The 72,089-nt window shown below is 37.7% G+C and overlaps 3 protein-coding genes across 4 annotated transcripts; 2 read left to right on the forward strand and 1 right to left on the reverse strand.

Moving 5' to 3' along the window:
* Positions 1-7,644: 7,644 nt before the first annotated feature.
* On the forward strand, positions 7,645-14,530 carry LOC103988694 (uncharacterized protein At1g03900). 2 transcript variants are annotated; one of them, XM_009407306.3, is made up of 9 exons: positions 7,645-7,995; positions 8,109-8,140; positions 9,073-9,173; positions 9,254-9,326; positions 9,554-9,585; positions 10,732-10,822; positions 10,973-11,084; positions 14,024-14,087; positions 14,193-14,530. In XM_009407306.3, the coding sequence occupies exons 1-9, from the start codon at positions 7,660-7,662 to the stop codon at positions 14,324-14,326; spliced, it is 975 nt and encodes a 324-aa protein (XP_009405581.3). In that variant the 5' UTR covers positions 7,645-7,659; the 3' UTR covers positions 14,327-14,530. The 2 variants fall into 2 exon arrangements, with proteins under 2 accessions (XP_009405581.3, XP_009405580.3); XM_009407305.3 differs by having other exon boundaries at positions 14,024-14,530.
* A 1,013-nt stretch (positions 14,531-15,543) lies between these two features.
* LOC103988693 (ketol-acid reductoisomerase, chloroplastic) lies at positions 15,544-20,657 on the forward strand. The gene is made up of 10 exons (XM_009407303.3): positions 15,544-15,930; positions 16,011-16,103; positions 16,858-16,923; positions 17,240-17,380; positions 18,768-18,995; positions 19,117-19,234; positions 19,306-19,445; positions 19,515-19,682; positions 19,873-20,028; positions 20,110-20,657. Exons 1-10 carry the CDS (start codon positions 15,631-15,633, stop codon positions 20,476-20,478), a joined length of 1,779 nt encoding a protein of 592 aa, XP_009405578.2. The 5' UTR covers positions 15,544-15,630; the 3' UTR covers positions 20,479-20,657.
* Positions 20,658-20,840: 183 nt separating this feature from the next.
* Positions 20,841-49,983, reverse strand: LOC135615240 (uncharacterized). The gene is made up of 21 exons (XM_065113469.1): positions 49,644-49,983; positions 49,454-49,538; positions 48,554-48,593; positions 48,212-48,460; positions 46,241-46,340; positions 46,088-46,162; positions 44,461-44,559; positions 44,132-44,248; positions 43,933-44,048; positions 43,729-43,828; positions 39,203-39,558; positions 37,020-37,347; positions 36,578-36,795; positions 36,174-36,392; positions 34,277-34,463; positions 29,159-29,409; positions 27,034-27,126; positions 26,848-26,949; positions 26,322-26,682; positions 23,778-23,915; positions 20,841-21,547 (listed from the first exon to the last, which is right to left on the reverse strand). Exons 1-21 carry the CDS (start codon positions 49,773-49,775, stop codon positions 21,065-21,067), a joined length of 3,849 nt encoding a protein of 1,282 aa, XP_064969541.1. The 5' UTR covers positions 49,776-49,983; the 3' UTR covers positions 20,841-21,064.
* Between the last annotated feature and the right edge of the window lie 22,106 nt (positions 49,984-72,089).

Raw genomic sequence — 72,089 nt, forward strand, 5'->3', positions numbered from 1 at the left:
GTATGATTGAAATGACAATTGTGATTCTGCACCTAATGATATTACTCTATGAATTCTTATATTCTGCCTTGCATTTTGAAACTTTATCTCTTTGAAAATTGTCCTCTTTTGACATGGATATGTTAGTTACTTGCTGAGCTTTATATGCTCACCCCGTTGTTGTATAAATTTTTCAGGATAGCTTGTCACTTGCTTAAATGTTAAGATTGGGCTGAGGCAGTGGAAAGCTAAAAGATTTTGGGCAGATCTTTATTAATATATTTGTTTTTGTTGTATAAGCACACGCTACATCTAATTAAATGTTGACGATGAATCTAAACTTGTGGATTTTGTAAAAGTTTAAAGGACCTCTCATGTTTAAGATTCTGGAAGGTTAAGTTTAATTCGTGTAACGATATGAACTTATGGTAAACGTTGGTTTTATGATTGTACAAACTCCCACACTTGTGAATTTATGTTGTGGTTATTATTTTGGTGAGTTGGGTTCAGATTTTATGAATCATCGAGAGATGTGTTGTATGTTTATGAACTGCACAGGGTTTATAAATTTATAGATTATAGAGGTGAAATTTTAATTTGAATGTTTTCTTAGTGACATCAAATGTTAGTTTGGATCCTCGATGGATTTGTGATGAAAAAGTTTAAAATCATCGATATTTTAAGGGGCGTGACAGCGCTACCCCCAGCCGCACCACCATTGTTGCCTCCCAGCCCTCAACAGCAGCGATCCCTCTACGTAGCGACCGCAATAAGCATCGCTGCCTCCCACGTAGCGACCGTAGTTACATCCCTGCATCCTTGCAGCAACCGTTTATTCCTACAGTATTGCCACCGATTGTGTCACAACAGTAGCACCGAATAGGGCAGTGATTGATGCCTTAGTCCCGACACCAAAAATAGGAGTTGAGAACCCAGATTTGCAGTCTTACGCAATGGTCATCGATAACTCAGTGAAAGCGTAAATGGAAGCATTGGAAATCAGAATTGATAACCAACTGCAAGAAACACTTAATGATTTCAAAAAGAGCCTACTGGAGAGCCTCAACAAATTTCAACAAGATGGGGGCTTAAGTTCTACATTATATAGATATAGAAATATAGGAAAAGGGCCCCAAGATTGTGACACAAACTACTCACACATGAAGGTGGAATTTCTGAGATAGGAAGATAGAGATCCGACCAGTTGGATCTCTAGGGTAGAAATTTTTTTTCATTTTCACAAAACTTCAGAAGAAGCCAAGGTGGAAATAGTCTCAATCCAACTAGAGAGAGATGCAATCCAGTAGTATGATTGGTATGAAACTTACCACAAAGTCTCCTCTTGGGAGCAATTTAAGAGAGGACTTTTTATTCGCTTTGGAGCATCTGAATACGATAATGTTGATGGGTAGCTCACCAAAATTTGTCAGACTTCTGTAGTGTTAGAATATCAGAACAGATTTGAATGATTATTAAATCAAGCCAGAGATTAGTCTGAACGATAACTAGTGAGAACATTTATCGAATGACTTAATCCAGATATTCGGTGTGTAGTTAAGGCTCGTCAACCTCGCACTATGATAGCTGCGATCTTATTCGCACATCTACATGAGAAAAAAATTAGCAGGAAAAATCATGGAAACAAAAGTAACAATAACCATATGATCAGCAAGCCACCCACCCCATCTATTCCCAATAGAAACCCTGACACCATAAGTCTAACCCAAGAAGAACTCAAGGAAAGATCAGCAAGGGGTTTGTACTATGATGAAAAGTGGAGTATGGAGCACCGATGTAAACAAGGGCAACTTTTGATGATTGAACCAATTGGAGAGGAACCAGAAGCTAAGAATGTGGACTCCGATCATGAAGGTATAGATTCTAATGAAGATGTTGAATCTATCATATATACAATGCATGCATTAACTAGCTACTCTAACCCGCAAACTATGAAAGTTGGCAGAACTCTAGAATATCAGCATGTTATAGTTTTGATTGATATTGGTAGCACTAACAATTTTATGTACAGTGAGATTGTTGACCGATTGGCCCACCACATTGAAGGCTGTGATATATTCGAAATAAAGATCGCTGATGGATGGAGTTTAACTTGTGATAGTAAATGTTCAAAGATAAAATTGATTATATAGGGCTAGGAGTTTCTTGCAACGATTACTACACTGAAAGACTGACCTATTGCTTACACTATCAAAAAGTGGAGACCATACTTACTTGATCAATGGGTTGTGATGTGTTGCAGATAGCCTATGACTGAAGTGCTAAAAAAGATGCTCTCTGAGTTTGATGTTGCTCAGCCTTGAGGACAAGGCTGATTTAAAGAGGAAGGAATTGTTAGGACCCTTTTTATGAGCTTTTGAATAATGTTTATTGAGTCTGTTTAGTTCAGTTGTTTATTGAGTTTGTTTAGTTTAGTTAGAGTCAGGTAGAGATTTATTTATTATTTATTTATTATTAGAGTCCAAGTCCTGGTGAACTCTAGATAAAACTCTATAAATAGTGATGCAACCGTTTCTCTTGAAAGACAATGAAATATTCTTCATTCTATTGACAAAACCCTAGGAGGCCGATCCCCTCAAAGTGATCAAGGAGGTCGATCCCATTGAAATGATCAAAGAGGCCGATCTCCTCGAAGTGATCATTCCCCCTTTTTCTTTCATGATAAAACCCTAGGGTCTTATCAAATACCTTCATGATCAGAGTTTATAGCCTCAATCTCTGGTTCCTTAACTGATTTAATCATCAAAAGTTTTCCTTGCTTGCATAGATGCTCCCTACTCCACTTTTCATCATAATGCTAGCACAATCCCTTTGTTGATCGTTCTTTGAGTTCCTCTTGGGTCAGTCTTCTAGTATTAGGATTTCGATTATGAATGGTTGAAGTAATTGACTTGCTAGTCACATGTTTATTAATACTCTGGTTCGACGATTTTTTATATTAACTTTTTCTTCATGCAATCATGCAAAAGAAATTGCAGCTATCATAGTGCGAGGTAGGCAAGCCTTTACTTCACGATGAATGTTTGAATTAAGACCTTCAATGAATATTCCCACAAATTATCTTTCAGACTAATCTTTAGCCTAATTTAATAGTTGTTCAAATCGACTTTGATACTCTAATACAATAGAAGTCTAGCGAATCTTAGCAAGCTGTCCATCAATATTCTCATATTCGGATGGTCCAAAACGAACAAGAAGCCCTTTCTTGAACTGCTCCCATGAGAGAACTCCATGATAGGTTTCATACCAATCATACTATTGAATAGCATCCCCATCTAATTGAATTGAAGTTATTTCCACTTTAGAATCTTCTGGAGTTTTATAAAAGTGAAAAAATTTCTCTACTATAGAAATCCAACTAGGCATATCTCCATCTTTCTATCTAGGAAATTCTACTTTTATACGAGGGTAGCTATTATCATGCTTTTGGTAACCCCTTTCAGTGACTTCAGATCTATCAAGTTGTTTACTTATAGAAGTCGAACTTCTATCTTGTTGATTTTTGCTAAAACTCTCAAGTAAACTTTTTTTGAAATCATTGAGAGTTCTTAAGTTTTATTTTTTATTTTTGGTTAAGGGCATAAGCACTACTTACTTGGCATTGAAGGTGAAATCGTCATTAGCGGCGTAGGCTTCGGGGCCTATGGCAGTGTCGGAGAGGAGATTGAGGGAACATCGAGGAAACATCACAAGAACTTTGGGAACGATGTTCTGATACCAGATGGTAAAACCCTAGAACTTTATCTAAGAAAATAAATATGGATTTAATTGCTTCGAGGGGATCAATCTACAAGTTGGCTAAAGGCTTCGAATTTTATTTGATTGCTTGAGAAAAATATCCAAAGACATTACATATATATATATAGAGTTATTAATTCTTAGCCAACTAAGACTAGGATTTCTAACAAAAATAAAAATAGCAATTCCTAATTTACTATATCAAAGTAGCTCTAATAGAAAAAACTCAAAAACTCTTATTATAATTAGGAAAAAGAAAAATAAAGATTAATATCAAATCTCTAAAATTAAGGACTCCTACAATTAAGGAATCCTAACAGCAATGTCCAAGGCATTCTCCATTAGATTACTCAGTTTAATTTGTATCTTTGATCTGTGACAACAGAAAGCCAAATACAGTCTGTGCTGCCAAATTCTGCATTAGAGAAGGGACTTGAGAAACACATGAGGAGAGATGGCTTTGAAGGTGAAGATAAATTGCTGGTAATCATCAAGACAGTGATAATAGGAGATTTTCTTCTAGAGGTAACCATACTAGCAGTAGAAGTTATAGAGATGACAAGCAGGAAGACATGAAGTACGAAGATAATTACAGGGACAATATTCGAAGGGACCAAAAGCAGCAGAACAACAGGCATCGAGATGAGGACTCAAGCGGTCGTGCTAGTGACAGATCTGAAAATAAGTGCTTTAGAGATGAAAGCAAACCTTCAAAAAGATCATAATAAAGGGAAAGCTCATCGTAATCATCATGATTGAAGTTTTGCCCTGATGATCATGATACAGAAACTAAAGATAAAAGGGGGAAGAAAAGGCTCACTGAGGTAAATGAGGATCTTGATAATCTGAAGCCTTGAGACATGAAAGAACCTTGTGAAGATGTTCAGAAAAATATGTATAGTACTAGTAGAATTGATTTACATATGGATTTACCCAGGTCTGGGTATTGGCATCAAGAGAAGGTTGATTATAGTCCAAGAAACAATCGGTCAAAGAGCTCTACCAGCTCCAGTGCTTATGCTGTTGAAAAACCCAGCAGGTACTGCTTTTTATTGTTTTTATCTCATCCTTTCAGCTGGTACTATTCTTCGTGGTAAAAGAATATTGTAGTTCATATTTGTAGCCTTGGTCTGTCTTGTTATCTAAAAATAAGTAACACTTGAACCAAATATCATGTCAGTATCTGGAGTCACCAACTTATTAACCTGACCATGAATCTCTCTAGTGATGGTAGGTGTCTGTATATATGTCGCATTCCATGATTTTAGTAGAAACATGCATACCTAAACATGCATTCCATGATGTTTTATTAGGAACTTGGTATGCTTTATCAAGTCTCTGAAGGTCCAAATAAGGTGTTTATAATCTGCTTTGATCTGGATTGCTGCTGTTAGCAGTGAGGATTCTGTTGCATTTTTTCATTTGACTGCTTTGGTGAGTTATCTAGCAACAGAATTATCAGTAACATCCCAAAAAATGCAAAATTTATGTAGATAGTTGATTGCTTTTCTATTATGATTTTCAACTTGTGTGACAAGATCCTAGGGTTTTATCATGGAAGAAGGGGAGAAAAGGAAATGATCACTTCGAAGGGATCGACCTCCTTGATCACTTCGAGAGGATTGGCCTCCTATGATTTTTTCAAAAAACTGAATAATATTTCATTGTCTGTCGAAAAAAAATGATTACATCACTATTTATAGAGTTTCACCTAGAATCTACTAAGACTTGGACTCTTGATAATAAATAAATATTAAATAAACCTTTATTCGACTCAACAAAAGCTTAGAAAATAAAAAAGATAATAACATTATGCTATCAAAGTTAGGGGAGTGAGTCCAAATTTTATGTTCATTAACAACTGGACATGTTATTATTAGTAAACCATTTCTCGTATATACAACTGGACATGCCTCACATAATATATTTCTCATGATGCTTGATGATTTGTTAATTTCTACTTTATTTTCTGTTTTGTTGTTGCTTTAATTACACTTGCATGAACACGTCAGGTCTTCTTTGATAATGATCTCTTTTTTTATACTTCAGGAGTAGTTTAAAGCAAGAAGAATCTGCACGTAAAGATTCGCCCTCTGAAGAGAGAATTCACAGTAGTGCAGCTTCGACCAGACACTCATTGAGTTCAGGAGATCATGACAGAGCTTCTGAAATTTGCTCTGAGAAGATTAAGCCAAAGGATGACACCCAGTTGCGTGATAGGACTCCAAGATCAAAAGCCAATGCTCCACCAAATCAAGTGAAGGCAAGTTCTCCATCTACTAATGGTCAACAATTTTTAGATGTAAGTGGGTGGGTCCAGATGCAGACAATCTGGGTGTGGGATTAGACGTTACAAGTTTGTCTAATCAATGACGATGTTACAGTTTTTTCAAAATTTGGTTGGGGAAGTTGTTCAAAATTTTGGATTAAACAAGTTCTTCTAATCAAGTTTTTCAAAATTTGGATTAAACAAGTTCTCAAGTTCGTCTAATCTAAGCAGGCATCGATTTTACAGTTTTTCAAAATTTTGACCTTGCGTCTTTGATGTATAGGGTTGTTCTCTCCGTTCTTGATGCATATTTCCTTGTTGCATTTTATTTTTTGCTAAGCCATTTTGAATTTGATAGACTAGGAGTTTATTGTGGAGCCTTTTTCAGGACTTGAGGGAATGCTGGTTTAAAATTGATGCATACTGTCTTATTTTGAAATGTTGTGCCAGATGATCAACTTATGTTGCTCGTTTTATGCGGAGTGCCATGTCCCTGTATAAGCAGCAAATTGAAAGGTCGAGAGTGACGATCCATGTGTCACCACCATGTCTGTTCGGACAAAAAATGAAAGGGTCTCCTGAAGCTTCCGACAATGAGAAACTACTGCTCCATGCGAAACTACAAGTCGGTGAGATGCCTGCCTTCCAGAAAACCTATCTGCTAGATCCTAAATGTGATTGCAACACAGAAGATGGAAGCAACAAAAGTGCAGACTCGGGCACTGGTTGCCCTGGGGAAACCAAGGATCAACGATTTGATCTAAAATCCGATGATGATAATCATGCTATTGGTTCTGAGGCTTGTGATGCTTCGATGAACTGTAGGATAACTTAAACTTGGAGATGTAATTATCTTGAAAGGACACATTGAGTATTTATTTAAACTTGGCTTCTTTTATTTTTCACGAGTCAGCCATACTCTTTTGGTTGGACGTACCATGACAAGGCTGCTGCTAATCTATCAAGCAAGTGATGGGTCTTTATTTATTATCCTACTTGTGGTTCGGACACTCTGCTCTGCGTCGTGGTAGTTCAACGATGATAGTGTTACGTCCCACTAGTCCGAGAACAAGAAATTGCATGACTGCTTTTGTTGTGGATTTGTGGGGGTGGAAACACCATGGAGAAGTACGTGATGAGTATTACAGTGCCAGTAGTAGTCAAAACGCAGCACATGTCAGGTTCTGCATTAGTCATAATTCGACTGATTCTGATATTTCAATAACTATTTCTCTAATGATTAGTTAACATGGCTACAGTGTCAATTACATCTAACGATAGAAAAAATTGATTGCCATATGACAATAGTTTGAGAAATCAAGATGACACTAAAAAAAGTTTGGATATCAACATGAAATTGAATTCATGATTCGAATAACCATATTTGTACAATCTAACTTTTTTTATGTGTACATATTTATAATACGACTGGTAGTGGAATAACTAATTGGGATCTGATAAGTGTTTAACAATGAACTTTTAGGAAATTATATGATTTAATTCTTTCTTTCTCCTCCATTATGTCCTTTAAGTTTTTATATATTTTTTTATTAGTCTTTTTTTTTTTTTTTTGTCATTGTCTTCTCTACTTGTGTTTTTTTATTTCCTGGTTCTGATGGAAACTTAATAACTACGCCATCACTCATTTGTTCCTGATGACGTGTGAAATGCTTCGAGTCTCGGCGTTCGGCACGATCCAACTCGCGACAGCGGAGTTGGCGCCCATCAACAACCACGGCCCCACTCTCTTGGCCCTTTATGCGACCATGTCGGGACGCAAGTCGTGCCGAGAGACGGGTGAGGAAGAAGAGCTTAACAAGTCTACCCACTCGCCTACGAAAGACGGGAAAATAAACGCATCGCGAACTCTCACGATGGATCGCCCGACCCACCCCAATCTCCCAGGATCGGAACAAGGGGGAGGAGGAGGCGATGACGAAGAAGCAGTGGAGCTTGTCCTCTTCCACGCCAACGAATGCTACGTCTACTTGGTAACCCCGCAATCCCTTATATTCCTTCATTCTCGATTGCATCGTGTCTCCGGATCCAATTCTCACCCATTGTGTTCCTTGTGCTCTTCGATCCCGTGGGGCTTTCTGCACAGATACCGCCCAGGAAGAGCGCAGCATCTTACAGGTTTGCCCTCAGATTCCCGTTCCATTATTCGTACACAGATTAATGTAGATTTTATCCACGATAGGGGTTATCGCGCTAATTTTGGTGCAGAATTCTTAGAATTAACTGCTCCTTTTGCTTTCCTATATCTATTGGGATTTATATTGTAAAACGTGGATGGTCGATTTGGTTGATTTCGAGATTAATCCGAGGAACGGATTCCCTTCATGCGCACTGTCAAGAAGTTTGCTAGTTTGTTGGTTTATTTTTCGTGCCTTTTTCTTTTCCAAACTCAGAATTTTTTTTTATGCTGTTGTGATCGACTGGTTATTGATAAGTCTAGAGAGTATTAATGTGTATGGGATTGGAAATATGGAGAAGTAGATCTTCTCTGACTTGCTTGGACTATTCTTTGCTGATTAACTTGGAAAATTCTGATCCTTAACGCTTAAGCTTGCTGATTTGCTGTCTGCTAAGATGTGAGTCATGTGGTGGTTCATCTCTTTTGAATTCATTTTTTGCTTGGCCTTCCTGAGTGCAATGTACCACATATCTCTGCATACTGCCGTGTCATGAATGTCTAAAATCTGGCTTTTACATAAGGATTGGATGCTTATAAGGACTGAAACTGAAATTATTCAACTTCTTTGTGTCAATAGCGACTGTTGTTGTCTTTGCCTCATGAAATTTATTTTCTTTTATTTTATCTTTTAGCCGGTGGCTAGGATTTTGTTTCATTGATTCTGTTACCATTTATTCATGGATGTTTAATTGTTTGTCGGTCAACTTGTTCAGTCTTTTCTTACACCTACCCAAAATGTTCTAAATTTCCTGTGCAATCTTTTCTGCAATCTGATCCATGTGCTCACATTTTCGTCAGTGACATACATTCACTTCTAAGTAGCAAATGCTAAAGCACACTGTATTTTCCAAATAACTTTGTCGATTGTCAGGGCTGATGAGTGGAATGTCAACAAATGGGCATGGGAGGGGGTATTGAAGGTTGTTAGCAAGGGAAAGGAATGCATTATCAGATTGGAGGATAAAACATCAGGTGTTGCCATCTTTCTTATTAGAGCATTAGATTAAGGAACCTTGTTATATATTCTTTCATCACGTGAATCATTTGCCCAGGGGAATTATATGCTAGAGCATTCTTGAGAGAGGGAGAACCACATCCGGTGGAACCTGTTATTGACAGCAGCAGGTCTGTTTCCTTCTTTCGGTTTTTTCTATAAATTCTATAGTCAATTTTAATTGCATCAATTTAGATTTTGAATTAGAGAAGCTGTCTCTTGAACAGTTCATGTCTAAAGGTGCAACACAGTTACAACATACTTTTTACTTTTTACATACATGAATCTCTATCCCTATTACTTCATGTGTAGTCCTCATCTCATTCAGCCCCTTGATCATCATTTCTCTTTTCTCCAGGTACTTTGTGCTTCGAGTTGAAGAAAATATAGGCAAGTTCCTTACACTTCCTTTGAATTGTGTGATGCAAATTTTAGTAAAGCCTTTGTAAGCTTAGGCATTGATTGATATTCCAAGTGCATTCCAAGCAACCCCTGTTATTTTATCTAAAATTGTTTCCTTTTTCCACTTCAGCAATCAAATTTGCTGTATGCCCATTAGCACGAACGGATTGATATCTCAAGTGTCAAAACATATGATAGTTCTTACTCGATTATTCTTTAATCATGTTCTTAAGTAGATCTTAAATCTACTTACAAAATTTTAGATTCAAACAGGTTATTCCCCAATGATATATTGACACAAGACTCGTAAGAGTCTGGAGATAGAGGCGAAAAAGTGATATGGAAAGTCATACTGTATGTTGAGCAGAAGAGGTTGTATACTTGGTGACATTGTAGATTTTATTTATAGTATCAAGTTTTTTTGTCTAAATTCCAAATGAGGTAATTTTGGAAAATGAAGCCTGTCTTTAATTTTAGTGACAAAATGATGACAAACACTTTATGGCTTATGCCATACGTTTATGCACAAGAAGAATTAATGAGAGCTTGAACAAGAAAGAATTTGTATCAGTAGGTCTGTCAGAAGTGAGCTAGTTAAGAGACTTGAAGGAACCATAAAACAGGACTTGGAAATTTTAGGCATATAGAGATTTAGAATGTTTCATAAGAATATGCAGCCAAGATTTTGTAACATGTTGAAATAAATGAATAAGGCTTTGATAGTGTAACTTCCAAGAGTATAGCCATTAGGGAACTGTGTCAAAACCTATTTTTAGAGTTTGAATAAGGTTTACATATTAACAAGCTCTACATTTCCACACGTTGGCAGTAGTGCTCTTAATGAGATGCTAGTAGATATTCAATTTTTTCTTATAAGTCCAGTATAAAACTGTCGTTAAATTTAGAAAGATTTGTGGTAGATGGTATATTGTGTTTGTTTTAGCTTTCAATCATGTTAGCAGCACATTGAAGTCTTTTAACTCATTTTTTAATACTATCATACGGTTGTTGATATGTGCAATGGTTTTGGTTTTCATTATTTAAGTTCACATTTGTTGCTGAACTGGTACATCAGAGGTTTTCTGTTGTAAGATGCAATGTAATGTTGGATGTTGAAATGTCTAAAAACTGCAGGTGGTCGGAAACGACATGCTTTTATTGGTATAGGATTTAGGGAAAGGACAGAAGCATATGATTTTCAAGCTGCTCTGCATGACCACATGAAGTATCCTTCTTTTATACAAATAATGGCTTGTTAATTAACATTATAAACTTTTTGGTTTGTGTGGTATTTGCAAATTAGTTTCAGGTCTGGTGTGTAAGGTGGATCTTGAATTTGTATGTTTAAGAAGTTTGCTCCTTTACTTTATTTAAGATATCTAGACAAGAAGAAAGTTGCTGAAGAGATGGAACAACATTATCAGACAACATCAACAGTTGATTATAGTCTAAAGGAAGGGGAAACTCTGGTACTTCAGTTGAAAAATGTAAGTTTATCTTTCTCTCCTCTCTCTCTCTCCCTTTCTTGACATACATATATACATACATGATTGCATGCATGCTTGCATGCATGTTCTGCTGTTATATCACTTTTGTTTAGGACAAGCACATCATTCGATAATCATCTTTTAGTTTGTTTCAAGTGAAGGCAAAACTATTCTGTTGCTTCTTGCAAGACATATGTTTAACCTCAATTTATTATCATGCCATTTGTCTTTGGAGATAATACAATATGAGGATATACCATTATGAACAAAAGGAACTGTAAATCAAGATATATATCTGATAGATATGCACTAATGAACCGACACTAGGACTTAATGAGTGTCATTTTAGTGAAGGCTTTCACATATTGAAGGATGGTGCAAAGGCCCCTGTCTCTTAACCAGGATGGTAGAAATCCAGTTGTGGTTCAACGCATCAAGGTCTGTTTCTTCTTAATGGCACTTTGTGCGACTGTTGCTGGCCCATTCTGCACTTCTCCCGTTGTGGAGCCAGGTTGTGCCTAGGAGGTTATTGCAAAAAAATGATTTAGAATAACTTATTTACGGACTGGATCTTATAGCAGATACAGATGTAGCAAGTTAACACAATAACCAATACTTATTGTAGCCTATATAATTTCCCATGTCTTCAGGGTTATCTATTTTCCATTTAGAACATGTATATACATACCACCATCTTTATCATCATTTCTGATATCCTTTTTCTTTGTTCATTTAAAGCAGGGATATTCATCTGACCATACAACCATCGTATCTTGTGCTCATTAAATAAACCCTTCTGGAAAAAAAAGAACATCTGAAAATGTAAACCTACTGGTATACATATTTTGGATTACTTCAAGTCTATGGATGTTCACAAGGTGACGAAAGGATCACAGAGTGATGAGAAGAAGTAAAAAAGTAATGTCAAACAAGACAAAAAGATAAAAAGTATCAGTTATTATTATTATTATTTTTTTGAAAACAAACTATTTCATTGAACTAGAAGAAATTAGCAAGTGGATTGGCAACCAAGGTCATCCAAAGTACTAAAGTGGTCAAAAGTTGCTTGATGTCAGCAATGATAGCTTAGAAGTGCCATGGAGTTTGATGAACTCCATTGATGTAGTGGATGACTGCTTGTGCATCATATTGGAAGTGGATGGAATTCCAGCCAAAGGCCGCAGCATGCTTAAGGCCCTCCAGGATGGCCAATGCCTCCGCATTGGCTGAGTTGTGCACCCAGCAAGATTGGCAGCCAACCACCAGAGTAGTAGAGGAAGGCAACTTGAGAATATACCCTATACTTGCAAGGTGATCGGGGGGAAATGAAAGAGCTGTCACACTGCAAGGTACAGTAAAAAAACTCCTCTGTAGGAGGAGGTTGAGGAAATATACTCCCGGTCCCCTCAGGACAAGGATATGGATCATAAGTTTCATTCACAAGGGTCAGGGCCCTGATTACTAAGGTAGTGGGGTTAGCATGGTGGTTGCCAAATCGGACATCATTTCTATTGAGCCAAAGGGTCTAGAAGGAGTAAGAAATAATGTTGAGGATCCATCTAGCAACAGGTTTCTCATGTCCTTTGCCTTCCTGGAGCCAAGAGCCAGTTGACGAAGAATCAAAATGTTTAAAGTGTGGTCGTATTCTGTTCTGAAGTAGATTCCAAAAGGTGATAGAAGTACTACATTCAAGAAAGATATGAGCCGGAGTAACCTCGTAAGTGGTTTCACATATGACAGTCATCTACTTGGTGATGGAGAATGTGAGCAAACAAGTCCGAGGTAGGCAAATGATTCCAACAAAGTTTCCAAATAAAAAGTTTGACCTTTGGGGAAATAGAAAGGCTCCAAATTACCTTCCAGCCATGCTATCCTGTATTGTTAGAGTCAGCTTTAATAAACTGATAGGCATCACTTGTAGAAAGAGAGCCCAATGGATTGGGCTGTCATATCCAATAGTCATCACAGGGGGGAGCCTAGAAATAAAAATCCTCAGAATCCGATCAGCTAAGGAGGAGTGGAAAAGAAGCTGGAGCTTAGGCAGATTCCAGCAGTTAAAAGAGTCCAAAACTGAAGTTGTTATTTGTCCCTATTCTTTATACTCAATGCCATTTGATAGACATAATTGCTTGTTGTCTATTGATGGCTCTTTCCTTTTTTTCATTTTCTTTTGACCATTAGGGGGGTTAGCATTTGATCCTTGTACACTTATTTCTAGTAAGGACAACATTTTTTATAATCAAAACTGTTGTAATATTTGAGTTAACTTCAGTGAGGTTACCATACTTGCCTGTGACTTGTCACAGAAAGCTAAGTTCCTCTTCTGAAGGCGATGTAGATCTATATAATGAATGTGTTTTCACTTCAATCTGTCAAAAGCCGCACTGCTTTTTACTCATATGGCTGAAACTTTCGATGCATTGCACTTTCCTTGGGTTCATCTTGCATTTTTACTTAACCTTTCAACCAATGCAGTTATTTCATTGCTTAAAATCTTCTGCAAAGTTTATCAAACCATACTTGCAACAAATTTGGAAAAAGAAAGGTTTATCACACGAATGCTAAACAACTAAATGTAAGACTAAGATTCCAGCTTCGTCTGTTTACATGATAAGATTTATTTGATTTACAATAGTTCATAAGCATGTTCTCACTTGCAATAAGCACCATATTCTTTTCTTAACAGTGCATGATTGAGGCACCTGATATGAGTTAAACATGTCTTCATCAAAACCTTTCCAAGTGAAGCAGGGAGTCTTTCTTGATAGATTGGTTGGCTTTGTTTACGTTTTCTCATGATTGTTTGCAGTGTGATGTGGTTATTCTTAGCTAACTTATCTTTGAAACTCTCTTGGATATGCTTCCACCATAAATTCACATGATCACATCTTGGTTGCTGACCTGGTGAAACTGATTGTGAAATTGTACACCTGTGGCAGAAAGGAGGTCAAAAGGTAAAGTCTGCATGTTTGGAGCAGAGCCTGAACAATCTTTTATTGGATGGTAAGACAAAAACCCAAGAAGGTTCTATTTGCCTGAAACCACCTCCTCCTCCACCTGCACCCCTTTCGCCGGTAAAACCTGCTGAAAGATCATCCTTTACTTCAGAGCCATCTACCATGGAAGACACTGAGTTGCATTCCAAGGTTGAACTTTCACCCAAAGAAACATCGAAGAACATAGAAAGCAGTGCACAAAATGCCATAGATGATGACTTTGGTGATTTTCAGGCAGCCGGCTGATTTTTGTAATCTGCACCTATCTTCTGCACTTGGCTCTTGTTGTGTTGATGTATCGATACTTTTTGTGATCGGTTGGTGTACCAAGACTTGGTGTAATTAGGATGGTTGGTTACAGTGAGATATATAACATTTGCTTTCTTTCAAATGATAATGAGCAATTGTACTCAAATATCAAAGAAAACCCTTGCATGCTTTTATCGGTTACTTCTCTTTCTAACTTTTCTATGATGCATGCATTCATTCGTTCATTCATTCATTCATTCATGTTAGACTTTGTTCGCTACATTTTACACTTCGTTTGAACACTATACTCACAACGTTTGCAAGAGTCCTGATAAATTATGAGAAAGATATCACATTATGAGAAAGATATGCTTCATTTGAGAGTGCCATCTGCTGGCCATTATGCGAATCATTTTTCAAAATACTTGGGAGACATGTTGTCACAAGGTAACATGTCAATTACATGTTAATCAGTGGCATCTTTAACATCTAATGTCACACGATAACAACAGAATGACATGAACAAGAAGATGCCATAAACATAATTCGAGAAACTTCCAAATAAAAGTGTATTCACCCAACCGAATTTTAATCACATATAAATCTATTCAATTATTAAGGCTATTCACATATTTTTTCCATTAACATGAATGAAAACTCAGGTTAAGCATGCCGAACCATAATTAACAGCAGCGATATGAGCTGAAAAGATATTTAAATACCTACAGCAATTATAATATTTTTTATATTATGATAATTTTAAAAATCATTGATACTATTTATAATTCTAATTAACAGTCAGTGATACGGACATTAAATACAATAAAACATATATATATATATATATATATATATATATATATATATATATTAGTTTTTAGATTTTGTGAGGATATATGTATATAGAAAAACAACTTAAATTTGGAGGGATGAATATGGAAATCACTTATTTCCGAGAAAGATATAGGCAATTTTCTTTTATATAAGCAAAAATTGGCTCGAGATTCTCGGAGAAGACACCTGTCGCGCGCTCACTGTCACGTGGGGTGACGTCATCTGGGGCGTGATCTACCAACCTGTTCCCATTCGATCACAGCAACTGCGTCTTATATATTAGAAATTGTCGGATGGGATTTACCCAATCACTGGTTGCTGTCTATTTATAAACATCAGATCACATAAAGCTTCTCAAATATCTGCACGGGAGACAACAGAAAGCTTCCTTCGCACTATTTCCTCGTTGGCTTCTCCTCTCTCTCTCTCTCTCTCTCTCTCTCTCTCTTAATCCAATACCCCATCTCATGGCGGCGACCGCCGTGGCGACGATTTCCTTGGCTACCTCGTCCACCCCTCCCGCCTCCCGCGCCAAAATCCAGAAACCAGCGCCCGGAACCCTGGTCCTCGGATCCTCCGCTGCCTCGCTGTCGTCGTCCTCCATATCGCTGCGGCACGTCGTGCCGGCCGGACAGGGTGGCGGCCGCGGCGCCGCCTTCGGTGCTCGGATGGTGTCGATGCCCTCTGTCGAGAAGCCCCCGCCGTCACTCGACTTCGAGACGTCGGTTTTCAAGAAGGAGAAGATTACCCTTGCCGGCCACGACGAGGTTCTTTTACCCTTCGCCACCATTTGCTTCCATCATTCTAGGGTTTTGGTGATTCTTATGGTTTCTTGTTTTGGTATCAGTACATTGTTAAAGGTGGAAGGGATTTGTTCTACTTGTTGCCGGACGCATTCAAGGGGATCAAACAGATTGGGGTGATCGGATGGGGATCTCAGGTGAAATGAAAGAAATCGTTTCTTTATTTCGAGTTCTTTTTTCTCGTTGTTTCTTTAATTTGTAGATGCAGTAATTTCTTTTCTTGCAAAAAATTATCCTCCTAAATTGGTGTAAAAATATTTTTCTAGTAATTCTTTAGAGTGTTATATGAATTTGTGACTATGAAAGTATGAATAAATGGTGATAGAAGAACCACTTGTGGCAGATTCAGTGGATAGCTGCATGGGATTCGTTGCAATAATATCTGCAGAACAGACTTTCTGATTATGTTATACTATGTATTGCAAATAATCAAGAAAATTTACAGAAACTAGATAATGTTAGTTTTAACTATTATATGCACGTAGATAACTCCATAGTTTTTTTTTTTTTTTTTGTTATGGAAGAGGTTGACCATCTTAAATATTTATGTTTTATTATATTGTTAAAAGGATTATGGTAATATTGTCATTGGTGAATTTAGCAGTATGATAAGATTATTTCACTTTTTGTATTCACCATTAATAAATTACAGTGTTTTTTTTTTTATAATATAGTGGTTGGCTGTTGGTTTAGTCTGTTGTTTACAGAGATGACTCAAACCCGTTTCAGTTTTTCTTGTACCTCACTGCACATTCTCATTCAACTTCTCCTTTAATTAGGTTTAGAGACTGGCTCCCATCCTTACCATCTTTTACAATAGCTCAATATTTAACTTTCTTGTTTATCAGTCTTCTTTGTTTACCTAATGCCAAAATTTCTGTTGCTCTACAGGGCCCTGCACAAGCACAGAATTTGAGGGATTCACTTGTGGTGGCAAAGTCCGACATTGTGGTCAAGGTGACTGTTCTTATGTGTTTTATGTGTTTCTGATTTATCACAGATTCAGAAGTGACAAACTTGTTCATTATGTGAAATTTAACTAATATGTGATTCAAAGTTCCTTCAGAAGACTCGCTTACACACATTGGAATGCTCTCAGTATGGGTTAGCTGGCAGAGCCAGATGAAGTACCAAATTGTTAATTAACTAACTATCTCTTGTTGCATTTGGTGACCAAATTGAAAATGGGATTCCCAGTAGTTTCCGTATATTTCTACCAAGAGTCGTATCATGCATGTTTTAATTCTTTACTTTCTGAAGTTATCATCTGCAGATTGGTCTGAGGAAAGGTTCTCGTTCTTTTGATGAAGCACGTGCAGCTGGATTCACCGAAGAAAATGGAACTTTGGGTGATATCTGGGAGACAGTTGCAGGCAGCGATCTTCTTCTGCTGCTGATTTCTGATGCTGCACAGGTCAGCAATAATTATAGCCCTTGCAGTTCAACCAATCCCCTCTTCAGTATTATATGATGTGTGTTAACTGGACACTTGTGAGCACGCCTAAGAATTGTGTCAGATGCAAGCTTGTATATCCTGATAATTACCCATGATCTAAACATGTGGTCTTTATCTTTTTTGAATGTCAACTTGAAGAAGTTGACATCCATGGCCTTTGAGTTTCTCCATAGACCTTTTAGAAAATCACATTCTTGTAGCATATCTATGTAACTATCATATTCACTATTCTTCTTCCATGGGTTCTCATTTCTGCTTTTAGTTTTTGTCTTCTTCCATGTGTATATAACTATCATATAAACTATTCTTTTAGAAAGTCACTTGCAATACATGTCCAAATTTAGTTGTTTTGTCTTTATATAGGCAGCATGATTTTATGTAGATATACTGCTCTTAGCATGGCAGTTATCATATACACTACTGATCTTAGCAAGATTTGAGTTAGAGCAGTATTAGTTATGGATGAATCTGTCAAATTTCATGTAATTATATTCATTGATTTTAGGTAACAGGATTCAATGTTTGCAAGACTCAGGGTAGAAGTCAATAACAAATCTAAGTCGAACCATGTTAACTGAAACTTTTATAATTGTTCAACTTTAGCTATTTGATATGGTTGAGAGCCTTGTTTTGCTAGGATTTACTAAATGATGAGTGAACAGTTTGTATCACTTAGATAGAAATCAGAGGGAACTTTTTCAGAGTTAAGGAGTCCTTGAAAAAAAAAGGCTCAAAACCATAAGTGGTAAAGTTCCAAAATTTTCTCTTTTACTTAGTAGCTTTTTTTATTGATTGAAACCCAATCGATCATGGTCATTATTGTTTCAGTAATAGAATATTAATTTATTCTCTACTTAAACCAATCTTACTAATAGCTTTCGTATTTCATTAATAGTATGTTAATTTATTATTTACTTAAAACCAATCGTATTGGTAGCTTATATTAATAAGAGTCTGATTAATGTTCTAAACAATTAAAGATGACTAAATAATATTGATAATAGAATACCCTAGTCAATGTTCAAAAGCAAATTGTTTGTATATTATAGATTGAGTCTTATTTGTTACTGTCTTTTGTCCTTTTTCACAGCATACCTTGGTAGCTGAACTTTTTGATTTAATGTTTCTTCAAGATTTCATTGCAAGTCTTTCTGGAGCATGTTCCACAGATTTTGCATTCCACTTTAGGCCTGAGACTTGTATTAACCAACAGTTCTTAAATCCTTTTTTAACATGTTTTAACATATTTTTCCATGGTGCATGAACTTCTGCAACTAGGCATATTGGTAATTTCATAACAATTCTAAAGGTAACATGAAAAATTGTTTCATTTTTTTGTTTTCAGGCAGACAATTATGAAAAAGTATTCTCTCATATGAAACCAAACAGCATTCTGGGGCTGTCACATGGTTTCCTTCTAGGGCACTTGCAGTCCCTCGGCCTTGATTTCCCCAAGAACATCAGTGTAATTGCTGTGTGCCCCAAGGGAATGGGTCCATCAGTGAGAAGGTTATATGTTCAGGGTAAAGAGATAAATGGTGCTGGGATTAATTCTAGTTTTGCTGTACACCAGGTAATCTATAAGTCTAAAGTTGGTTTGTAAAGAGATTGTGAATTGTATCTATTATCTTTCCATGTCCACAAAAGATTGCTAGCTTAATGAGGTTTCACATACTTGTCTTCAATGTGAGCAGGATGTTGATGGCAGGGCAGTGGATGTTGCTCTTGGATGGTCAGTTGCTCTAGGATCTCCTTTTACATTTGCTACGACATTGGAGCAGGAGTATAAGAGTGATATTTTTGGAGAGCGCGGTAGGCTCATTCACCTGCAAATTTATTGCTTGTGTACGGTGCCTGACCTTATTTAGTTATGCTATTTTTAGGTATTTTGCTTGGTGCTGTGCATGGAATTGTGGAAGCATTATTTAGAAGGTACACCGAGAATGGAATGAGTGAAGAGCTTGCTTACAAGAACACTGTTGAGTGCATCACAGGAATCATATCAAAGACCATTTCAACAAAGGTAACTTTTATCTAACATGTGATTGTATGACATCAAGAGGACTAATTCTCAAGCATGCAATGATTTCAGGGGATGCTCTCTGTATATAGTGCTTTGACCGAAGAGGGGAAGAAAGAATTCAATGCTGCATATAGTGCATCATACTATCCTTGCATGGATATATTGTATGAATGCTATGAGGATGTTGCCTGTGGAAGTGAAATCTGCAGTGTTGTATTAGCTGGACGGCGCTTCCAGGTAAGCTCTTAATTATGATATATTATGACAGCTCTAACTGATTAAAACTTGATTGATATTGTTCTTGGTGTTTGTTCAAGTAGTTGATATATTATAACAGTAGGTAGTTTGTCGATTTGATGCAAATGGGTTTTCTTTTATTACTTGTTATAGGCGATGGTGGATAAAATTTGATTATTTTGCTTGATAGGAAAAGGAAGGGCTTCCTGCTTTCCCAATGGGTAAAATCGATCAAACACGAATGTGGAAAGTTGGCGAGCGAGTTCGTGCTGCACGTCCTGCAGGTGATTTGGGCCCCCTACATCCCTTTACAGCTGGAGTTTATGTAGCTTTGATGATGGCTCAGGTACAAGATTGTCTTCATTTATCTCCTACCAATCACATAACGTGAAAATTTTCTTTTGTCGACATGGTTATAAACGTGCAGATTGAAATCTTAAGAAAGAAAGGGCATTCTTACTCTGAGATCATCAACGAGAGCGTAATCGAATCTGTGGATTCCCTGAATCCTTTCATGCATGCTCGTGGGGTGTCATTCATGGTGGACAATTGTTCCACTACTGCACGACTGGGATCGAGAAAATGGGCCCCGCGTTTTGACTACATCCTCACACAGCAGGCATTTGTCTCAGTGGATAAAAACAGATCTATCAATCAGGACCTTATCAGAAACTACTTGTACGATCCAGTTCATGATGCCATAGGAGTATGCGCACAACTGAGGCCGACTGTTGATATATCAGTGCCTCCGGATGCAGATTTTGTCCGTCCAGAACTGCGACAATCGAGCAACTAGGATCCGAGGTGAGTTTCTGATGGTACTATTTTGGTATGTCTGAGGGCTCAGGTTTAGCTTAGTCGAGGTGTAGTTTTGTTCGGGAGTTTATGAGATGCAGGGTCTAGTTCTCCGAACAACCCGAACTTTATGCTATCCATGCTTCGAAGTGCCAGAATAAATTAGCCCTCTTTTTCAAATTCCTGTTATTTCTTTCCATGCGATATTTAAGATAAAAATCCTTGTTACAGTAAAAACACTTGTTCGATAATGCTCCAGTGGTCCCACCCTTTTTCTACCGCTTTGTAATTCGACGAACCCCGAAGGTGATACGGACGGCTGGCTGGCGAGAGACCCGTGATGACAAATGCAAACACCAAAGCTTCAATGCCATAGGATATTATCAATATTTAAGATAAAAATTAGATATCCGAATTCTCATCACCCAAACATATGCAGGGAAATAACAACAAGAACCTGCTTGTATAATCATTACACGAATGAAGTTAATGCTCAAAAAATAAGCAATTAAAAACAACAATAAGATACACGAAACTACCAGAGAAACCAAGGAAACGACAAAATAGTATAAAGATGGGAAAAGGACCTAAGAGGCTGCCTCTACTAGGGGAGGTGACTCGGTGACCTCTGGTGAAGCATTTGTGCGGCTCACTGGCTCCACAACTGGTGGGGTGCCATTCGATTGATCAGCTGGAGGAGGAGCTTCCAACATTAGTGGCTTATCTGTCTGGGTGTTCAGTGTGTTCTGCGATGTAGCCAAGTCGCTTTGCACTGGAGTGGGTTCGGGACTCTGTGTTGCGGTGGAGGGACCCTGAGATGTGGCGGCTGAAGCAGGTGGCTTTTTGTTAATCGTGATGGGAGGAGCTGACAGAGATGCCATCCCGGGAGGAAGGATTTCTATGGGAGGCTTCTTTCCAGCTTCTGCTAGGCTTGTAAACTTTGGATCCTCAAGTGATGCCAAAAATGCTGAAGCAGCATCAGTTTTGACAGAAGGTGCGTGCTCAAGCTCCTTCTGTAGCATCTTGTTCCACGTCTGGACCAAGTTCTTCAGTGTAGGGCGACCATGGGCCTGGGAGAACAAAATTAAGGATTTAGAATCATATAGAACTGACAGTGTTATTGGAACCAAACTAGGAAAAAGGAACATCCAAACAAATTTAAACATCAGTGGGAATTTTCTTTCGCTACAGAATAGCCCTGCTTTCCTTGGGAATTTAACCATACTCGGATTATTGGATTGAACCAGAATGGCCTCTCTCTCTCTCTCTCTCTCTCTCTCTCTCTCTCTCTGTAGTATATCTCCATCACCTCTCCTGAACTCGTCGATGTCTATCACTCTTGGTGTGAAATATGATTCTCTTATGATGCCCCAACAATCCTAGATCAGAATGATATTTAATTGGAACTTTTGCAGATTAAATATTTTGGACCACAGTTGTAGGCTTGTTATAGCCAAGTCCAGAGTATGTTGTCCTATAGGTCCAAATTATGACAAATGAATCAGAGCAACCTTAAGGATTGCTTCTATATTAACATTGTTGAATCTCAAATTTTGATAATGAAACCAATTGATAAAGTTATGATCTAGTATGCATTTTGAGTGACACAGGACTAAGTTCGAGCATTAGGCTGAAGGATCGGACATTGCGTCAAAAAAATCGGATGTTGCGAAAGGTCAACATGCCGATTGGGCAATACGCCAAAGGATCGGACGAAACGACCTATAACAGTGTTCCAACGATCAAATTGATCGTTGGAGCCCTTTCTTGTGATAGGAGTCCAACAATATCAAGTCAAACTGCTCAAGGAACTACATACACCCAACGATCATAGTCATCCGCCCAGTATGCAAAGGCAAAGGAGAAGGTAGTAGCATCAATCGCATCGTTAGAAAGAATCGAGTCGGGCGACGAGACACCTTCACAATCGCATTTAACAACTCGCTCGATCCAGAGCATGATAGCAACACGGACAGCAGTGCCTCGACGGATGATAGCGGCGACGCCGAGCAATCGTTGGTCTCGTCTACACAACTTGAGGGTAGTGCATAGACCGAGGAGGAATATTTTACACATGCCACCCAAGATTCAAATCATGGAACTCGACAATGTACTGATCAAGTTTGTGGAAGGGGAAGACAATGGATAAATTTAAGCAGATGCGATAGAGCCTACATGATGTAGATAGTCATACTTCTCTGAGCAATAGTATCATAGAGAGCAATATATCAGTAGCAAATGTGAAAGTTCTAACATTCACCAATACATGCCTCAGGAGCCGCCTTGGACAAATATGATTCATGACGATCAACCTACGATTATCACCACATTGATGCACCAATGACATACGGTGTATCAATACACTATGTCATGAGATCAATTTCAGGATTAGATCCAACAAACATATCATATTGATATGCAAATGTATAGGATCGAGAACCCCGATCCACCACTCGTGGAGGCTCGTCGTTCGTTTTGGTAGTAGAATAAACAATTAGGTATATATACTTATATGATTATTTAATTCATTTGAATTTTAAAATTTATATTGTAATAAAATAATCTAACAATTTAAATGATTTTTCTATAGATATTTCAATATTTACAGAAGGACAATCTGTAATGGACCGAAATATGAACCTTGCACAAGGCTATTCTTCAAAGCCCAAAAAAGACATGACACTATTCTTACCTAATTTACATTGATTTTGTTAAATTTATACTATTACTATATCTATTTCTAACTTAAAAACCCTATCCTAACTTTTTTTTTTCTTATTTTTCAGATATTTTCAGAGGATTTTACACCTAAATTACGCATATCGCACCATACCGACAAAGCTCGAAACTCTGGTACGGTGCAAAATTTCAACTCTTGGTTGTTAGCATATAGGTCATCAGGTTGTGTCGTGACGATGTTAGTTACGACAGCTAAATGTCAGTCACATACTCATTCTTACATGGTTCCCAAAAAAAAGAAAACTCACTAAAGGCTATTTTCAGATATCTACCTAATTTTGTTAATTAATTTGCAGTCATTTCTTTCCGTTCCAAAAAGAAAAAAGAGGTTAATGTAGGAAGACATTGCATTTTCAGGTATCTACCTAAGATCATATACCAAATAGTATCTAATATTGGGAGATTCAGTATTTTTGACATGATTGAGAGTATTCCTGTAATTAAAAAGGGGCATCTCACATGTCCAATGGCTCCTGTGGTATTTGAAACGTCTTCTTCCTAATTAATTCACAAATCTTATAAATAAACCTCTTAAAGGAATAGAAGGCCTTGGATACTTACATGAGCATGTAGTACAGCCTCTGCAAGCATCCCAGTGTCCTGCCATGCCTTCTCCATTAATGCATTATCTCCTAAAACTGCTGCAGAAAATGCTGCTTCACGCCCATGACCCGCTACAATCAGATTATTTATCAAACCCTGAAAGAAACAGCAGAGTGTTAATCAAGTGTTTTGGAGTACTGGATGAGGAAAAAAAAATTCATGAATTGACTTGCATGTAAACTGGCACATGCATGTCAAATGCTTCTCCCACTAGCTTTTACTTCAATTGCTAGGTGTTCACCTTACAGTCGCAAAAATGCTAATCATATGGCCCTTTTGCACAAGTCTTTAGATTGCCAGGTGTTCACATTTTATTTGCTAAATTGCTGATTCTATGGCCTGTTGCACAAGCATCATTAATGGTAACCGCAAGATATTCTAACTGATCTTGTCATTTCTCAACCAAATATTTAAAAGACAAATAATAGATCCTGATTAGTTGCAGTCCTCCTACATGGATCCCTTTCACACCATTAAGCTTATTTTCAGTTGTATTTCTCATCATTTTACATGATTGCAATCAATTTCTTTTTCTTCTTTGCCTTGTTAGTAGCACCTCTTTGTCTCAATGACAATAACTCTAGGCATACGTAGTTTGCTAACTGCTGAGAGATCCGATTCATATAAAACATTTATCCGTATAATTGTCTTATAAGATCTCCTTTTAATTTAGAGAAAATACATCATGATTACTATTCTAATTAAATATTGATTATATAATTTTATGTGACTGATATCAAATTTCCCTGTCTAATAATCTGCCAAGCAAAATAAAATTCAATTAAAACTTATTATCGACATATTTGGAAGGGTATTGGACGTGATTTGGTAGTTTGGAGCTAATCATACACACCAGGTTGTGCTGAAAGTTTAAGGATGCATTTAATAAAAAAATTGATAACAATTTCCTACTTCTCAAAGCGTAGTCTCCAATTAATGAATGGAAATGGACCTTTTTCACTTTGAAATACCATGGTTCCATGCAAAAATTTCGTATAACAATAATCATAACCAAGACGAACATCTTTATTTTACTTGGTTTGTTGTCATTTAGTAGTTTTCCTAAATGTTGAGAAATCAGTACAGGGATTGACTTGTCTTATACCACAGAAAGAGGGTACTACATAGAGGTTGGTAGGTTGATTCTATGAACCATATCCACTTCATATGAAGATCTATATGAGATGTTTCTAACTCTGTAATCCCCATATAAGCTATAAGCCGCACCTCCAACAGGTAGACAGATGCAAGCATTAAACATAAAACTGACTTTAAAAAATGTTATTAAATTAAAAGAAAAAACTAAGCAAGTCATTGTGACAAGTAAAAATATTTTACTTTTGGTTACATGTGATAGGCCTTAAGAAAAGTTTTAAGTCTGCAAATAATAACCTACGATAAACTTTCAATTTTCTTGTTTACTAAGTATTTCCTCAGCAAGAACCAATAAGATTGTGAGATACGCCTTCATGTTGTTATGCTTCATGAAAGATGCTGTTGGCAGCAACTGTTGGATGTCACAGCAGCCTCTCTCAAGTCTGTAGGTTGTCGATTGGAACCTCCACCACCGCCTCAGCATCTACCTCCTCCCATCATCGGCATTGCTTCCTATGGTTCATACAGTCATTCTCCTCCACCACCTCTCTCCTTGTTCTCTCGCTCCCCTCTTCTCTGCCTCTTTCTCTTTGGTCCATGGCATACCAGACTACATCCGGTCCAGCCAGGGACCAAATCTAGTCTTCGACTGATTACTGAAACCTTGATTAGGACCAAAGAACAAAAGTTCACTGGGACGAGTTTGTACCAGCAGAAATTTATTGGTCAGTCATGAACTAGGATGCAAACATATTGGTATTCTGTGTCAGTAAACCAATATGGACCAGAACTGTACTGGTCTGGCCATGGGCGGACATTGTGTAAATTTTACTTAATCAGGAAGGAGATAAGCAAGTATAATAGGTATTAATCAAGGCATTATTAGCCTAACAATGACTCCCTAACCCTTTAAAGTGCTTGAGGTAACAACTAAGTAGGAGGCACAATGGTGCAAGACACAAGCAATATATGGTTAATTTACGCAATTTTGAGAACAGGCGCACAACTAAAATAATTAAGATACTGAAGGATATGGGTTTACAAATGATGTTCAACATCTTAAATACCATCAAATTACATCATAAATAAATTTTAAAAATTCATAAGGATCTCAATCCAAATGTATTTTACCACAAATCTGCCTGTACGATACTTGGGAAAGACCATGAGCATCTAACTTTGTGATAAAATACTAATAAGCAACAATATAATCAACACAAATTTGATTTGACCTTGAAGAAAAAGTAAGAAAGAAAACAGCCACCTAAGCTAAAACTTTAGATTAGAATGATCATCCATGAGGTATGTGTTAATTAAAGTGTACTTATGCTAACCACTTAAGATATGCCTATGTTGTAGCTAAAAGAATAATACTTTTATAGCAATTGAAAAGGATAGTCTACATACTGAAAGTCTGGTTAGCTCTCCATGATTTGCAAGTCGTAGTGCTAGTCCTCTCAAAACTTGACCTTTCAAAGCACCCTTCACAGATCCAGCAGCAGCCAACCTTTTGAGAGCTTCACGAGCAATATCAGCTTGTCCTGTAGCATCTGCAGCATCAATAAGGTCCAAAAACTCCTTAGCAAATTTTGCTATACCCTGGACAGCATCCACAAGATTTTCCTGCTTAACAGCAGTTAGACTAAGAATCTCAGTGATATCTGCAGCTGTAGTTTCTTGACCAACATCCCTGCTATTGCTCATCGTCAACAAGCACTGCAAGGCCCTCTTCAAGTCATTGCTCTGCATAGCCAAGTCAAACTCTAACCTGGTGTAAATTAGTGTAAATTAAGTCATATTAGCTCTTGATTTAAATCAGTATAAAATACACAATAGTAGACCAATTCATGCTCAACTACAAAACAAACAAGGAGTCAATTAATATTGCATGTTATTGGTGATGATTACAAATTAACTACCCTTTTTTACAGACCTCTTGGATATTCCTGGCAAATGAAGAGCTTCAGTTGCATATCCCATCCCAAGCATGAATTGAGCCAAATCATCATGATGCTCACGACTAAGCCTAGTTGCCCTGCAGAGGTAAAGGAATACTCGCAGGTCTTCTTGAGGAAATTCAATGCAAAATAAAAATGATATATTAGAATGGTAATAATACCATTTCACTGCACTAACTGCATCTCCATATGCAGCAAGACACCGGCAACGAATACCTGGATGGCTGAGAGACAAGGCATGTGCACACATATGCCTGAAAACAGATATCAAAGCGGCCATAAAAAATTATAACAAAAAACTGGATGATGTAAAATTGGTATTCGCTTCTTTGCCAAGTATACAAACTGTTTGCTGAAATAAATGTACAAAAGGAAGCAAACAAAAGGATCACCCCAGATTTGGGTAAGGCAATTAGGTAAACAGGAGTTGAAGAAACTAAAAGAAGAAACCTAACTAATCTGAATCATTTATGCAGTGGATGATTAAGAAAATACACCATAGTGTTTACCCTTCCATTATGCACATGCAATAAAATGTGAACAAGAGTAATCTTACCAAACATCTTGCGATGTGATTACTGAAAGTTCTTATATAATTGTCAGATTCTCTTTATTTGAATAAATAATACTGAATCATAATTTGAATTTACACTGCCTGTGTGAATCATAATTTGTGATGTGATTCCATATGTAGTTAATTTCTTCGAAATTGCATAACTTTTTCAGAGGGAAATCAGATGGTAATTTAGGTTTTTTTCAGGAAAATCTTTCCAAGATGAAAAGTCATATCATGGTTCACCACCAAATTGTAATGTATATAGGGCTAACAGTTGAGCTAAAGATGTTGTAATTCAATGGCGAACTAATTTCTTTTATCTTAATTTCACTCTATTTTAGGGCACCTAGTGTTTTGAGTGAGATTTGTTCAGCAAATAATGATAATAAAAAGTATTACTTTAAAAGGTTTATTAGCTCTGACAATTTTGAAGTATCAAGTTGACAAGGAATCCTATTAACATTTAAGCTCATTATGGTTATGCTATATGTTATACTAACTCAGCATTGTCCAGTTTAGGATCATTAAATGCTCTAAGATACTTGTCTGACCGAAGCAGTACATTTACAACCAATTATTTGATGCACATGAGTTTTCTTCCAGAATTTTCAGGTTTTTATGGATTGATCCTAACTTCGAAAATGTTCTATCTCTAAAGCATTTTGTGACACAATTTGGTGACAGTTACAAATGAAATGCTTCTATTACTATTTTTTCTTCAGTAAAAATGAATATAAAAGGTAAATTATTCTCTAATTTTTTGGCGCATAGTTAAAACTTGTTTATTGAGCCTTTCACATGTTTAAAAGATAATGAAGTAGACTGTGACAGTATGAGAGTGCAAAGGAAGCAGTTAAAGGCTAAAAAAGAGTTATACTTTAATAATGATCAGAAGATTTAAAATATAACTTAAAATACAAGGGTGTTTAGACTTCTCGGACAGATTGTGGCATTGCTATATTTATTTCATAAAATGAGCTTCAGTATGAAAGTCATGACAGATGTCACGATCTGACCTGATGAGAAAAATGAGTTGCCTGGACTGTTTCTATCAAGGTTCGCAATACCGTACCATACCAATATTTCGACCTGGGCTCGGTACCGGTATGGTACGGTATACCGAGTGGTACACCCAGGTGTGCCGAGTACTGTAGCACTGCTACAGTGCTACAGTGCACTCGGACCGGTAACGGACGATCCTCGTACCGACAACCTTTCGGACCGGTACATACCGCCCATACCGGGCGGTACAGTTCGGTATGGCAGACCCTGGTTCCTATAAATATTTAAGACCAAGTTTGTAATAGCACACTCAACCAGTAAATATATCAGAATCTCTACCACCTTAAGATTAGACCCATAGCCAACAACTGGCCCATATTTAGGCCCTAGTAGACGGTATCTTGATGTCCAGTTTAGTGATGGCTCTACACCTATAAATATATGAATGAATGCATGACTACTAATGGTGCTTAAAATTCATAGCATATAGAAAAACTAAATATTTCATCCGAATTATGATCCTCATGGATGTGCAGCTGGCCAAATATTTTACAATCGAAAGTTCAATATAACAGTAAATTGTGTTCAATATTGAGCTTAAGTTATCCATGGTATTTATTATCCTGTCATACCCATATAAGTTGTGACAGATTCCAATATGTGAAACGAAATGTGCCAACAGATTTCAGATTATAATCAACGAACTATCATTACTAGCATGATCTTACCTGTCAATAAGCCAAAGGACCCCATCTCTAACACCAACCAGAATAAGAGGCCCTATGGGACGTTTCTGTTCTGGAGGAAACCGAGTAACTGCCACAGATACACCTCCTCCAGCAACAGCAACTTCATTCACTTTTCTTTCTTCCATCTCTTTTGGCAGAACTGCATCTTCCCCATCTACTCTCGATTGCTTGGGCAATGTTATGAATGGTGGTATAGAAGGGGCATGCTGAAAGGAGGCCAAGCGAACAACCTAAAAGAGGAGAATCATTCATTTATCAGGATAAATTGGGACATGATACTTGATTGTCATCATTGCAAGTAAACAACTTGACACTTCTGCCAAACTGTGATGTTGAAGCAAAATAATAAACTAACAAGAAAAAATAAAAGTTCATCACATCAGCATGTCAAAATGGATATTTTAAATTGACTATTTCAAGTTTGAACCTTGTTTTCCAATTTGAGTTGGATGACTAACTACAATGATTCAATGTCATAGAAATGACTACGTGTTCACAAAGGATGAAGAAATTTTTGGGATCTTTGTGACTACCCATTCTTTGAAGACACAACAAAGGTGAAGTAAAGAATGAACATGAAAGATAAGATTGTTACTCTGTAAGCAGCATCAAATTCTCCAAGACAGATAAAACAAACACAATAAGAAAGAAAAGAAACATATGTCATGAATACAAGAATATATTTTGTGCCCATGTCATTCATCTTTAAAGAGATGATTTTATATATGCCGTGCAAAAAATGCAAAATTGCAATTGCCATGGTTGTCCTCTACATTTTATATACCCCTTCAAAGGTGGTCTTTTTCCATGTATGCCTACTTAGTGAAATTTTGAAAGAATGTTCATCAAATTTGTGAACTTTAGATGGGTATTACGATATTTGCAAGGGCATCATGAAAGTTTGTGAACTTTTAGTGGGTAAGTGCTCTTTGCAACTGTCGAAAAGTTCCTGTGGAATCACAAGTAATCAGATGTATATGAATAACTACAAAATAAAAATGATGCATTGTATCACTGTTGGAAAAAACTTATTATATCATGTTTAAACTTTATTTTTCAAAGACGAATTATCTAGAAACAGCAACTTGAACAATGGACCAAGGTCATCAAAGAGGTGCAATGGTGCAAAGACAACATTTGAAAAGAAAGCAACATAGATGAGGAAAGGAGGTTCCTCCCCCACCTAGCCTACAGAAAACAATGTTGTGTTCCTGTCATTTTCATTAATTTTATGCCAACTGAAAATGCAGTTGATGCTACAGTCATCAAGTCTTGCATATGAACCACTAGGTTGCAAGCCAACAGGTTATCACTGCCATTCCATGTCTGAGCAGCAAAATACATGTCTGCATATATCATGCTAAAACTTCAAGTTTCTTGGGGCCTACCAGAAATGCAATCCTTTCTTAATGTTACATATAGCAACTGAAGAAGATATGAATGAGAAAAGCGCCTTCAAGCATAAATATCTATTTGTGGCACGCACCTGTACCAACCATTGTGGGACAGGTACAATATGTCCCACCAGAAGTCAGCTTTAATTGGATCAGAGACAAGGTAGAAAGGTGGGCATCATGAAACAGTTCAACTAAGTTCCACCAAGCACCAGTCACTCAGTCCAGCTTGACATACCACTCATCTCACTTTTTAATTATTTTTCCAAAGTATAGGGCAACACAGGTTGGTGAACTGTCTTGATCTCATAATAGTCCACCAGGTTATCAAAACCAGAATGGGAAGGTATATGAAACCTTGCCTCAAATATGCATTACTCAATGAGATGATTTTCGCTTTGTGGCTCTTCTGTTGCAAGTTGTTAAGCTTTTTTCATCATAGTTTGGTTTCTGAAGTGATATGTGACAATAGGATTTGGTCATAACATGGCTTGGGTAGATGATAAACTATCCCTAGTCCTATGAAGAATGCTATAAAACAACAACAAAGTCATAAAGTCTCAAATATTTGGGGTCGACTACATAAATCTTTTGCCGCAATTAAGAGATATGTACAGATATCTTCAGTTAAGAGTATTTAAGTTTTTTTTTATAGTTCTCATTAATATCTTTTTAGGTTTTCTTCTACCCCTTCCCTCCTCATATCACTAATAATAATTATTTAATCTCTTCTAACTACCATATTTGTAGAACTTCTGAGTATATGCTTAGACCATCTAAAACGATTCTTCCTCATTTTCTTCTAATCTATAGGTCATCTGATCACATTTTCATACTATTTTAAACAATTCTTCCTCATTTTATCCTCCATCGAAATGATACTTTACGAATAAAAATATTTTTTTATGTCCTTAACTCATCTCAATATTCACCTCAATATTCTCATCTCAACAACACAAACTTTTTGTATATATTATTTTTTAACTATTTGACACTCAAATTCTTAAGTCTTGATGTCCCTCGTCATTTTACCTATTCTATTTTTAGTCTATGAATAATATCTTCATCAATCTCTTATCTTCTTGAATAAATGATCCAAGATCCCTAAAACTATTACTTAATTAAACTTCTCATCATCCAACTTAACTATATCGTATGTCCTCCGATTCATTCATTCCTAATGTTACTAAAATTACATCATCTTAGTCCTATTTAATCTAAAACCTTGACTCAAGTTTAAAATCAATTCAATTTAGATTCTCAACAAAGTAAGAGATTAAGACAATATCATCAGTAAATAATATTAACGTACACAGTGATTTAAAAAACGCTAGGCGCTAGATGCCAAAAAGCACCAAGGTCCAAAAATGCCCGAGGCGCTAGGCGCTCGCCCGAGCGAAGCGAGACGCTAAAATATAAAAATATATAATATAATTAATAAATATAATTATTTAAAATTTTAAATAAAAATATGCTATTAAATTAAGAAAATCTAAGATACAAAATCACAATGTCACATTAACAAAAAATTTCAAATAAATAAAAATTAACAGTATTAAAATTAAAATAATATATTATTAATCTATTAACAGTATTGAAAATTAATCATTTCAAATAACTTAATAATATTAATAGTATACAGTATACGTATACTGTTAAAAGGAAGTGTAAAGGGGTGCTGAGCCTACTGATTGAGAAAAGAGGAAGCGGCGAGCGGCGACAACGGCAGCGGCGAGTGGCGACAGCGGCGATAGCGGCAGCGGCGAGCGACGACAGCGACGAGCGACGATAGCGAGAGCGGCGAGCAGCGAGAGGTGCGAGCGACGACAGCAGCAGCGTTTGCGAGCAACGACAGCGACGAGCAGCGGCAGCGGCAGCGGGAGCAGGAGCAGGAGCGGGAGCGGCGAGCGACCATAGCGGCAGCGTTTGCGAGCAGCGACAGCGGCGACAACGGCAGCGTTTGCGAGCAGCGACAACGGCAAGCAGCGGGATCAGGATCGGCAGCGACGAGGGTTAGGGTTCGATTGTCACTTATATCAGTTTTAGTTGGTTCGATTAAACCAACTAACCATCATAGACCGAACCAGACCTAAAATCCTGATTCGATCGTCTTGGTTAACCCAGGCGCTCGCCCGAAGCGCCCAGCACCTGGGCTCGGGCGAGCGCCCAGAACCTGGGCTCGGGCGAGCGCCCAGCACCTGGGCTCGGGCGAGCGCCCAGGCGGCGCCTGTTTGAAGCGCGCCGCCTGGGAGATTAGCGAGGCGCTCCGGCCTCGCCTCGCCTTGCCCGAGCGCTTAGGCAAGCGCCCGAGCGCCTTTTAAAATCGCTAAACGTACATAAGGAATATTTACATGTAAATAACTAGTAAGTTCATCGTGAAAAAAGAGACTTAATATGAAACCTTGATGTAGTCGTATACTAACAGGAATCTCACCGGACAAATTATCTATAGTTCTAATACTAGTTACTACATTATTAAATATATCCTTTATTAATCACTAATCAATATGATTAGTGGATCACTTTTCTTTCCTAAAACTTACCATAATAAATCTCTAGGAATTCTATCATAGTCTTTCTCTAGATCAATAAAAACTATATACAAATCTTTCTTTTACTCTCTGTATTTTTTCAGTCATTGTCTTAATAAATAAATAGCTTTAATCATCTAGCATAAAAACCAAAATGATTTTAAAAAATATTTACCTTAAATACTATCCTACTTTGGATTACTCTTTCCCAAAGTTTCATAATGTGTCTCATGATATTGTTACTAATTCTTGAGATGACACATTCCTTAGCTATAGAACCTTTATAGTATGACCTAGTTTAAGTTAGGGTAGCATTAGACGTCTAAGTTTCAAAGTTTGGTTATTCTTCACCGTTAAAAAATACACTTTTGCCACTTGAAGAAAGGGACAACAAAAGTAACCGCCAAAGCAAGCAAAATAAACTTAAAATTTATAGCCAAAGCTTCAAAATTGAGATCTAAATAACAATTCTTGCCCAAGATTAAGATCTTTCAAGTTTCAATTTATTTCTGCATTCTTCCTAGTGAGTGATTAACTTACTGACATATATAATTTCAAATGGCTAGCATCTGTTGAACATAAGAATAAGATGGACATATTATTTAATCTCACTACTCCAGTCATATCATTATAAATAAGAAAGCTGGTCCCATTTTGTCTCTGGAATAGCCCATTAATTAAAACCAACACCATAAGACAGTAGAGACGAACTCAATGACTATCTTACAACCTTATAACTTCATAGTGCAAACCTTCTTACTAAATGGGAGAAAATTTGACAAATTTCGATCAGGTATACATGCAGGTTTCTCACCCTAATCATTCCTGTCTTTAGTCTTTACCGTAAAAGTTGGCAATGGGTCAGGTTGAGATGGGGTAGTAAATAATTGATCATGTGTACCTAAGTAGCTTATTATACTTGGATCGTGATATAAATAGTTGTGCCTGAAATCAAATAATTATCACCTATCAATACTGGCAAATCTTGTATGTGTGGATAGCCTATTATGGATGACACATAAAAACTAAATATTGTAAATGTTCAAATCAACCAATATTTAACGGAGAGGTAACACAGTAGTATGTTGACATTAGGCAACCAATGGCTATACTTTAAACCAGTTCTACAGTCAGTTGTAAACTTAATATATAATAAAACTTAATTGGATCACCTGAAGCATTGGAGGCCTTAGCGAGATTCTCTCACTCGTGGTCACCTGTGGGCTATCAACTGTGATGAGTGCCAACTCCCCATGCTCAGCAAACACCCTACTTTGAGTTTCTCGAGCTTTCGTTTCCTCTTTTTTTTTCTTGGTTTCCAGATCGATTGGTGCAACTCCAGCGTCTACAAACACACACCTATAAGACATAAAGCAATTAGCATTATAGAGGTAAAGGCATTGTAAATAATATATTTAGTGAAACCAATCATTCATCTTATTTACGCTTGAAAACATTATTATTGATTTGTATATGGTAGGTGACTGCTAAACTGAGAAAATCATCAAACAAGAGAAATACTGCTATAAGCTGCATGACATGTTAGATGCCCAAACAAGGACAAGTTTAGCTGAAGCTAAAGGAATTAAGAAAAACTAGATACCAAAAATTGTTGATATAGAAGATGATAAAAACAATATTGGTTCTGGCAATAATTAGAGCAAGTTTATCTTGGAGAATACGGCAATGAAGTGTGTACCAAGGATAAAACAAAGTAACACATGCTAAATTTTGTGTCAGTTGCTTAAAATCTTATCATTCTGTTTTTACAGAGTTTTGAATAATAATGCAGAAACAAAAACATATAACACATTATACAAGCATCTGCGTAAGAATTTGTTAGCATTTGACAACATCAAACAAATTCCCAAAGATGCACCAATATTCAAGTTGTCAGATAAACTTTTTCAAAAAAATGGGTGAAGGATTAACATAGATAAAACTAAATGAAGCTAATTGATAACTAGATACCCATAATTGATAAACACAACAATGAGACCAATAAGCATTTGCTTTAATATTGCACTCTAGATCAGTTACTGCAGTAATAAAGAACACGATGCAATTAGATGGTGGGCCAACATGACAGGTATGTGGTCCATGATTCAGTAATGCAAGCCACAAATGCGACAGCAAGGAAAATGAAGTATGACTTGTTGTCATCAGAATGAAGATAAACAGGGTGCAGACTATTGTAGTAAAACAACAAAAAGGACCCCACACTGATGAGAGCCCCATACACCCTTTTTTATCTGTGTTTTTTAAATCTGCAGGAGCACATACATGCCACAGATGATATAGGTAGTTACTTTGTCTGAGTTACTACTTTCTGACTTCAAAATTTGGTTCACAGAAACAACAATGAAAGAAATTAAGTAGCTTCCCAACTTCTTTTGCAATTGGACTACTTTCAATCAAATTAACTTCAACATACAGACGCATCACAGAAAGGTACGAATTGAATGTCTTTTGTTCACCATGGAAAGAAACTTTGGCCAACATAGTACAAATCTTTGTTTTATCTAAGAAATAGACTCCTGTTTCATGATATTTAGACAGCATGAATACAGAACTTTGAATGGAGAACAACTTCCTAGTGCACCCGAGCTGGTCACTACAAGCAATTTTGTACGGTTATGGTTTGGTTTCTCCAGGGCACTCAATTAATGTAAGCATTGTCTGCTGCCACCACTGAAGCATGGGCACAGCAATTTTATGTCATGATGACTGTACATACAATGTCAACCAAAAATTTTAATCTTAATCTGGAACCAATTTCAGTAATATATTGATCTGATTAGCTACCAGCATAGAAGGGGGTACACTGACTCATATGCCCGGTACCAACCAAAAAAAGAATAAAAAGATTAATACCAATATGTATTGGACCATATGGTTGGACCAGTAGGTACTGGTCGCCATGCACTGTTCTTGAATCCATGGTGTCAAACACCATCCAAAGCACAGGAGTTGTGACCAGCACTTAAGTCCTTGACATACCCCATATGCATATGCGTCAGAACATGTTCGATGAAAACAAACTATATTGAGAAGTGATTTGTATCTTACTCGATTGTAGTTGGTGTAGCAACAAAAAGCTGCCTACGATGCCAAACAGCACCAGTAGCAAAAGAAATTGCCACATCTCCCAGATACCTATATTGAGGGCGCAAGGAAGATATAATAATGTACTGATGGTAAGCAAAAGCACAATACTCAACAGTTTGGTCCCATGCAGTCCACTCTGGCTGGGAGAGAAGACCGCTTACAGGCTGGTAGGTCTCCCAACTGCATTGTTTAAAATTTTAAATAATAATGAAGTCAACCATTAAACAAAAAGTATTAGTACAAACTACAGTTAAAACAAAGACTGTAATATACATATTATACAGCAATATACAATTGCAATCACTCAATTCAATAAACAAAATACTGAGAAAAAAATATCAAGTGTGCAGGAAAACTCATGCCACCTGTACAGCTGGAAGTTTTGTGGTGCAGCTTCTGCAGCAGGTTTATTGGAAGAAAAAGGATCATCGGCTGCAGCAAAAGACGACATAGCTCCACTATTGCCAAAGCCCGATAAAGGCATTGACTGAATTGTTGAAATGGCAGTTGCAGCCACAGGGCTGATCCTCCGTGATGTTCGATATGCAACACCAAGTAATGCACCACCATGCAAGCCAATAACCTTCAGAGAAAGATTTTTGAGACTTGAGATTCTAACATCTAATGCTACCAACTGAAACAATTGTTTGGAACAAAATGCATTTGGAAAAGGTCAATCAGAATAAAAAAAAGTACAGTAACCATAGAGTTTAAGCAGACAAATTAAAACACTACATATAAGAGCTACTCATCAGCATGTTTAAATGAAGAGGAACTCAGTTGCCGTAACAGCAAAAGACAACATACTGGATCACTACGCCCTTCAATAGACCTTGCCATGACATGTGAAGTCCCATCATCCAGCAAAATACGCACTTGCACAGTTGCTGCAGAAGCTGCACTAGCAGCTGCAGCAGCAGCTTGAGCAGCTGCAGCAGCAGCTTCTTTTGCTTTTTTAGAAGAACCCCCTTTAATAAGTGGTATTCGAGGAGGCAAAGCAGTTTCCACTAAAGCATATCTGTCACGGCATGTATCCCAAGCAAAAAGCTTCCCGGTCCCTGAATCTACAACCGACCAATCACTGGCCTTGTACACATAAAACGAAGGAATATCGGGCCATACAATTGCAACATACCTAAATAGATAAAAAAAAAAGGAGAGGAAATATTAGTACAACAACATTGACAAGACAAACATGAATAAGAACCATAAGGTAGATTCTCCTATTTGGTGTGCAAACAATAATTGTGAATTTATTATATGTTAATATTTGTAATTGTAATTAGATTCATAACAGAGCATGGTACATTATCTTCTACAGACAAAAAAAATTAAGACATTGAAAATTTTGGAGGCACTTGGAAGTTATAGATAATTCTTACATTGTTCAAAATGCAAATGTAGGAGAAATCTCCTGACAGATTAGATATGAACAGGTTGCTCTTAAAAAAGCATAATTTAAGCTACCAATGTATTTCAATTTGGAGGAAAACTTGAACTTTACAAGAAGATTTGTATAACATTGACCTTATTTCATGTAAACCTCCTACCTGATTAGATATGATCAGGCTATTCTTGGTCCTCTATTATTTAGGCCTTCCATCTTTCAAACTTGAGGGGTAGAGGAAGAACAGAAAAGTTATAAATGATAGAAAAAGCTTTGATGGCTCTCTGACTTATTTAAGACAAAAATAACTGGTTACAAAATACAAACAACAACAAGAAATTATACCCTTTTTAGAATCAGTTCTAGCCTTCTAGGACTATAAACTGGAGGCATTGTTTATGCTGAAAGTGCTAGTGAAGATGTTGAATAATGGACTGTGCAGGCTCCTCCCGCAATTTATTGTGTATGCATTTTGCATGCACATTCCATCTTTAGTCCTGATGATCATTGGTCAAGTCGGGTCAAGTTGAGGTGGAGTTAATATAGGGACAACTCAAGACCCTATCTCACCCAACCTACCAACAGATAAATCTCAAGAATTGAGACCTTAAGTCATTTGGTAGATAAAATTAGTTAAAATTTATTTTAGAAAGAAAACGACGGCTTTGTCAAAGTCAGGTCAGTTCACCTTTTATCATAAAACTAAGACTAAGTAAACTTGGCTTGGAAACATCCTAAACTGCCAATACGTCCATACTTTGCAAATTCCCATGGACAGAATGCCACCTTAAGCAGGCTAGACTTGGTCAGCTTAGATTGACCCATGGATCCAATTCGAGATTGCCACCTCTAGTTGGCTACATGAATATATTCCCTCAATCAATTGCATTAAGAACCATGTCATTGAATAATTTAGTGACCATTTTTTCCATTATCTCTTGGAAGATTTTAATCTCATTCTAACACCAATATCTTTAGGCAACTAGTAGAGTCCTGGTATAGTATCACATGTCTCAGTAGAGCCAGAAACACAATTAGGAGGTGACAGACGAGGAATATGTGGTTGCAGAGATGATCATAGGAGAGAGAGGCAGTAGAGAAGCTGCAAGGGAGAAAAAGGATGTAAAAGGCTCTATTTAAAAAAAGAAAATAATATCCCAGGCTTACTGCCTAGCACACCCGGCAAACACTATTTTGAACCAGACAGGGTTACCCAATCCACGTGCTGGTCATGTCTCAGACCAGTAAAATCTGACCCATACCAACCAGCACAATTGGTTTTTAAACATTGATCTCTAGCCAATTCTTCATTTGTTTTTCAGCTACCATGTTAAAACCACTATGTTGAGATCGACATATACTGCATAAACGCAGCATTAATGAGTAACTGAAGATTATTCTTTCAAAATTTTATGGCTCCAATAACTAGAAGAACTCAAAGAGTCTCAGAATCTAATAGACCATTCCATCTGCAAAAAGATTGAATTCAATTAATTCAAGACATTTTGTACAAGAAAAGTTAGATAAATGAACATATAACTTGAAAACAGTTGCCAAGAAAATTGTTCTTAACAAATAACACAAATTAAGAAAAGAAACTCACTTTCCAGAACTGCTTACAGAGAGAATGGAATATGAATCATGTGGAGCAGGTGTGCTGATGTGCTTCTTTGTTTGCTTAACAAGCAATTGTTCTGTTTCCGTCCTGGATCTTCCTGTTTCAGAGATGGTCCCAGTACTCCCAAGAGACGGATTAGCAGTGTTGGACAGCTGAAAGTTTAGTAACTTTAGCTCCCTTTCAACTACGTAAACAGCAGAATGTTCTCTGCTGCCAGGTGGTGTCGCTAGAGCAGTCACAGCTGGAAGAGCCCGTGCATCAAACTCACTTAAAATAACACCAATGTTGGTTCCTGTAGCCACAAGGTGTGGTTGCAATGGATGTGCAACCATGCAGTATACCTGCAAACCTACCCTTGTTTCAGGCATACTCCACCAAGACGACCAAATAAAGGTTCCATTTCCTATGCAAACACAAGCTAGAGAAATATTTCCAGGCTATTTATCAAGATTCTGAAATATTTCTTCATGAAAGCCAGAGAAATATAAGCAAGTAAACTTCCAGGTTAACTAAACTTGAAAAACTGCATACCAAACCAAATACTACTATCAGGTATTTCAATAATCTTGACGGATTCAGCATTTTGCTTTTGCTAAAAAATATGCATATATTTGTAAATTGTAATTTACAATCACAAGGTACACGTATGAAAATATCAGTTATATGGAGAATATTGCAAATGAAAAGATCATTCCAAACCTATAATAAAAGTTCTGCTACTTGATCCATGCTATTCCAAGCCAATATCTACTGTTTCAACTTGAGCAGCCTGCCTCTGACTATTTTATGAAGTCCATATTTAAGAGTCTAGAAAAATCTCATACTCTCAGCCAACAAAATTTTTCTTCATTGCATTAAAAAGATTTCATCATTGCCTTAAATTGGCCTTCCCAACTTGATAAGCATTTACAACAAGGGAACTTTAACAGCACTTGACAACCCAATTTAAATCCATTTGTGATCACTAAAAATTGAGACACTGGCATTGATGAGACAACCTGCTCCTGAACTGAACCGCAATATGTAATAAGAACCAATTGTAGAAGATGGGATTACAAGAAAAAGAAGATTAAAGGGAAAAGCGAAGAGCCAGCTACCATACAAAATTATGTCATTGTAAAACTCACAATGTGATTGTCTCTGTTTTGTTCCAACTAAGAATGCTTTAAAAGAAAAAAATAGCTGACAGATAGATTAGTCATATTGTTAGTACCAAGAATTAAAATTTTATACCGTACCGGAGTTTCGAGATTCGCTTGGTACGGTACGATACTATATACCGAGCGATATATTTCGATATACCGCTCAATATATATATGTATATATATATATATATATATGTATATATATAATCGTTTTCTGCACCGTCGCCTCTCTTCTATCCACACGAGGTGATGTCGCTGAGGCGATGTCCTACAAAAATGAGGTGACATATATATATATATATATATATATATATATATATATATATATATATATATGAGAAAATCGTTTTCGCAAAGGCGATATCGCCTCTCTTCTCCCCGCGTCATCGAGGATTCTTCTCCCCGCGCAGATGAGAAGTCATCGACAAACGAGGAGAGAGAGCGGCGCCGATCTCCAGATTCTCTTCTTCTCCCTTTTCTTTCTTCCCCTTCTCCCTCTTCTTTCTTCTCCCTCGATCATCGCCCGATTTAGGATGATAACAAGGCGAAAACAGCCCCAATCGACGATACCGCCCGATAGCGAGCGGTCCGTGTACCGGTCTACTGGCGAACCGGTACGTACCGCCCGGTACGAGCGATATCATTCGAAATTAAAAACCTTGGTTAGCACCTTCCTTCTAACAGAAGTAGAGTTGTTTTAGGAGAGGTCAGACAATGATAACCTCCAAAAAACAATGGCCTCGATTCTACCATGTTTATGATTCCTATATCAACTCCAATAGAACAAAATTTGTTCCCAATCAATTGGTTCCAACACCCACTAAAATGAAATACAAAACACAATACATTTGACCCTCCTTTAACAGCAAACGAAACCTGTGAATTTTCAATGCACAACAAAATTAAAAAAATAAGACAAAATAAATCTAACCAATTGGTTCGATGATGAAATACCATGAGTGAATATATACAAATCCAAATCTGCCAATGCTAGTCACACACCTTCAAAATATTCTAACTACCACTAACCAATGAATTAACCAGAAAACCTAGATTACCTAATAATTCTTTAAGCAAAAGACTGGTGAGGCCTATGAATTTTTATTTTATTAAGAAATAATAAGAATACTTCAAAATTTCCAAAAGTACAAAACTAAAATAAAAAGAAAAACTAAATGAGGAAAGGCATGGAGCAAGGGAGAAAAGTGAGGAACAGATTATAGACAAAATTTTTTAGAATAAGTTAAATTAAAAAAGACAAATGAAGAGAGCAGATTTAGCATTGAAGAGGCTGATTAAGCAGGGAAAAGAAGGACCAGCTAGAAGTCCTCTTAGTCCATTTCAACCTTTGTCATCCTGCCAAAAGAAAGTCTTATGGCTCACTTTAAGTTACCAATAGATAGCCAAAAAGGAAACCATAACACAAAACTGAAGCCACAAGTGACCCTCAGCTTCACTATCCAAGGAGAAGGGAGACAGAATTCTGAAATGAACCAAGTAGTCCTCTCCACAAGCCAGGCTTCCTGCCCGAAACCAATGGTCTGGTAAGCAAATGGACAGGCATGAGCAATAAAATTATTTGGACAACCAAGCTTGGGCAAGAAAACTAAATCCTAGTCAAAGTTTATGTCAGGCCTTCTCATATGCTTCTGAAGCCTGCACTAGCATTAACAAAATGATATGATCTTCTGCACATCACATAGGGGTTTGCTTCAGTACGTCCTAATCTATCTGATCATTATAATCGGAAAGTACCCTGCAGAGGAGAGATGTTGCAGATAATAAAAGCCAAAAAATCACTTTACATATTTGTTTTTTTTCTTTAAAGCATTACAAATTTATACCCAGTTCTTTAGGTTGTTCCTTATGGGAAAACCAGTTTCCTATTATATCTCAAAAGTCCAGATATATGTGTGGGAATACCAGTTTCCTATTAGGTGATGTATCACATTTTTTTTTGTAATTTACATATATGTTTATTATACATATATATATATATATATATATATATCTAATTTTACATATAAATCTAATATTAAAACTTAAAAGAAACAAGAGCACAGTTATTAGGTGGGCTAAAATTTTGACACTACGACTATGGATCAGATCTCACTTCACACTAATTATTATTTAATTTTTAATACAGCTAATTTGAACTTAGGTGACCATGCCTGAGCCTCAAAAAAGCATTGCAGCATGGATTTAGGCAAAAACAGGACCAATAAGTGAGGCCAAGTTTAGACACGACCAAGTAGGTTAAAGGCAGGATTAGAGCCCTAGTTATCCCACTATGACCAGAAAAACTGAGAATCGAACCATTAACCAATCCAATTCAATTATTGGATCGGATGTGTTGAAAAACTGGAATGAACCAATTGACCCAGATGGCCTTTGGATAACCAGCATGAACCGACCGTGTTATGTAAACCCTTAATTATTTTTTATTATTTGTTTAAGAGGGCATTTACATTAACCATGAAATTAGGGTTGTTGTGAGAAATAAATTAAAACCAAACCAATTTAGTGTAATTACCACCAACATTTAGGTTCATAATGTTAGTTATCATTTTTATCATTTTTCATATAACTTTTTTAATTAGTTTTAATATTTTATATCTATATATATATAATTTTAAATTATTTAATATATTTTAAAATATTTTTAATTAACATGTGGTCTGACCAGTTGACCCACCGATTCTGCCAGTAACCCAGTGACCTAAGACTTGACCAGGTCGCTTCCCGTTCAGTTCTGATAACTACCTATCAGAGCCTGAAATGTCCTTTATACCTCAATGAAGTATTTAGGAAGTCACCTACAATCGATCTCATAGTGAAACTCAAAATAAACAATCAAGTAGTCATCAAAAAACAACAGATTCAACACAACGCCCTTAGATCCATGCTTGCAAGTGATCATCAATCTGGGTGGTTTACTGAATTTCAAAAGTTTATAAATTCGCTAAAAAATTGCAAGATGTACCCTAATGTAGCCTAAGATTTTATCATGTTCATATAGTTTCGACTTGATTGCAACTTCATGATTGGTACAGCAATCTACTGTCATATCATTAGCACCTCTCATGAAGACAGGTTCATTAGAACATAAAGGCATCATCAATCAATATTTAACATTTGAAAGAGAGGTTTCTGCTCCATTTTCTCACAGGTACTAACAGGTACTTGGCCAAATTGAACCTTTTTAATCAGGCAATGAAGGTGACATGTAATTGGCTGTAACAAAAACATCCTTGTAGTTATAAGCTGCAATGTCAAATAAATACAAATGACAAACAAAATAGGCACCCCTATCACAATACAATATATATGTCCAATCATTTAATCATTAGAAACCTAATGGCGTACCCTCAGTTTCTTATTAGGTGCAAGAACTTGAGGAGGAACAAGTGATGACAATTCACACAATGGCCTTGTCAAAGCCGAATAAGTTGGATGCTCAATAGCCCTGTCATTTTAAAGCCAAAAGAAACCATAATGCACCATGACATATGCTGATTTAAGATAAAAAATGCATAATGGATCAAACTTAAACAAAGAGGGGATGCATACCAGATATGAGAATCTTTAACACAAGTAAGAATATCAAGGTTTGGGGCTCGGGGATGGCACCAAGATGCCACACTGTGACAAGCAAGTTTTGGAACTGGTTTTATTCGCCTAAGTTCCTGTATAAAATTTAGAGTATTACTGCAACAGAGACGGAGAGATACTTACAATGGTATATGAGCATCAGGTCAAAATACGATACCTTGAATGATATAGTGTCCCATATAGCTAAAGTTTTATCAGCACCAATAGTAATGAGTTGTGGTGCACTTCCCATCACCCTTGAAAGCTCAACAGCCACTACCCCTCCATCATGTGCCTTACAGAGGTAATTGCCTAAAGTTTACTCAGTCTAAACTATACAATATTTGTTCCATTGTAATTTAGATATAGAATAATGACATATCCTTCAACCGGAAGGAAACAAAGGGATAAATCGAGAAATATGAACCAGATAAAGGCAACAAAGTTTTCTTTTTTTAATAAAACCACCACCAATAGAAAAGGAAAAAGGAAAAGAAGATGAGTTACCTTTAAACTAAGCTTGGGCACAAGTTCCCGTGAATCATGGATGTGGTCTGCGCTCCATAATATAAGCAAACCATCACTTGCCCCAGAAACTAAGAATGCCTGAAAATGCAGACTAAAATTACATGACAGTCCACATAAAAGGCACAACAACATGGACATACATGAAGAACCAAATGATTTTTCTTAATGAACTTATTTCTTAATGCAGATAAATGCCTCCCACATTTATCTTCACAGACTCGCGTCCATGAGATCAGACATGTAGCATCTAGTTTTTTTTCTTTTTTTTTTCTTTAACTTTCTACCACTGGGTTTGTCAAATGTTGAAGTAACCAAGGATTGCCACATAACATACTGAGCATTTATCATATACACTTACCAGGGCTTGAGCTGATTTTCCAACATGAGGTGTGGTGGTTTTCTTAACAATGCCTGTCACATTCTAAGTCTCATACCTACCAGAATCTTTCAGGCTAGCTGCATACTGGCAGCATTTCTGATCAATGTCAGAAAGAAAAGTAACCAACCTATATTAGTTGATCATGCATCAAACATGCATTTTTTTCTCTCCCTAGATCAACCATGATAACCACTCAGAATAGGCAGAGATACTGTGTGGTCCTTAGATAAGAAGGCAGGAAATGGCAACCATTTTAGAGTTTTGAACATCTTTAAAGTCCATTAATGTTCTCATACATAATAACTCAATACACCAATCTATATGCAAATTTGGATAAGCCAAAATAATAACAGATCCTTGCAACTCCATCACATGGTTCACATGTACTTTAAAGGTACTGAGAAATGAAATTTTCTTGACTATTTTGGATTGTTTTGCAATGTTGTAGGCTCAATGCATACACAATAATAATACTTTTTAGAAATCTTTGCCAAAATTCTGGTGCAATTAGTGTTTTGATCTGCATTTGGTTTTATTCCTCTCATATCTTTTGATATCGAAGTTCAAAGTTCTCATTGAAGACAACAACCCACATAGTACAGAATCTAATCACTCAAGTACCAACCAAAACAAGAAAATAACAATATTATAATATTTATCCATTCATTATCATAGATATTAAACTGCTAATAAAACTTAATTATCTCCAGCATTGTTCGTCTTATTGGTCCATACCGGTATATCGACCAACCATTGTTATGGTACATACCAATCTATTGATATACGGTACGGTGGGATATTCCAACAGACTAATTTGTACTGCCCCTATCAGTCCTCTATTGGACCGGTATGTACTGCCCATACCGAGTGATACACCACAGCACGGTAAACCTTGATCTCCAATCCCCACATTGTATATCAGTTTACCCTTACAAATCCAGCAATGAAATCTGGTTTATGACAAATAAGCAAACATTTTTCTGCTTTGAGAATTGTTACTCCTGATGCAATAAAAGTAACTTGTACAAAATCTTAAAAGGGAACAGAGCTTAAAAGCACAAAAGAAAACAGCTCAAAGTTGTTATCATTTCTTGCTATCTATGGAGGACCATAGTCATGTCATTTAGTGAACAAATAAATTTGTAAAATCACCAATAGGAATTTAAGACAGAAACATAAATTTCAAATAAAAAAAAGTGAAATAAAATAGAACACAAAAGATATTACCTCACCACTAGATGCCACAAATGTCATCAAGCAAGTGATCGATCCTTTATGGCCACCAGTATACCTACGGATGAGCTGTAAAGAGAAACTCTAGCTGACATGTTCTAGTAGTGAAGGAAAAAAAAAATTATGGCATAGTGTAGAAGTCAAAACCTTCCATGTTATCATTGACAGAACTCTTATTACACCATCTGATCCACCAAAAGCAACAAGTGGGCCATCGCCAGTAGCAGATCTGGATAGAAATTCCATACTGTAGAGAAATACAACGTCAAGATGCTTCTCTATAGATACAGTTAAACCAAAAAAGGTCAATGGTGAATACGAGCACCAAAACTCAGCTTAATGCATCACTTTCTTTCTTCTTTGTTTTCTGGGTGGATTAACTTGACATAATAAAATGTAATGCTATGGGAAGGCATAACCTTAGTAAGACACCAACATTTAGACCAATATTATCAAAAAAAAAGGCAACAACTTAGTAAAAGAGTAACTTTAAAAGTAATATTCTTGACCATGGTTCGCCTTACCGGTCTGTATTAGTATACTGACCGGCTGTTGATACGGTACATACCAAACCATACCTACGTACTGACATGTGGTATGGTAGATCATATCGTCAAACCAATATGTACTGCCTATACCAGTCCCCTATTAGACTAGTACATACCGCTCGCACTGGACAGTACACTGTAATCCGACGAACCAAGGATTGAAATATTGTACCGTACCGGAGTTTCGACATTCGCTCGATACGGTACGGTATACCGAGCGATATACCGTTCGGTATATATATATATATATATATATATATATATATATATATATATATATATATATATATAATTCGATGACGTCGCTTCAGCAACATCACCTCTCTCCTCTCCCCAGGCGAGGCGACATCACCGAGGCGACGTCGCGTCACCTTTTTCGACAACATTGCCGAGGCGACATCGCGTCACCTTTTTCGACGACGTTGCCTTTTCCCGCTAGAGAGAAAGAGGCGACGTCGCATATTTATATTTTATATATATATATATATATATATATATATATATATATAATACCGCTCGATAGCGAGCAGTCCGTGTACCGGTCTACTGACAGACCGGTACATACCGCCCGGTACGGGCGGTATTATTCAAAATTGTAATCCTTGTGACAAACCTTGTTCTAGACAGTAAATGTAATAGGAATATCCAAGCTGAATGCTAAAGGAATCAGCAACAATTTCCTCTACCAACTCAGCTATAGGCATTGGGATATTGTTAAGCAAAAAGAAATAGAAGGAATACGTCTCAAGAGAACCTCACAAAAAAAGAAAAACTTAAACTTACTAGCCACTGAAAAGCAATGATTAAAACCAGATAGGATGCCCAACTTTTATTGTTCCAACCAAGAAATGACATACAAACTCAAACACAATTTGGCCCAGCCCTTTTTCGACCCTAGAAATATGCTCTTGCACTTCCACTACTTCAGAAAGGGAGTGACATGAGAAAATTATCCATACATCTTCTCTATATCCTTTTCTTTTTTTTGTAGATACGTTTTCTTTCTTAATGCTTCATTTTATTTTAATATCCTTTTTATTTTGTATTTGTTACTGAAGGTTTATCGAGAGGTCTAAGTCATGTAAGGCATACAACATTTCTTTCAACAAATATCACCTTTTTGACATTAAAGTCACCAAAACCTAAATAATTAGACCAAACAAATAATAGTCTGAAATCATTAGACTTAAGCATGTCAATAAAGACGATTGAGACTCAAAGGTTTACAAAGACTTGTTTATCAAGTCCTAATAACACGTAGAAAATTGCTTATGTCGCACCTTTTTCTCATCACATTTTAAAAAGAAACTATAATTAAGTAAAATTTTCTTCTGACCCATGAATCTGCATTATCATTTGGAACCAAATTACATATTCAACATAGGGAAAGTGAAAAAAAAATGTATTTATTTATGCAGAAGGATACAAAAAAAGACCTGTGTATATTATGCTTAAATGCACTTATTCAAAAACAAGAAACCCGCTCTAAGCAGATGCATAACAGTCCATAGGAAATATAGTTCTGATGCATCTGTAATCCAATGAAGAGGGTAGGAACAGTATGTCATACCATAGAAGAGATCTGTTATCAAGCTCTTGTTTAGGAACATCACGGCCTCGCATAGTTACCAAATCCAAAAATATGGCTTTGTTCTCACAGCAAATGACGAGAAAATGTCTTCCTCTAGTGGATGGTACAGGTGAACTAAAAGCAGAGGAATGCTGATTGGCAGCAGATGGGGCTTCAGCAGCTGCAGAACGATTGCGCCAGTGTTGCCAGTATCGCACATCATCATCATAGAAACCAACTTGCTTCACACTAAAGTGATTGCAATTTTAAGTTTCTGTAAAGTTTGTGAAAGGCCAAGAAAAAGTAAACAGAAGAAAGTTAAAATCCAATAAATTTAATTACCTTCCTCCACGTATAGCCTCTGTAGGTTTTCCTTTTGGCTCTGTCAGCATAATGAAGGTAGACCTTAGAAAAAAACAAATATCCACGAGTGCAAATAATTGATAATTTAAAAAGATCAGTCTAGTTTCTGAACAGAACAGGAAAGCAACCGTACTCTAAAAATCATTGCCATCAGAATTACTTAATGGAACAGAAATAACACTGAAAAACACTCTACAACTACTACGTGCCACATCTTTACGATTATTAATGATCTAGATCCAATATGCTTGAGTAAAAGCTAATCCACTTCACTCTTCTTCAAGGACTCTGCCACCTGAACAAGGTCTAAATAACATATATTTGTTTTCTCCAGCCTGAATGGTGACATATACAACTATGCCTATTGGTACATATCCAACCTTGTACATATATTAGCTGATAAATGTGAAGGACAGATTGTTAACTTGCTATCAGTGAGCCAGTGTAAAAAGAAAGTTCAATTAGCGTGCTTGGATATTGAAATCATCATGGGAAAAAAAATGAACTATTGAAGTATCTGTTAGATATATAATTTCTTGAACAAGTTTTTCAACATCAATATATATCCCAAACAAGCCAGCCTACTGCAAGGTTCCTAATACAAATAGGCATTGGCTGGCTTGGCATATTGAGACACCTCATGTGATAGTGATCCAAGGTGCAACACCTGAACTCAACACAGGGAGAGGAACTCTGATTTCACTGGAATAACTAATATTTCAATATAACTAAAACTGATAGACTCGAGAAAACTAAGACTGCCACTCGAATTAGCCCATACTTGTCATGCGAGCCGACAATCATTAATCCAATAACGAAAATTTAAGCATCCACCTAAATCAAACTAATGCATGAACAGAACAAAGTCCTTTTGCGTACCAGTTTCTCCTTCGGCGAGCTTCTCCAGCTTCGTCCCGACCAACCGCCGCTCGTCGACGCCGCCTGCCTTCAGTTCATAGATCACCTGTCAAGAACAAGACCAAAGACATCAAGATCCGCCATAAACCCTAGAAAACAGTCAGATTCCACTCCCAAAAGAAGAAAGAGGGCAGAGTCGAGATTCTTGGACCTGGCGGTGTTCCCAATCCCAGACGGAGACATGATCGGAATCGTCAGAGGTGACAAGCCAGGGATGGGTCGGGTGAAGCTGGATCTTGACGATCTTGCCGTTCGTCTGGCGGAAGGCGCGCAACCGGAGCATCTTTCACCCCCTCTTTCTCCCACCGATCTCGCCCTATGAATCAAGGAGGGGAAAGAACGCCAGATCCGAGATGTAGAACTCACAGCCTTAGATCTTGGATCGGGGAAGAAAGGGCTCGGTGGGAGATCGCCATCACTGAAGATCGGAGGCAGGATCTCGGGCTCGAGGCGAATGGGGGACGGCTTCCTTGGTTTTGAAGTTTTAAAGTTGGGCTAACATATGTTGGACCAAACGCAGAGCCCATTTCGGCCACAGTGGGTGGAGGGTTAAAATAGTATAGTGCAATTGGCGTAGACAAAAATATGAAAATATGTAATCGTTACAATGATTTTGATTTTTTTTTCTTGATCTATTTTTTTTTTAGTATGTACGAGACATGTTCTTACAGCCACTCGAATCAACCGCATAAGATCTTTGTCAGCACCTTAAAGCCCCAAATGGAGCCCTCCGTGTAACCAATAGAGTCGACCCGCCCAGTGAGAAGGTAATCCCGTCATCCATGGGTATTACACGTGTGCCAATCTCGAAATCGGACCCCTCTTAACACGATGCCAACATCTCAAATTTATTGATTTATATTCTTACAGTGACATCCGGAGGTTGTAAATTTTGTACTGATATAAATATAACTTTAATTCATACGCTATAAAGAACTTACGAGGATAAATAGCAGGATCATTACTCTGAAAAATATTACCTTTCAATTGGCAACCATCTTGTATACGAAGCTCTTAAGACAAAATGGCCAATCAAATGAAGAGACGGGAGAATGGGAAGCATTACATGCAATGGGCAAGTGGAAAATAAGCACTCTCATTTCAGTCGATTCTCGTGCACTGACGTCGAATTATAAAGCATGTCTATATCTTTGACACGATAATTTATACAAGTTTGGTGGGGGCTCCAAAGCATTCGTAGATAAAAGGTACGTTATAATACCAATAAGAAGGAACTCTGAAGCAGCAAAACCCTTCCCAACTTTCATGCTCGCTAGCCATTGATACAATCCTTTGTCCGTACATCTAGCATATGCTGAGAGAGCGAGCATCACCTGCAGCAGATGAAATGTTTATGCATGACCGAACTGGTCCACGCACGTGGCGGCTCGTATTGCCCCAGCGACAAGGCAACAGCGAAGGGAGCTCGTAAGAGCAGCCGCTGTTGGGGATGGACAGCTCAAGTGGGGAAAGCAGTGATCGAAAGGGTTTCGCGTTTTCTTTTTTTAGTTTAGTTAGATAAGGAATATTATAATCTTGATTAAATTTTAATTATAATTATCAATTAATCAAAAGAATGATTCTTAGGAGATAGTTTGAAAGAATTTTCTTAATTATTTATCTGAGATCATTTACTCTTACCTATCAATATACATAAAATCTTATAGGAATTACATATGATACCATATGATCTGGAAGATAAATTTAGTTAGATTTTACAAATAGATATTATTATTATTATATTCTATAAATTAAATTACAAATTATATTTTATGAATCAAATAATATTTTTTAAATGATATCAAAAGTATGTATTCTAATATTGACTTATTATTATTTGATTTCATATTCTATCATTAAAATTATTCTGTATAATATCATTATTATAATTTTACACTTATAATAAGTATCAAAATCTATTATTTTTAAATCAAATATTTTATATTGTAAAAGTTTAGATTTGTTTGTGTTATCATCTTTCACTAGATGATTTAATCTATTTTGTTTATCCCGTTAATTCTAGTTGTCCATTTGAAGTGATTAAGATTTCCTTGCCTGTACGAGTGGTCTTATGGACTATTGTTGATGGATCACAAAAAGTTATGATCATAAAATCTGTTGGTTATAGGTGTCTTGTAAGTTAATCACTAAACGAGTGATGACACGTATGAAACGTTACATAATCTTTTTTGTTAATATTTATTATGATATTTTCTCACTTTATATTGGATGATGAATATATTATGATGTCCTTAGATTATGAGGAGATCATGATAATGAGACCAATTTGCCTATAAACACATACCATGAATATTTTCGATCATAGGTTACTCGAGAGGGACATCGAGATAGTCGGACAAACTGATGTGCTGTATATTCGTCTCTATGATGGAGGTGTTGAATCTTGAATTTTGATAATGAAATCAATTGATAGAGTTTATGATCTAATATACGTTTTAAATGATGTAGGACTAGCTTCAATCATGAAGAGACAATTAAAGCAGAAAGAATCATAGGCTGGAGTGGAATATATCAGAAGATTGAACGTCGAGCCGGAGGATCGATCGACGTGTCGGCTGCTAGTCATAGGTGCCCTACAAGCTAATCACGTGAGTGATAACACGTGTGACTTGACAGACAGTCTTTTTACTTATTATTATTATTTGATATTTTATCACTTTATATTGCATATTGCATGAATATATCGTGATGTACATGGATCTGTGCAATGGGAATCGAATCGTGATGAGATCACGATAATGAGACCGATTCGCGCCTTTAAACACAGATCCTAAATAATCCCGGTCATAGGTTACTCGAGAGGGACATCGAGATAATCGGACAAACTGATGTGTTGTATACATATCCATATGATGGATGGTATCATAGCTATCATGTGGGGACACTAGGGATACAATACAAGTGCTTATTGGAGAATGAGTTCACTAATTGATCCGTTCATAAAATGTTGGATAGTTAATGATACCTTATTATCAGATAGTGATTCTAATATCCTAGTAGTATACTTGGTCCTTAGAATTAAAACACTAAAGATGTCCTGTATGAGTACTCTATTCTTTGATACTAGACTTATAGCCCTAGAAGTTTTAGATCTAGCACAACCGGTTATCGGGATTAGCAGCCAATCTTATGAGGACTATTGAATGTCGATAGAGGATCGTCCACTCTCGGTATCATAAGATAAATATCTTATCTGTTTTTGCTCAAACAAATCCCTAGCCAAGGTCATTCAGATTGAGGGAGAAAGAGTTCTTCGGGAGAATCTGATTAGAGCGAGACTCGTGTAGAAACTGTATGGGCCTGACAGCACTATGTATGGTATACAGTCTCTGAGATATTAGATGGATGAGGAACTATAGGTACACGGTAACTGAGAATAGATAGGTCCAATGGATTATATTCCCTTATATCGTCTTGTCACGAACAAAGTTCTAAATAGAATGTTTGATGTAATACTTGTGTTTGTCCATGTCTTTCTATTTGTTCATGCTTTGCATAGCATGTAGAGGAATGTTTGAAGGCTTAATAGCCCCATTATAGTTGGGTTTGGTGGCCTTCTTAGGCTTGTAAATAAATGTTGTGTCATGTGGACATTTGTGAGAGATATTCGGTCTGTAGTGGACCATTTTGACCCTTTGTTGTGCAACCGGTCAGAGCTTGTAAAGTCTGTTTATAATTTACATTGTCTATGAAGTGTTTCCTAGAATGTTTGCTTGTAGATCCCGAGTGAGGCACTTTCTCTAACTCGTTTTCTCTTTTATAGGTCCTAAGGGACCATGGGAGATTTCAAGGAGGTTGACTTTTGCGGATGGAGACGTAAGGGTGCCGCACGATTTAGGCAAAACTAGTTAAGTCCATGACAGATGGTATCAGAGTGGGATAAGCACTCATAGAAACACTTGGCATGCAAATATAGGGGACCTAGCGGGGTTGCGTTGAGGGTAGTCAGCACACACGAGACCATTTGGGGGAAAACGAGCATGGAGATATACGGAAAAGGAGTCGCTCGGAGGAGCGGGCCTTTGAGATTGGCATTCAGAGGAATAACCAAACCTTCGTGCAAGAGGCACCACGAGAACAAGCAAGCTTGGAAGAATACGGAGTGTACAAAGATTGGGATGGTTGAGTTCGAGCTATGGCTTGACGTTGACAACATACTTGATGGTGCTCAAGGCAAGCGAGACGCTTAGTAAAGGATGAGACCATGCAAGGTGGAATGAGTTGCTCAACGACTGAAAGAGTTGTGTAAAGCTCACAAAGGTGAGGGGAATTGCTAACTCAAAGAATTTGGTACTCATGCATGGGCTTGTATATGGACGATGGAATATTCATGGTCATCCCAAGGTAATCGAAACTCGGCGCCATGGAGCATTGAAACTTTCTCTTTGGTATATGAAGGATACATTCGTAGGAGGCTGAAGTATGTAGCGAGTTCAGTATGTTGCTAGGCCTTGAGTGGTGCAGCGAGGGCTGTATTGACGTGGAGTCATAATCTAGCAAGTGTGTTTGCAGAATGCAGAATAATGCATAGTTTATTCAGCAAATCAGAGTAGTCTAAGGGGATGCTGGTCTCCGAAACTTTCAGACAGAAAGAAGCAAAGAGAGATGTTGCTCCAATAGGATAGATATCTAGGAGGGATAAGTCCCGGTTCTCTAGAGGGAGAATCATGTACAATAGACCGCACATGTTGAGGAGTACCTCAAAAACAATAACTTCATGAAGCTCAATGGACTGAGCGAGTGGCAAGGAGTCATCGCATGATCTTGCTTGAGAGAATGCATTGGTGGATGCATTACGAGATCAAGTGGGCGAGCGACCCAAAGTAATACAAATGAAGGCACACTTGGAGTCGATATGGAGATCAGACTCAAGGGAGGGCTGACCCGTGGAATGGTGGGCTCGAGGGCCACCATCAACTCAATGCAAAAATGAGGACTGTTTGGGCCTGACATAGTCTCAAAGACTATGCCATGATGGTGAGACTTCTTGGGGCACTGTTTGGGCCTCTCATTGGGCTTAACACAGTTCTTATATGGGCGTAGCTGGCCCCTAATTGGGTTGGCCCAAATCCAAACCTAATTACATACTAACCACGAAATCTAAGACATAATCTAATCTAAACAAGTCTGTAAGTCTTGGTTCTTCCAGCGAGCTTCCGGCAATCTTCCTGTGATGTTCCGATGGAATCCCAGCGAGCTCTTGGACTTCATGATGATCTTCTTGGTGAGTTCCGACGAGCTTCTCTGGCAAGCTCTGAGACTTCTCGGCTGGTTCTGATAGAACTTCCGATGAACGTCCGGAATTCCAACAAACTCTCGAACTCCCAACAAAATCGCGTCCTTGACTCCGAGACTTCATTTTGCTTCATGTCTTGCTATCATAGTTAATCCGGCATATGTAAAATACACTTTAATCCAAACAATTAATACTAAACATTAATTATGTTATCTGGCATGTCATTAGTTCCTCGACGATTCGTCCTTCAGCGCATCGTCCTCTCTTGCGGCCTATTGCCCAATCGGCTAGTTGACTCTGCAACTCCAATATCCTTGGCGTAATATCCACTCTTCTTAGCCCGATGCCCAAATCCATGGCCCAAAACCTTTTGTCGATACATCGATCGATCCTCCGGCCCGACGTTCAATCTTCTGACATGTTCCTCTGGCCCAACATGATTCTTTCTACTTTAATTGTCTCATCCTGATCGAAGCATCCTGCATCACTCAAAACGCAGATTAAAACATACACAATTATCAATTGGTTTCATCATCAAAATACAAGATTCAATAATCTCCCCCTTTTTGGTGATGACAACCAATTGATGATGGAGTTAACCTTAACTCCTGGAGTTTAAATAAACTCCCCCTATCAATATTCCATATTGATAGAAACTCTTGGATTTAAAAATCCAAGTAATATGTTATGATCAAATCATGCATAACATCAACATACTTCTCCCCCTTTGTCATCAACAAAAAGGAGAAGTTTAATTCTCATGTGTTTAGACATAACAGTTTCAAGTCATTGCATGATAAACATAATCTCCATTTTTATAATAATCCAAGCTAGCAAAAATTTAGAGTTGTGCAAGTTTGCAAATTTACTTTTCTTTACGATGTGCAAGATAGCATATTTTTGCATTTTCTTGAGATTTCAAGCTAGCAATTCTCGGTGTTGTTCATAGTAATTTCTTCTCTTTTGAGAGGTGCGATTATTTTTGCTTCCTTTGTAAAAACGCAAGCTAACAAAATGTTACATTATTTTACAATATGGAAGCTAACAATTTGAGCTGTTCAAGAAGCAAGTTCTTTCTTCTCTTTTGAGAAGTGCAATTTTTGTTTTCTTCTTGAATTGTGCAAGCTAGCATCTTTTATCTCCCCTTTTGTCATTATCAAAAAGAAGGAAAGACCCTTTACATCAATTTTCAAATTATGACAAAGGTAAGGTAATCAAGTCGTGAATATCAAAACAATTTTTCATCATGAATATTTCATCATTGCATGCATCAAAATAATATCATGAGTGTTTCATGCATTCATATCATCACATGAAGAATATCAAAAAGAACTTGGTGATGAGATATACTTAATAAATTCAAAGAATTTTATATAATAACATTCAAGTCATAAACTTTAAAAGATGTCATGAGAGAACACGATCTTGATTCATGTATAATATCTCTCAATTCATTATGAATCATAAAAATTATAATTCTAAAAAATCATGATTCATTTGGACAAAAATATTATTGATTCATGCATTTGAATAAATATTTTTAAATCATCACTTCAACTCATCATGCATAATTTCAACATGTAAAATCATTAAACATGATACAATCATTTATTTTCTAAACATTCATCATAATTTTCAACTCATTCAATTTTTCAAATTAACACACTATCATAAGTATTTCACGATTTCGTACAATCACATGACAAGAAATCAAAATGATGATTCATATAAAAAAATCACTAGTTATAATCAAGAGAAAAATAATCATTCATTTTCAATTCATTCAATTTGTTAAATCAACATTTCTTGGGTATACATGATATCAAAACATGGTTTCAAATCTCCAACATATAACATGCATAATTTCAAAATTTATTAAGCATGATCATTATGCATGACGTCAAGACATGGTTTCAAAATATTTAATATTTTCATTACATAATTACATCGTTATGCATCATCGAAATTGATTTCATCAAACATAAAGCATTTTTCATCAAGATCATTTTGTTTGTTGTAGTCATGCAATTTTCTTTTTAGGCGTTCACTAGAGGTCTTCTTTCAATAGGCGAAGACCAACCACATTTTACACCCCTCTTCTCCTTTTCATGAGTTTAGGAGACAACCCTTATGAGTGTTAGGATCGGAGTGGCACTAAGAGGAGGGGGGGGGGGGGTGAATTAGTGCAACGGATTAAAACTCGTAAGTTTGAAAATGATTTCGTAAATATGTAGAAATTTTGATTCGACAAAGAATGACTTAGTAAAAGTAGCTCGAGTAAAGTAAGGAGATGAAAACCAAGAGATTGCTGCTAAGTAAATAAAGGTTTCAGAAAGTTAAACACTCACGCATTCAAGGAACACAATAATTTAAAGTGGTTCGATCAAATGACCTACATCCACTTGCGAAGCCTTCTACGATGAGGCTCTCAACTTCCACTAGCAAATGACTTTAAAGGAGAAGGACCAAATACCTCTCTTACAACCTTTTCACAAGTAGTTCATACTCTTACAGATTTTTCAAAGAGAAAGAGGGAGGTGAACACTTAAGCTATTGAAAACAAGACTTTTGCTAAAGCTTTTCTCGATTTCTAACTTCTCAAAGGTTGTATTCTTTGCTGAGAATTGAGGGGTATTTATAGACCCCAAGAGGATTCAAATTTGGGCTCCAAATTTTGAATTCCTCTTAGATTCCCGGAGCTGGCGGTGCCACCACCTGTCGGTGACGGTGCCACCGCTTGTCAATATCATATTGACCGTTAACTAGCAGTGCCACCGCTTGTTTGTCACAGACAAACTTCTAAACAGGATGTTTGATATAATGCTTATATATGTCCATGTCTTTTGGTATGTTCATGCTTTGTACAACATGTAGAGGGACGACCGAAGGCTTAATAGTCTCATTTTAGTTAGGTTGGTGGCCGCTTTAGGCTTGTAAATAAAGGTTGTGTCATGTGGACACGTGAGAGAGATTTTCGATTTGTAATGAACCATTTTATTCTTTGTTGTGCAACTATTCAGAGCTTGTAAAGTCTGTTTGTAATTTGCATTGTCTATAAAGTGTTTTCGGAAATGTTTGCTTGTGGATCCTAAATGAGGCATTTTCTCTAACCCGTTCTCTCTTTTGTGGGTCCTAAGGGACATGAGAGGCTTCGGGGAGGTTGACCTTTGCGAACGGACACGCAAGGATGCCGCACGACTTAGGCAAATCCAACTAAGTCCGTGACAAATGGTATCAGAGTGGGACAAGCACTGATAGAAACACTTAGCATACAAACGTGGGGGACCTAGCGGGGCTGCGTTGAGGGCAGTCAGCACATGCGCGACCGTTTGGGGGAAAACAGGCATGAAGATGTAGGGAAAAGAGTCACTCGGAGGAGCGAGCATCTGAGATTGATATTCAGAGGAATGACCAATCCTTCGCGCAAGAGGCACCACGAGAACAGACAAGCTTGGAAGAATGCGGAGCGCACAAAAGTTGGGATGGCTGAGTTTGAGCTACGGCTCAACGTTGACAACTATACTTGATGGTGCTAAAGGCAAGCGAGGCGCTTGATAAAGGATGAGACCATCCAAGGTGGAATGAGTTGCTTAACGATCGAAAGAGTTGTGCAAAGCTCACAGAGGTGAGGGGAATTGCTAACTTGAAAAATTCGGTACTCATGCATGGGCTTGTATGCGGACGATGGAATGTTCGTGGCCATCCCAAGGCAACTGAAACTCGGCACCATGGAGCATTGAAACTTTCTCTTCGACATGTGAAGGATACGTCCGTATGAGGCTAAAGGATGCAACAAGTTCAGCATGTTACTAGGCCTTGAGTGGTGCAACGGGGGCTGTATTGACGTGGAGTCACAATCTAGCAAGTGCGTTTGCAGGAGGTAGAACAATGCATAGTTTGTTCAGTAAATCGGAGTAGTCCAAGGGGATGGTGGTCTCCGAAACAAAGAGAGATATTATTCCAACGGGACAGTTATCTAGGAGGGATAAGTCCTAGCTTTCCAAAGGCAGAATTATATGGGACGGACCTCACATATTGAGGAGTACCTCAACAAACAACAACTCTACGAAGCTCAATTGACTGAGCAAGCGACGAGGAGTCATCGCATGATCTCGTTGTTGATCTTTTACTTCGAAATGAGGAGTATTTGGGATGCTATGAGGGGAGAAATGGAGGTGGAGAAGCTTTGGAAGAGTAAAGAAGGGAAGGGAGTGAGTTAGGGTCGGTTCCACCGCCGGCCCTAGCTCGGGTTAAAAAGGGGCAGAGTTGCGGGCGGTTGCACCTCTGGCTGGGGCGGTGCAACCGCTTGCAACACGTGACAGCCGGAGGTGCTACCTCCAGCTGGGGCGGTGCCACCGCCTGCAGGCGGTGAGCACTTGTTCTAACCGCAGTGTGATATGATTTGAAAGTTTTTGACTTGAGAAAAATTTTCATTCAGAGCAATCAACTTTACTTACGTAATTACGTAAGAATTTTCATTGTAAGATAAGAAATTTTGCATGATCAAGATAGATCTTGTGACGTGCATACTCTAAATGTCGTGTACATGTTTGTGACAGATTGTTCAGATTGGTAAGCCTTGCAAGTTCATGACAAACTTAGTAAGTTCATGATATAGTTGGAATTGAAAGTAACGAACGGATAAAATCAATGAGTTTGAAAATCTACTGTGAAGTGAGGATTATGGGTTTCCAATTCTGAGAGATCAAATAGGATTATATTTATATCACATTTGTAATTTTAACTTTCTAATCCTCTTCTATTATTTAGGCTAGAGAGCATCGCGAGTTCTTTTTAGATCTTGTGTCATGAATATCGAGAATCCAAAGAGCAGGATATAATTTCTTGCTCCCAGCTTAAGATGTTTTATGTCTTTACAAGAAAGGATGATCTTTAGGTACCCATTTGCTTTTGGGTGCCTCAAAAATAGATCTACATTGTTTATCATGTTGCATAGAATTTATCATGGTTCCTTTAGGAACCCAAATTAATTTGTTTGGACTAATTTTCTTGAATGGACAATAATGCATTTTGTGTCCAAGTTTGCAACAAAAGTTGCATTTGCTTTGGTGTCGAACATGTAAGATGAGGCCTTTTATGAAGGTGGTTGGATTTTGGTGAGGACTTCTCACAAATCTAATTCCACATCTTTTGGGAACGTGACCCTTGTTTGCAAGGATCACGTTCAATGACTTGCTACTAACCTCAAATTTCTTCAAGATGTCCTTAAGTAGCAAGTTTTCCTTTTGGAGAGTTTCTAGATCATGGCATTTTATGCATGAACTTAAACTATCATGATATTCAGTTTTTAACTTATCAAAATTACAAGTAAGACTATCATGCTCATTTTTTAGCAATTTATATTTTCTACTAATAATCTTGCATTCATCAAATAAGTCATGGAAGACATTTAATAATTCATCAAATGATAAATCTGCATCTATTAAATTCGTTACCTCCTCTCTGATGGCCATTAAGGCGTAATGAGCAACTTGCTCGGTGTTGGACTCCTCTTCTTCGGACACGCTCGAGTCATCCCATGTTGCTTTGAGCGCCTTCTTCTTTAATGTTCTCTTTTTGACTTGGGGATAATCACTCTTGTAGTGTTCTGACTTTTTGCACTTATAGCAAATAACTTGGTCCTTCTTGGGTTCAAGTTTATTTTTTGTGTCATTTTTAAACTTGTTTCTTTTAATGAATTTTTTAAATTTTCTTATTAGAAGTGCCAAGTCATCGTTACAGTCCTCATCACTTGAGTTTTCTCTCAAGTGGTCTTCTGAAGTTCTAAGTGCCATATCCTTCCTGTTCTTTGGAAGGATGTCTTCTTGCTCTTCATGAGCTTTGCAAGTCATCTCGTAGGTCATTAATGACCCGATTAGTTCTTCAAGAGTGAAGTTGTTTAGATCTTTCGCCTCTTGAATAGCAGTGACTTTAGGATCCCAACTCTTAGGAAGGGATCTTAGAATCTTATTTACGAGCTCAAAATCCGAAAAACTTTTTCCGAGTCCTTTTAGACCGTTGACGACATCCGTGAAACGGGTAAACATGTCGCCAATAGTCTCACTCGGTTTCATCCGGAAAAGTTCGAAAGAATGTAACAAAAGATTGATTTTTGACTCTTTCACTCTACTTGTGCCTTCGTGAGTCACTTCGAGTGTGTGCCAAATATCAAATGCGGTTTCACAAATCGAAACACGATTGAACTCGTTTTTATCAAGTGCACAAAATAAGGCATTTATAGCCTTTGCATTAAGAGCGAAAGCCTTCTTCTCCAATTCGTTACAATCGATCATTGGAAGAGAAGACTTCGAAAATCCATTTTCGACAAGATTCCAAAGTTCAAAATCCATAGAAATAAGAAAGCTCCTCATTCGGGTCTTCCAATAGGTGTAGTCCGTCCTATTGAACATGGGTGGACGTGTAATAGAATGGCCTTCTTGGTTTCCGGCATATGCCATCTCTCTTGGGTTTTAATCCGTTTGAGAGTTAACCTCGCTCTGATACCAATTGTTAGGATCAAGAGCACTAAGGGGGGGGGCGGGGTGAATTAGTGCAGCGGAAATCTTTCAACGATAAAAAACGTTCGAACGATAAAAGCGATTTCGGTGTGAAAGCCGATTCGTAAACCACTTTAACTTGAGATGAAGCGAGATGCAGTTAAAGCAAAGATATAAAGGCAGTTTGCAGTTATGATGGAAATCAGAACGTAAGCACAAACTGAAATATGATGTTCGTTCGATAAAACTGATTTGCGTCTAAATGTCGATTCGGAAAGCACTGAACTTTGAAACACGTTCGTAAAAACATAGAAGGCAGTAAGCTATTGAGAAGGTTTGCAGTAAAGATAAAATGCTCAAAGTAAATGCAAACCGAGATTTAGAGTGGTTCGGTCAATCTTGACCTACTCCACTTTTGGCTTCCTCCACCGACGAGGTCACCGACGTCAACTAGAGGCCTTCCTTCAATAGGCGAAGGCCAACCACCCTTTTACAGTTTCACTCCTTTTGACGGGCTTAGGAGACAACCCTTACAGAATTTTCTCTTCTCTCTTTAAAGCTCAGAACTTGGAAGAAAAGTGGGAGAAGAACATTTGGCCTTTACAACAATTTTGATCTCTAAAAATCACAGAACAAGATCAAGATTTCGGTGTATGTTCAGTGCTCTTTCAGTGCTGAATGGGTGGGGTATTTATAGGCCCCAACCTAGTTCAAATTTCGAGCTCAAAACTGTCAATTCCCGGAATTTCGGATCTAGCGGTTGCACCTCCTGACTGGAGTGGTTGCACCTCCTGGCAGAGCTCGAAGACTGAGCCTCTAGGCGGTGCCACCTCCTGTCAGGGGCGGTTGCACCTCCTGCCAGAGCTCGAAGACCAAGCTCAGGTGGTGCCACCGCTTGACTGAGGCGGTTGCGCCTCCTGGCAGAGCTCGAAGACCGAGCTCAAGCGGTGCCACCTCCTGTCAGGGGAGGTTGCACCGCCCAGTCTCGCTCGGAGACTGAGCCCAGGCAGTGCCACCTCCTGACTAGGGTGGTTGCACCGCCCAGTCTCCCTCGGAGACTCAGCCCAAGCGGTGCCACCTCCTGGCTTGGGCGGTTCAACCGCCTGACAGAAATCAGGGTCCGAATGTGTTGATCCATTCGGCTCAATTTGGGTTTTTCAGGGGCCCAATTGCCCCAAGATTAAGTTAATGGGATCACCTCCCATTTCCAACTTAATCATTGTGCTAACTATGATATTCCCTAAGACATGTACTGCAACTTGCTCCGGTGCGTCAATCGTTTCTTCCGACGAGCTTCTGGCAAACTTCCGTCAATCATCCGATGAACCCTCGGTGATGCTCCTGCGGACTTCCGGAAAACTCCTGGACTTGCGACGATCCACTTGGCGAGTTCTGATGAGCTTCTTTGGCAAGCTCCTAGACTTCTCGGATTTGTTCCCGCAGAACCTCCGACGATTGTCCGAACTTCCGTCGAACTCTCGAACTCCCAACGTGATCATTGTCTTGACTCCGGCGCAACTCCTGTTGCATGTCTTTCTTCCATCGTAGGTAATCCTGCACACTTATCTCAACATATAGATTAGATAACAAATGACAATTGACTTCATCATCAAAATCCGAGATTCAACATTCCTCATATTAAGTTCATTAAAGACATTATGTGTGATGTATGTCAACTAGGAAAACAAATAAAAGGTAGTTTCAAACCAAAGAACCAAATAAGCACCTCTAGACCATTGCAATTGATCCATATGGACTTGTTCGGACCAATTGCTACATCAAGTCTAGGAGGTAGCAAATACGCCTTTGTCATTATGGATGATTATAATAGATATACTTGGACTTACTTCTTGGCACACAAAAGTGATTACTTTAGGGTTTTTTCTAAGTTTTGTAAACTTGTTCAAAATGAAAAGGCTTTTATGATTTCATTAATTCAAAGTGATCACAGTGTTGAATTTCAAAACTGTGATTTCTAAGACTTTCATGAATCTAATGGATACGACCATAATTTCTCTGCTCTAAGAAATCCTCAACAAAATAGAGTAGTAGAAAGAAAAAATAGAAACTTACAAGAAATGGCAAGAACCATGTTAAATGAACATAGCCTACCCCAATTTTTTTGGGCCGAAGCCGTAAATATGATATACTATGTTATGAATAGGGTTCTAGTAAGATCATTACTTTCCAAAACTCCTTATGAGTTGTGGAACAATAAAAAATCCAACATTTCATATTTTAAAGTTTTCAGGTGTAAATATTTTATCTTGAATGAAAAATGTGCCTAAGGAAAGTTTGATGCAAAATCCAATGAAGAGATTTTTTCTTGGCTATTCTTCTATTTCTAAGGCCTTTCGTATCTTTTAACAAAAGAACATTAGTTATAGAAGAGTTTATTCATGTTGTTTTTAATGACGTTTCCAGAATTAAGAAAAATGATTTTGATGATGATCTAAATTTTAATGCTTTAAATTTAAATAAAACCCTTTCTCCATCTAGCAACTTGGATGCATCTTCTTCTGAAACATCCTGACCCAAGGAATGAAAGTACGTAGATGCTCATCCTAAGGAGCTAATCATAGGAGACACATCAAAAGGGATTCAAACTCATTTTTCTCTTAAGAATTTTTGTGCCAATGACGTATTTCTTTCTCAAATTGAGCCTAAATGCATTGACGAGGCATTGAAATATAATTCATGGGTTATCATAATGCAAGAAGAGTTGAGCCAATTTGAGAGAAATGAGGTATGAAAGCTTATTTCGAGGCCAAATGACCATTTAGTTATTGGTACTAAATGGGTCTTTAGAAACAAACAAGATGAATGTGGTATTGTGGTTAGAAACAAGACTAGATTAGTGGCCAAGGGTTTCAACCAAGAAGAAGGTATCGATTATGAAGAAACTTTCGCTCCTATGGCACGATTAGAAGCCAAAAGGATGCTCCTTGCCTATGCTAGCAATAATAATTTTAAGTTATTTCAAATGGATGTTAAAAGTACTTTTCTTAATGGTTTTATTTACGAAGAAGTATATGTTGAACAACCTCCCGGATTTGAGAATAATAATTTCTTTAATCATGTGTTTAAATTGACTAAAGCTCTCTGTGGATTGAAACAAGCATCAAGGGCTTGGTATGAGAGACTTAGCTCCTTTCTTATTCAAAATAATTTCTCTGAAGGCAAGGTCGATACCACATTATTTATTAAAAAAATTAAAAATAAATTTCATATTATTCAAATATATGTTGATGATATTATCTTTGGCTCTAGAAATGAATCTTTATGTGAATCGTTTGCCAAGAGTATGAACCTAGAGTTTGAAATGAGCCTAATGGGGGAACTAACCTTCTTTTTAGACTTACAAATCAAACAACTTAATTATGGTATTTTTTTTAGTCAAATAAAATATGCATTAGACTTGCTAAAATTGTTTAAAATAGATAATTCAAAGACTATCAATACTCCTATGAGTACCTTCACTAAGTTAGACATTGATGAAAGTGGAGAAAACTTTGATCAAAAAGCTTATCAAGGTATGATAGGTAGTTTACTATACCTCACCGTAATAAGACCCGATATCATATCTAGCGTAGGACTTTGTGCTAGGTTTCAATCAAATCCTAAGCTACCTCATCTTAAAGTAGTTAAAAAACTCTTTAGATAACTTAAAGGAACCACTAATATAGGATTATGGTACCCAAAATCTAAAAACTTTGAATTAATTGCTTATGCTGATGCAGATTTTGGTGGATGTAGATTAGATAGAAAAAGCATATTCAGAATATATCAATTCTTAGGTCATGTACTTGTCTTAGTCTTCCAAGAAACAAAACTCGGTTGCATTATCTGTGACTGAAGCCAAATACATAACGGCTAGTGCATGTTGTGCACAAGTCGTAATGATGAAAAATACATTAGAAGATTATAAAATTTATGTAAAGAATATTCCCATAAAAAGTGATAATACAAGTGCAATATGTTTAACAAAAAATCCTATTCAACACTCTAGAACTAGACATATTGATATTAGGCATCACTTTATACAATATCATATTAATAATCATGATATAATCTTAGAATTCATTAATACGAAATATCAATTGGCCGATATCTTTACAAAAATTTTAAATAAAGAATAATTTAATTTCATTAGAAGAGAGATAGGCATATTAAACTATCTGATTGCATAAGTTGTTATATTTCTTTTTTGGACTATCTTTATGTATTTCATGAAATTATGTCATATCAAGTTTACTCCATGCTCTTGCTTCATCACGTAATGATGTTTGATACATTTAGTCCCTTCACCCATTGAACTTATTGACAAATGCATCTTTCACGGATTTCATTATTATGAATTCTTATTGAGAAATGAATTTAATGAAGTTTTATTCATTGATTTCTTTTTATCCTTTCTTATGAACTCTTCCTTTCTCTTCTTATGAAAGAAGAAGTTTTATGAATTTTTAGTATGTGATGATCACTTGCAAGAATGGAGATTTGATTTCACATGAATAACTTGATCCTTTCCATGAATCCCTTCTCTTTGTTAAAATTGAAGCATGATTTAATGAAACTCATTTATTGTTTTTAACTTGATTCAAATCATTTCACAAACTTGGCTCTTAGTGTATTCCCTCCTTACCTTCCTTCTTCTTCCTCACGTAAAGTTTTGATGACAAAGGGGGAGAAGTTGATGGAATCTCTCTCTTTAATGTTGAGAACTTTTGAATGTTACCATGCAACGATGTAATATCGATTAGATAAATTACTGTGAAACTTGCTTGAATTTTTACCACATTTGTATTATTAAATTATTCTCCTTTTTATTGTTGACAATAGGGGAGAACAATACCAAAATATGGTAAATTGATGACAAATTGGTATTATAAATATATGCAATGTATCTTATCGTAAATGCTTATCATAAATACTTATATGTTTTGCGAATGCTTGAAATATACTTATATGTTTTGCGAATGCTTGAAATATAATTAGAATCGTTAAATATATTGCAACACATCGCAAATGCTTAAAACATATCAAAATGCATTTCATATGCATTGTAGATACTTGAAATGTTTCATGAATCCTTGATAATTGTCTATCATAAGGTATTATGAGCTTAACTTGCTATTTACAAATGATACCATGGAATGATGAATTACTATCTTTGTTATCTTGCTATATTTGAAGTTCATATCATACTTGAAAATGATGATTATATATCATTATTGGACTTGAAAATGAATATCAAGCCTTGACATCATTTTTATAAATACGTAGCATCAAATTTTGAATTGATAAATCATAATAAATATCATGATGAACATGTTGACTAGTTTAAATGAACTTAACTTATCGGTTTGATGCTTGAATTCAAAGGCCTTGAATTCAAGAATGTATTTTCTCAAGTATGACATATAGATAGGGGGAGTTAAGGTTAACTCCGTCATCAATTGATTGTGATCATAAAAAAGGAGAAGATTGTTGAATCTCATATTTTAATGATGAAATCAATTGGTAAATTGTTTGATCTAATCTATATATTGAGAAAAGTATATGGGATTAACTACGATAGCAGTAAGACATAAAACAGGTAATATGCCGGATTCAAGATCGAGACTTCGTTGAGAGTCTGAGAGTTCGTCGGTAGTTCTATTGGAACTGATCGAGAAGTCCAGGAGCTTACCAAAGAAGCTTGTCGGAACTTGCCAAGAAGATCATCGTAAAGTCCAGGAGTTTGCTGGGAGTCCGTCGGAACATTACTGAGAGATAGTCGAAAGTTCACTAGAAGCTCGCTAGAAGAACAATTGACGTACTGGAACAAGAATACTTTGTCAAATATCTTAATTATTATAGTTAGATTGTAAATTGAGTTAGGATTGAGAGATAATGATAAGACCCTAAAGTCTTATCGTAAAAAAGAAGAAGAGAAAGGGGATGATCACTTCGAGGGGATCGGCCTCCTTGATCGTTTCGAGGGGATCGACACTCTTTGATCGGATTGGTCTCCTAGGGTTTGTCAAAAGACAGAATAATATTTTCATAGATAATTAAAAAGAAGAAGTTACATCCCTATTTATAGAGTTCTACCCAGAGTCCATTAGGACTTGAACTCTAATAATAAATAAATATTAAATAAACCTCTACTTGACTCTAATTGAACCAAATCGACTCAATAAACAACTGGACTAAACAGACTCAATATACATTATTCAAAAGCTTAGAAAAAGGGTCCTAACAGTTCCTCTCTCTTCAAATCAGCCTTGTCCTCAAGGCTAAGCAGCATCAATCTCGGGGAGCTTCTCTTTTAGCACTTTAGCCATAGACTATCTACAACGCATCATAACTCATTGATCAAGTAAGTATGGTCTCCACTTTTTGATAGTGTAAGCAACAGGTCGGTCTTTCAGTGTAGTAATCGTTGCATAAAACTTCTGGCCCTATATAATCAATTTTATCTTTGAACCTTTGCTATCACAAGTGAAAATCCATCCATTAACGATCTTTACTTCGAATCTGTCATAGTCTTCAATGTGGTGGGCCAATCGGTCAATAGTCTCACTGTCCATAAAATTGTTAGTGCTACCAGTATCAATCAAAACTATAATAGGCTGATGCTCTAGAGTTCCGGCAACTTCCATAGTTTGTGGGTTAGAGTAGTCGGCTAATGTATGCATTGTATGTACGGTAGGTTCAACGTCTTCATTAGAATTTATACCTTCATGATCGAGGTCCAACTCTTCTGCTTTCGGTTCCTCTCCAATTGGCTCAATCATTATATGTTGCCCTTGTTTACATTGGTGCTCCATACTCCACTTTTCATCATAGTACAAACCCTTTGTTGAATTTTTCTTGAGTTTTTCTTGAGTTAGTTCTCGAGTGTCAAGGCTTTGGTTGGGAATAGATATAGTGGGTGGCTTACTAATCATTTGGTGGTTGTCACTTCTATTTCCATGATTTCCCTATTGATTTTTTTCTCACATAGATGTGCGAATGAGATCGCAGCTATCATAGTGCAGGGTTGACGAGCCTTAACTTCACACCGGATCTCTGGAATAAGCTCTTCAATCAATGTATCCAAAAGTTATCGGTCTGACCAATCTCTAGCTTGATTTGATAATCTTTCAAACCTACTCTGATATTTTAACACTATAGAAGTCTGACGAATTTGGGCTAGCTGGCAATCAACATTCTCATATTCGGATGGGCCAAAGCGAACAAGAAGCCCTCTTTTGAACTGCTCCCACGAAGGAACTCTGTGGAAAGTTTCATACCAATCATACCACTGGAGTATATCTCCATCGAGCTGGATTGAGGCTATTTCCACCTTGGATTCTTTTGGAGTTCTGTGAAAATGGAAAAAAATTTCTGCCCTAGAGATCTAACTGGTGAGATTTCCATCTTTCTATCTCAGAAATTCCACCTTCATGTGTAAGTAGTTTATGTCACAATCTTGGGGCCTTTTTCTTGTATTTTCAGATCTGTGCAACATAGAACTTGAGCCCCCATTTTGTTGAAATTTGCTGAGGCTCTCTAGTAGGCTCTTTTTGAAATCATTAAGTGTTTCTTGTAGTCGGTTCTCAATTTTGATTTCCAATGCTTCCATTTGTGCTTTCACCGAGTTATTAGTGGCCATTGCGTAAGACTGCAAATCTATAATCTCAACTCCTAATTTTGGTGTCGGTCAAGGGCATCAACACTGTTGATGCGAAGTTGCCGAGGAGGTGGACGCCGAGGGCAGTGCTGCGGTCACTGCTAGTCATAAGTGCCCAGCAAGCCAATCACGTGAGTGATGGCATGTGTGACTTGATACATAATCTTTTTGCTTATTATATTTTGGCGTATATCACTTTATAACTATTGCATAAATGCATATATATTGTGATGTCCTTGGATTTGTGCAATGGGAATCGGATCGTGAAGAGATCACGATAATGAGATCGATTCACCTTTAAACACATATCCTAAATAATCCCGGTCATAGGTTACTCGAGAGGGACATCGTGATAACCGGATAGACTAGTGTGCTGTATACCCGTCCATATGATGGATGCAGCTGGTCTCATAGCTGCTCGTGTAGGGACACTAGGGATACAGTACAGGTGCTCATTGGAGAATGAGTTCACTGATTGATCCGCTTACGGAATGCTGGATGGTTGATGATGCCTTATTGTCAGACAACAATTCCGTAGTCCTAGTGGTGTATCTGGTTCTTAGACTTGAGACACCAAGGATGTCCTGTATGAGTGCTCCACTCTTTGATACCAGACTTATAGGTTTGGCTGTTCCCAGATCTAGTACAGCTGGTCATTGGGAGTGGTAGTCGACCTTACGAGGGCTATTGAGTGTCGATAGAGGATCATCCACTCTCGGTATCATGAGAGGAATATCCCATGTGTTCTTGCTCAGACAAATCCCTGGCCAGGGTCATTCGGGTTGAGAGAGAAAGAGTTCTCCGGGAGAATCCGATTAGAGCGAGACTCGAGTAGAAACCGTATGGGTCTGACAGCACCATGCTCGATATACGGTCTCTGGGATATTAGATGGATGAGGGACTATAGGTACATGGTAACTGAGGACAGACAGGTCCAATGGATTGGATTCCCCTGTATCGTCTGGGGACTACGGCGTAGTGGCCTAGTACTTCCGTAGTCGATGAGTCGAGTGAATTATTACAGAGATAATAATTCACTGAGTTAGAAGGAGTTCTGACAGGTATGACTCACGGCCAGCTCGATATTGGGCCTAGAGGGTCACACACATATGGTAGGCATTGCGATGAGTAGAGGTTCGGATATGAGATATCCGACGGAGCCCTTGTCTTATTGGATGCAGATCCAATACCCACTAGGGAAAGGACCCATTAGGGTTTTGACACGGGATCTCTATAAATAGGAGGGATTCACAGCCTCATAGGCTAGAGTCTTTGCTTGCCCTTCCTATTCTCCTCTCTCTCTCCACCTCAGAGTAGGCCTGGAGTTTTGAGGAGCGTCGTCGCAACCCTGCTGTGTGGATCACCGCTAGAGAGGAGGACGCTTGACCTCCTTCACCCTCTCCTAAGGATCTGCAAGGAAACAGGGATATACGATCTCCCTAGGTAACACAATCTCTATACGCAGTTTTGTGTTTTTGCGGATTTTGCGCACCAATCTTCGCACGACGATGAACATCTTTTTGGGAATCGGGGATTTTTGTTTTCTTGTTCTTCCGCTGCGCATATGATGTCACCCCCCCTATAATTTCCCAACAGTGGTATCAGAGCCAGGTTGTTCGTGCGAATGATTGGTTTTTGAACTGTGTGTGTTGTGTTTAGGAAGAATATTGACGTCAAAATCGTTGACGCAAAAGCAAGGAAGGGCAGCAACAGTTGCTGCCCTCGATCTGCATGCCTGCAGCCAGCCGCAGCCGCAGCCAGGCAGCACAGCGCCGGCGCATGCGCAAGCGCTGTGCCTGCAGCAGCCGGCCGGCGGTCTGCTTGCAGCAGGCTTGCGGCCGGCGGGGCTGGCAGCCCGCTCGGTAGAAGCGCCTGCGGCCACTGAGCCCGCGGGCAAAGGCGCCGCGGGGCAGCAGCGCGGGCTGAGGCACCGCAGGGCAGCGGCGCCTGTGGCCGCTGCTCCCACGGGCAAAAACCCCGCAGGGGCGGCCGCCAGCGAGACAGCACCACCTGCGGGCGCTGACTCGCGGGCAGAACCGCCCGCGAAGGCGGCGGCGCCCGCGGGGGCGCCCACCTGCAGCGGCAGCGACCCCAGCGGGCGTGCCACCTGCAGGCGAGGGCAGTGCCCTCGCCCTCGCCGCACAAGCCGCCGCCAGCAGGGTGGCGGCGGCGGCGGCGCAGCAGCGAAAAGGGGAAAGGGTATTAGGGTTTTCTGCGCAAAAGACAGTTTTGCCCCTCGGAATTTGAGAAATTCCAGTTTCTGTCTTTTGTCCAAATTACGAAAATACCCTTAGGAATTGAGAAATTCCCTATATATCCCTGATTTCAGAAAATATTAATTAATTAAAAGGTTTAGTTGATTATTATTTTTATTATTATCTAGTAGTCCTACATGATGATGATTATTTATACATGTGATGTATGATGAGTGGACGGATGATCATGGACCGTGTGATGTGTGTACTTGTGATTATTATTATTGAGGTCTGCGAACCTCCATTATATTTCTCGTTTATTGTCGGGCCTGCGTGCCTATGATTAAGTTGTAATCACATGAGGAGGCGCAGCGGGAGCGTGGAAGCCATAGCGGGACCCACGAGACGGACGATCGTGATGCATGAAGATGCATCAAGATGTCGACGGAACCAACGAGGACGAGATGGACGATCACAAGGCATGGAGATGCACCGTTGCACACATAGATCTTGATGTGAGTGATTAGGCCTACTGGCTCGGGCCTAATCATATTAGGTTGTGGTCCATGATCATCTGGTGTGATTGCTCATACACATACTAGATATGTATATATATTTGCATGCGATGTAGATATATATTAAATATGTATATGTGTGACATGTCATATTAGGAGACCAAATCATAGAAACATCTCTCGATAATATTAAGTCGGTAAACGTGAGGCAATTAGATTGACCCACGTGGCCTTCCATCGTTATGAGTAGGAACCGAATCCCGGTGTAGGTTGAGTTGGTCGAGTCCCTCGAGACTCACCTATATCGCAATTCGCTATCTTGCTTACGACATAGAGATGTCACCGGTGACCTGAGGGCATGATATGCTTGGTCGAGTCCCTCGAGGGTATATCATCAAATCAGACTCATCTTGTAATGAAGATGTTGACTTAACCGAGCATCATGGTTGGTCGAGTCCCTCGAGGCCATGGTG

This window comes from Musa acuminata, chromosome BXJ2-6, assembly GCF_036884655.1.
Source record: "Musa acuminata AAA Group cultivar baxijiao chromosome BXJ2-6, Cavendish_Baxijiao_AAA, whole genome shotgun sequence".
Classification (NCBI taxonomy): Eukaryota; Viridiplantae; Streptophyta; class Magnoliopsida; order Zingiberales; family Musaceae; genus Musa; species Musa acuminata.

Bases quoted from the DNA above. Each gene is read 5' to 3' on its own strand.
- LOC135615240 (XM_065113469.1), bottom strand. From the start codon at position 49,775: ATGCTCCGGTTGCGCGCCTTCCGCCAGACGAACGGCAAGATCGTCAAG. The intron at 48,594-49,453 runs GTACGCAAAAGG...TTATGCTGACAG, and splicing joins GCTCGCCGAAGGAGAAACTG to AGCCAAAAGGAAAACCTACA. The intron at 34,464-36,173 runs GTAAGATACAAA...TATGTCTTATAG, and splicing joins GCTACACCAACTACAATCGA to GTGTGTGTTTGTAGACGCTG.
- LOC103988694 (XM_009407305.3), top strand. From the start codon at position 7,660: ATGACGTGTGAAATGCTTCGAGTCTCGGCGTTCGGCACGATCCAACTC. The intron at 8,141-9,072 runs GTTTGCCCTCAG...GTCGATTGTCAG, and splicing joins AAGAGCGCAGCATCTTACAG to GGCTGATGAGTGGAATGTCA. The intron at 10,823-10,972 runs GTATCCTTCTTT...ACTTTATTTAAG, and splicing joins GCTCTGCATGACCACATGAA to ATATCTAGACAAGAAGAAAG.
- LOC103988693 (XM_009407303.3), top strand. From the start codon at position 15,631: ATGGCGGCGACCGCCGTGGCGACGATTTCCTTGGCTACCTCGTCCACC. The intron at 15,931-16,010 runs GTTCTTTTACCC...TTTTGGTATCAG, and splicing joins CCCTTGCCGGCCACGACGAG to TACATTGTTAAAGGTGGAAG. The intron at 16,924-17,239 runs GTGACTGTTCTT...TATCATCTGCAG, and splicing joins AGTCCGACATTGTGGTCAAG to ATTGGTCTGAGGAAAGGTTC.